Genomic DNA, 72089 nt, shown 5'->3' with positions numbered 1-72089 from the left:
TGAACATCCAGGTGTATGGAGATTTGTCATTTCATCTCTCAGGCAGGTGTGCATCCCACGTCCGCTCCCTTCTTAAGCAGTGAGGTGATGGATCCCAGTGTGCCCTTCTGTTCTGGTGCAATTATCAATAGCACCTTCTTTCGTTTTCAAACATGTCCCAGAGTGGATATTAAATGACATGTTTACTCTACTCCTAGGCCTCTCATATGCTCAGCAGCAAATCAGAGTGAAATTTGAAGGCTCTGACATTCTGATAAACTGGAATTTGAATCTGAATTCCACCATTTTGGGACTTAGTTTTGGCAAGATTTGCTCTTGGGCAATTTTTAACTCCTTAGGCTTCAGTTTCCACAAATGATAAAGATACTAAGTAAAGAACTTACTGAATCAGGTTTCTGTAGTGAGGCGATGTCCAGAAAGGGTTGGACACTTTACTGGAATATACAGAAACACTCGATAAGTGCTACCAATAATTATTATCACAGTAATTATTATCATTATTACTGTTGTCATTTCCCATCTAGAGACTGGGATTTTGTTTTGTTTTGTTTTTATGGTTAATGCACTCTTCAGGTTCCAAGGGGAATGCCCCTTTCCTGGTGCTGACACTCTGCTGCAGATGACATTTCCCCCGGTGTTAGGAGCAGAAAGAAGTGGCCTTAATAATTTTGCACCCATGTGAGCTTATCCCAACATCATCTCACTGTAGGCTCCCTGGTAGTCGGCACAGCCCCTGGACCCAATCTGAAGTGAGACGGAAATCGGAGTAACAATGACAGAGAGGGCCGTCAAAGTACATGACCAGTATTCTGAGGCCGTGCCGTACACACTTAGAGGGCATTTCCTTACCTTCACCTTTATTGTTACATGCATAATAAGATAAATCTTGAGAGAATAAAGTCTTTTTCTTACAGTTCTGAAATTATGTTTTACAATCTGAAATCCGAGTCTTCTAATAGCTCGAAAACGGAACCAAAGTACTCTGTGGATTTTTGCACTGCTTCAGAAGTCAGAAAACATGCAAAATATTCTTTTGCCTTACACAGAGTCCACCATCAGCTTAGGCCACAAATCTGTGTCTCAAAAAAATTGTCTTTCATGCATAATGCAATAATGCTGCCACTACTCTTGCCTTTTTAAGCCTCTTTCCTGAAGAAGGCCTTGTCACCGGATTCTCTTTGGTTGATGAAAGAATTAGATCATTCGAGTCACACTTAACGAAAGCATCACCAGTTGCCAGCATCTCATGTGATTTTAAGAACTGGAGGACTGCATGATATCCTTATACACGAGTGAGTTCAAGGTATTTTTATTCCTTCTACCTTCATGCTTTTAATTTTTCTCATATCTTGTCTACATGGATGACATTGGCGTTTATGGACATTCGTAATTAGCTATGAGAAAGGGAGGAGGTAGACCAAGGGATGTTTCCTTTCTTTGAGTATTAACCCTGTTCCTGTTTGGTTTCAGATGAGGGCAGGGGGCTGGGGGGAAAGGGGGCAATGCGTGAGTCCTCAGGGTCTTGCTCACGCCCGTGGAGGCCTGCAAGTCCCCCAGCCAATGCAGATTCCCGTTGCCTTTCCAAGTCTCAGCTACTGCAAAAAAAAAAAAAAAAAAAAATCTCTTAGCTTTCAGATTATAGATGTATTTGCCAAACAATATATTCTCCACCATTCAAGAGACTACAGCAACTCACTGCTCTAATGCTGCATCTCATATCCTGATTGCCCAAGTGAGATTTGCCCACTTCACATAAAAAGAGCATCATTTCCCCAAAATATTCATAAGCAGTGCAGGGAAGTGACTACAAACCCATTACAATGAAGATTCCACGAGACAGGGCAAGCGTTTAGTCCAGTGTCTGGCACTTGAGTGTTCAATAAACACTGGCCATTACAATATGCCAGTCTATCATTTAAGCGGTGTTTTAATTCTCGTAACAATAGGTCACAGCCTGGAGGGAGACTCCACGTCACGGGGCACTGTTCTTTCACGTGGTCTCAGGCCAGACCTGGTCAGGGGTATAATCCAGACCCTCTTCAGGCCTCTGTCTTCAGGAATATCAAGCTACTGAGCTGGAAATAAAGGAATAAAAAGAATGCATTTATGAACACACAAGCTTTCAAAAACCTCTCAGCACATCCATGGGACTTTATTTGGAACCAGTGCCATCTGTTTGCCGGATGTCTCCGACAGAAATGTGTCCATGAATTTGGACCCTTCCGCTTTCTCCCCCTCAGCTGCGCAGTGTAGCCAGATGTTCTTGTGTTTCAGAAGCCACCACATCCATCAAGCTCTTTGCGGGACGGGATCCTTCGTGCTTGTGTAACCTCATTTCCCCAGCAGTGACACCGGTGGGCTTGTTTATCCACTTTTTTTTCCTCCCTTGATTTCTCACTCATGTTGCTTCAAATTAAATTAAAAGGCAGCACTGTCACTAATTAACCAAGGATGGCATATTTGTAAACCTGGATTTGCTGGTTTGCCAGTTGGGTTGCCAGTTGAGAAAGATCCCTCTGCACTCTTTGCCAAAACCGTGTTTACCAGGCACCGTTGGTGTCTTGGCAAAGCTGCTGGGGTTTTGTCAGAACATAACGTAGCTGCGTAAAAAGCTGTCCTTCGGAGATGTTAGCTGCCTTGCGTAGCTCCCAGCTCAGATATGCTGTGAACTAATTAACCCCAGCAGGAGAGTAAACGCTCACATATCGTTACCTTGCGAGTAACAGCACACAAATTCCTGTGCATGGGTTTCTGCCTCCTAAAAAGAGAATGATGGTGGCTGTTATCACAGGAAGAGAAAATATTGGGAAAGTAAGGCATTGGCATCTGCTAACAGGCAGCCTCCCATCCCAGTTTCTAAAGAGCTTGCAAACTCCAAGGGCAGAAATGGATGTTAAAAATATTGCAGACGTCGCTCAGGGAAGAGGTAACTGTGTATTTGGGGGCAAGTGCTCCACAAAGACATTTCAGCTAAGGGGGTAACTTGAATTCATGCTGGAAAGAAACATTTAGTTGCTTTTTTCCCTCCTCCCATCTGCGTATGAGCTCTGCTGGCAGACGAGGCCTCCTGAGCCTGGGGACTCCTGACCTAAGGTGACTGCATTGCTTATGAACACCCTGAGGCTGACACCCTCTGGGCTGCGGAGTAAAAGGGGTGCCTGCTTCCTCCGGTCCTTGATCTGAAGCGAGCCTGACAACTGGAACCTGAGATTCTAAGGGGCCCAAGGAGGTGAAGTTAAGAACAGAGCCTGGCCTTATGTAAGGAACATTGGTTTCCATACATTCCGCTGGAAACAGCATTCATTCTTTTTTCCTTAAAAACTCGCTTTTAGTACAGGAACAGACCTTTACGTATTCACTCTGTAAGAGTGCTGTCGGGTGGAACTTCCTGTGATGATGGAAATGTTTTCTGTGCTGTCCCACATGGTTGTCTCTCACCACACTGTGGCCCTTGCGTACTTGAAAGTAAGCCCAGGGAGGCTGGGAACAGATATCTAAATTATTTTCATTTAAATTAATTCAAATGCAGACATTCCCCCTGTGACCATGGCCTCTGTGTTGGGTAACAGAGCAGCTCTACAGTATGAAGTGTGGCGTTCTTTTACATTTTTTCAAACCTCCCTAATGTCTGGTATAATAGAAGATGACTGATTCTCATATCTATTTCTGCATTTTATCTATTGGAATATTTTGGGTCGAGTTTATGAAGAAAATCTAACCATCCCCAGACCTGTATACTCAGAACTGGAGATGTATACTCAAGAATCAAGATTTAGCCCGGCCGGGCGTGGCTCAGCATCGACCTAGGATCCAGGCTATCAGGGTTCGATTCCCCGTCAGGGCACATGCCCGGGTTGCGGGCTGCAGCCGATCAATGACTCTCTCATCATTGATGTTTCTAGCTCTCTCTTTCCCTCTCCTTTCCTCTCTCTGAAATCAATAAAGATACATTAAAAAAAAAAAATCAAGATTTAATAAATTAACAATATATAATGCCTCATCCAAGACACTCTTAAATGACATCAGCTTTAAAAAAAAAAAAAAAAAGCTTGCTCCACTGCCTGGATTTGTGCTAAGCTCCGCAGTTTTACCTACCACTGCTTTTATACCAAGAGCATAACTGCCAATGCAATGTGTAAAAATAATTAACATCTAAATGTTACTTTGTAAATTGTTTAGACTTTGCAGACCCCCTGCGATGGTATCCTGACCCCCTAGAATTCTACAGACGCACTTTTAGAGCACCCAGAACCTCATAGTCTCTCACATCCCGCACAGGCCTCCCCTCCACCAAATCACACATGTGGCATGTCTTATCTCACAGAGCAACGTAGCCCTGTTCTCTGAGACACTGGAGCCAGCCAAAAATAAGGATCCCACCTTCTCTCCCCAAGCACTTATATTTTCCAACAAACATAACTGCCACCTTAAAAGGGATTCTGTGTCATTTGTAATAATTGCTGCATTCCTTGTCTTCCCCTTTCCATACAAACAGACCTGTGAGCTCCTACCTCACCTCCAAGGTCAGCGTTTTCATCCTGTCTGCTGACAACTCCACCAGGCTACTCACCTGTAAATAACCACCTGTGTGTCCCCTGGACTGTCTATTTCTATTACTCCTTGAAAGGAAATAGTATGTACTTAATAAATATTAGCTGGATGAATGGGTGTGTGAATGTGTGAGCGTGGTCCGGCCTCGCCGCTCCCATGCACACCTGCCTCCCTTCTTGCTTCGTTTCTCCCTTCCACACAGTCACCAACAGTAGTCATGTGACCAGGTATTGTGTTTGAGAATTTCCTCTTTTTTGTCTAGTTTACATGAAAATCATGAGATATAGACAGCCCTTAGGGGGAGTAAATGTATGGCTACATGCCATTGGGGTACACATTTTTCATTAAAAAGAAGACTTGTGGCCTCTTTTAACTTTCTGATTCTTAATGTAAGACGTAGCTGAAAGGAGCTCTACCCATATCATATGGCAATGTGAATAATATATTTTAAGAAAGCGTCCAAAACTTGAAAAGGATTCTTTATAACTCAGATACGTTTAAAATTCAAGAGGGCTTCAGATGTCCTCCCTGCCCTGGATTTTATCGTGCTAAAACTTCGAGTGCTAAACCTCACAGACCCCATGCTTGGCAAAGGACCTTTATTTTCACCTTTATGTGGGGACTCAATGTACCATCTTTTTTCTTTTTATTGAATTTATTGGGGTGACACTGGTTAACCAAATTATACAGGTTCCAGGTGCACAATTCTACAGCACATCATCTGTGCATTGTATTGTGTGCTCACCACACAAAGTCAAGCCTCTGTCCATCACCATTTATCCCCTGGGTACCCTCCTTCCCCTCCCACCCCGCCTCCCCTAGCGATCACCCCTCTGTTGGTCATGTCTATGAGTTTTTCTCTTTTTTTTCTTTTTTGCTCAACCCCTCCATGCCCCCACTGCTCCCTTCCCTGCCCCTGAGAGCTATCAGCCTGCTTTCTATGAGTCTGTTCTCTACTCACAATGGAATCCCACTCGGCCATAAAAAGAGGGAAATCTTACCCCTTTGAGACAGCATGGGTGGACCTGGAGAGCATTATTCTAACTGAAATAAGCCAGTCAGGGAAAGACAAGTGTCACATGATCTCACTCATATGTGAACCTAATGAACTATCAATAAACCATCTTTTAGTTACCAAGTTTTTTTCTGGACTCATCACTGACTGCCTCAATTCTTTAAGGCCTCACTGCAAAGTGGTCTCCAGGGGATTGTAACACATTCTGAATTTGTGTTGCAGAGGAGTCTGGACAATGTTACTTTAGTTGCCTAGAACAACTGCAGTGAAACAGTGTTCCAAATGTATTTTCCCAAAAATTACTAAGAAAAAACTCCACGATACATGATCAAGGTGTGTTAAACTATTGATATGAAAATCTAATGTAATATTTTAAAAGACGAATGGTGTAAAGGCACAAGAACTGGAGTGGAAATTAAGAGACTTCTCTTTGTATTGGTTTTGCCCCTAAATAGTTGTATGAACTTGGACAAATAATTGAACTTCTTTGGGTTTAAGTCTCTTACCCTATGACATAACAGTAACTTTCGTATCCACCTTTGACTGCTCTGCTTTTCTAAATTCATATAATCCATTGTTTTCCTACTCTGTTGAACAAGCTCACATACTTGTAACTTTGTCTTTTGCAATCGCAAATTATGAAAAATTTAACTGAATTTTATTTTGTTTGGAAACTAATTACTAATGTGCAGATTATGAGATGCAAATGTGAGTATTCAAGTGAATATGATTTGGCTTCTGTTCATACTAAGCCAAGTGCAGCATAAGAAACCTCAATGGAATAACTTCTTTTGTCTAATACAGTAAAATTTAGAGTCTGCAACAACTGATTTACAAAAAAACATAAAGATGAGAGTTACTTTTGCCCCGGCCAGTTTGGCTCAGTGATTAGAGTGTCCCCCTGCAGGCCGAAGGGTCCCAGGTTTGATTCTGGTCAAGGGCACATGCCTCGGTTGCAGGCACGATCCCTGATCCTGGCTGGCCCAAGTGCAGGAGGCAACCAATCGATATTTCTCACTTTCTCTCTCCCTTCCACTCTCTCTGAAAATCAATAGAAAAAATATCCTCGAGGGAGGATTAAAGAATAATAATATATTTTTTTAAAAGATGAAAGTTACTTTTAAATATTCTAGTTTGTCAATAATGTCAATTATTTGAAAATATAGATTCATAAGTATAAAGCCATATGTTTAACTAAAATTTTACATGGCAGCCCCGGCCTATGTGGCTCAGTTGGTTGGATGTCGTCCTGCGCACCGAAAGGTTGCCAGCTGGAACCCAGGAGGCAGGAGGCAGTCGATTAATGTTTCTCTCTCTCTAAAAAGCAATAAAAATATTTTTTAAATTAAAAATAAATAAATAAAAATAAAATTTAAATGACAGAGACAAGATGCAATAGAGTGCATTATTTTCTAAGTCTTTATTTCATTGAATGGACACCATTAAGTGGACACCATTAAATGCCCATTCGTGTTGGTCAATACTTAAGCAGAGGTACTCATGCATGTGTACACATCCCAAGGTATTAGCACTGGAAAAATCTGCCTTCTAATAACTTTACAGTATTGCTGGATGGGCTACAAGGAAGCAGTATTCAAAACTGCATCATATTAGCTTCTTTATGTTTCACTGAGGAAGATACAACACACATTTCTGCCTATGATGTTGGCCTTGGCATAAGTGTTCCGCTTGCAGTGAGGATATTTTTTGTATCAATAGCTTATCGCACCTGTTCCTTTCTTCATGCCATCGTTATTATTGTGCCATGTGATCAAACCCCGTCAAGGTGAGGGGAAGGGGAGAGGCCTTTATATTAATCTTTATTTTAAAGGATTAATTTATATTGAAGCAAATCAGCATGCTGAGCTTGTTTGATACGGCTGCGGATAGGAAAAAGTGCTATGACTCCAAATATGTGACCAATTCAGAGAAAGTGGCCTTCTGTCCAGGAAGCAAGCAGATAAAAAGAATCAGGTGCTGTCTCTAACGAGGTGGCGGCGACTGCTCTGTCAGGGAGCAAGGTTAAGCTGTTGGTGTGAGGTTCCTACTGAGGCTGCTCATTGCACTGAACAGCCACAGAAATTCTTAAAAATGAAATTCATATTTCTTTTTGAACAGACCTTCTGGGAAATGTCTCTTTAACTAAGTAGATATCATTATTGTCCTTTTCAGACAACTCCAATTTATTACTCACTAAATTAGAGAAGTACATTCCAACTCACCTAGAATCTGACTGTGACAGTGAGCAATCTGTCTAATCACAGCAAGTTTCACGTGACCTCACTCGTATCTACCCCCATCTCTAGGAAACTGAAGTTTTCTAAAGGGACCTGTTAAACTGTAGTGGAGCAAAGACCCTTAAGTTAAATGACCAGTGACACCCCATTTATTCACCCCTCTCCACCTTTTCAAAGCATCCTAGTCACAAGATGCCATCACTGGTTCCTCAGGATTAGCTGGTGCAGGCTCTTCTCCCTCTCACCTCCCACTCCCATTCCTTTTATATTTCCTCACCTAGAGATTTCAAGCTAACATTTAAAAAACACCCCCACTGATTTTATTTCCATTTTTCAAGGTATTGCTTTAAGGTGTCCCTGTCTTTATATTTTGATGACTGAACATCAAGTGTGAGGAACACAAGACACCAGAAAGGAGAGCAGCAGCAGTCCAGTCGCTCTGGTTGTGATGCGTCTGAATGAATCGCACTTGGCAACGTATTGAAGTCGACTGAGGAAAGTATCATTTGGAAATTAAGGACAAGAACTTTTCAGCCGCCAACAACTAAAAGTTAAAACTTTCACGTAAAAGCATACACTTTGCTTGCCTGCGGGATGATACCTGCGTCTTCTCTCCCTCATCAGTCCCCCCGGGAGGCTCTGTTTTGATAATTTGTGTGACTGGCTTGCAAGTCTGAGCTGAGAAAGGGCTGTCTCTCAGGGTAGTAAATCAAAATCACATCAGTCACTTCAATGGCTTGAAATTCAAGTTCAGAACAAGTAGTTCATACTACAAATACCTCCGTCTTCACACCTGCTTTCTTTCTCAACCGCGTCTTCAGTGACATTGTGCAAAGCAACTAAAAGGGCAACTCCATTTCCATAGGTTACACTGACCTTGCAGAAGAAAAGAGGAATGAAAAGAAAATAAAGAACAAACAAAGCCTTCTTGGTTTGTACCTGGAAACTAAATAAGCACAAGATAGAAATCACAATGGAAGTGAGTGTCATTAAAATAAAGTGACTTGTTTTTATCACAAGGCTATTTTCGGTTAAGTCCACTCTAAATCTTATCTTTATTCATCCTACAGGTTATAGATAATGCATGGCCATATTAAAATTCTCTGCTTGGTCTGAATCTCCCTATCTCTGGTAGACAAGCCAGGTCCCTGACAGCTTGATTTTATGTGTGTTGATTTTTAAAAGACAACATGAAACCTTCGAGGTGGAAATTTCTCGATTTCAGGCAGTGTTCTGTGTACTGCACAGACCCTGCATGGCAATTTTCGAGAACTACAGTAATTGAAGTAAACGATTTAGAGTCAATCGTATAAGCAAAGGGAATAAGAGATCTGGGCTGTTTTTAGGAAAACTTTTATTGAAGTATAATATACATACAGAAAATACAAAAGTCTTACCTGCTCAGTTTGATGAATTTGCACAAAGTGAACACTCTCCCCTAATTATCAACCAGATCAAGAAATAGAACATTAACCAGCACCCAAATCAGCCCTCCCATGCCTAGCTAATATATATAATCTCCCCAGAAGTAATCACTCTCATGACTTCTAGCACCATAGATTTTGTTTAGCCCAGTGTTTGAAATGGACAGAGATGGAATTATAAAGTGTATTCTTTGTTTCTGGCTTCTTCCACTTATAGTGTGTTGCTTATTAATTTGCATTGCTGTGTAGTATCCTTTTGTTTGTATCTACAATATATCAAATGCCCATTAATATTTGATGGAGTACTATGATCAGGATTGTTTTGGCACATATACCCAGGCATTGCTGTTGAGCGTACACTTTGGGGTCATAAAGTATGCATATTGTACACTAGCAAATACTGCCAAAATACTTCTCAAAGCAGCCATGCCAATTTACACATCCATTAGAAATGTATGAGGATTTCAGTTGTCCTGTATCTTCACAGCTCTTGGTATTGTCAGTCTTTGTTATTTTAGCCAATTTGATGGCATGTATAGGGGTTTCACATTTTCGTTTTAATTATAACTTCTTTGACAACTAATGAAGGTGATATGTAAATAGGTCATTTGGATATATTATTTGGGAAGTGCTTGTTAAAAGCCCGGACTCATTTTTCCACTGATGTGTCTTTTCATTATTGATATGTAGTTGTTCTTTATGTATTTCTGGTAAAGTCTTTTGTTGTGTGTGTAGATATATACGCATTGCTAGTGTCTTCTCCCTCTCTGTAGCTTGCCTTATCACTCTCTTAATGGTGTCTTTAATAAACATGTTTTTAAATTTTGTCCAATTTGTGAAAATTTCCTTGTGATTAGAGCTTTTTGGCTCCTGTTTAAGAAATCATTTCTTATGCAAATTTCATAAAAATATTCTCTGTAACCTTCTAGGGGCCGTAGGGATTTTACTTCTTTCATTTGTACTATAAGCCACCTTGAATTATGAATTAGATTGATTTTTTCTCTATAAATATACATTTCACCCAACATCATTTATTGAAAATACAATCCTTTCTCTCACCTCACTGCAGTGATACCTTTGTTATACCTCAGGGGACTATATATTTGTGGGTCTATCTCTGGATTCTCTTTTCTGTTCTATTGGTCTATTTATCTATGATTTAGCCAACACCACACTGTTTTAATTATAAAACATTAGAATAAATCTTGGTATCTGGTAATATAAGTCCTCTAATTTTGTTTTCCTTCAAGATAGCTTTTCATTTACATGTGTATTTAAATAAGCTTGACAATCTTCACATCTCCCTCACTGCAACCATACAACAACAATAAAACCTCATGGGATTTTCATAGAAATTGTGGTAACTATATAGATCAGTTTGGGGAAATTTGAAACTTTGAAAATATTGAGCCTCCAACATTTGAACATGGAATATGCTTTATTTATTTAGATGTTCTTTAATTTCTCTCCATAATGTTTCTAATTTTCAGTGCAGAGGTCTTACATATCTTTCCTAGGTATTCGATAATTTTTGAGCTGTTATAAATGGTATATGTTATTTGTAAATTTAAATTTTATAATTATTAGTTTCATTTGAGCCACTTTTCCACATTTATCACGGAAAGGTTTGGCCTACTATAAACTGCATCTTAACTGAAAGTGTGAATTGAGATTATAACTATTAGATTATACTTAGATTATAACTAACTATTGTATCAACAGGATTAACTCTCTACATATGAAAAAAAAAGAAAAAGAAGAAATGATGCTCTGTAGAAACATTAATTATATTTGCCCTATAGTGATCCTAAAGGTGATTATGGAAAGTGAGGGGTTTTTGCTCAACTCTCAGAATTTCCCTTACCATGAGACTATGAGTGGGCATTGTCAGCAAAACTCAATGTACAGGGTTAAATGGACTAATGCAGATTCATCCTGGATACAATGAAGGTGCACTAAATGGGCCCATAACTACCCTACCTTGCAAAACTCCATCAGTGTAAATGAGCCAAACTGCTACTTATTTGTCTGCTGCTCTATCATTACCTTGTGTGCATCTACCTCCAATAGGGACCATCAGGTTTCTGTAAGGCCTGTGTGTTGTGAGGTGCTGTATCCTTCCAGAGTGGTTCCTGTCATTTGTGGAACTATCTGGTTAGGGCTTAAGAACAAGGGAAAAAGCACTACCCTTTTTGATGGTGATCAGAATCTGGTGATGGGATGGCAGGAGTGGAGAGAAATGAAGGGCAGACAACACTGTGGCATAAAGAAAAGGTTGTGTATTATATGGTTGATTCTATCTATCTTTTAGCTAAATTGGTAAGCTCTATATTTAAATTATAGAAATCTTACTATTATTTTCTTCCTGGTTAATGCACATGGAAAATCTGTATAACACAACCAGTAGAATAAACTTCAGCTTGAAACAATCCTTTTTTAAGTCCACAAAAAGCAAATTCAGTATGTAAACAAATTGTTAACATACTTTTATATATACAGCTAACAATAAAGCAAATATATTAGTTGTGCAGAGCAAGTGTAATTCTCATCTGACGGGGAAATCGTGACTCAAGAAAATTAATGGCCTAGGCCTTGATAAAGAGCTGGATTCCAGGACTTTTGAATCTTGCTTTAGAATTCTTTCATTAAAATTAAATTTGTTTAATTATTCCTTCAAGAAATGCCTCTTGGCATTTCAAGGCATAAAAGTAGTAAACTTAGAATATTTCTAAAGTGCATCCCATGTCTACTCTTCTCTTTACATTGCAAGCAGTTGTCTACTTGGAATGTTTCATCAACATTTTCCTAAGAATTCCCTTTGGGTGGCATCACCATTAGACCCAGCACTGTGACTTTTGCTCTATCTCAAGTTGAGCGCAGAGCAAAGAAATAGCCACCCAACAAGATGGAGGACACAATGTGGCCCATTTTTCACAATGGGATATAATTAGTGATATAAGCAAAGTGGCTAATTAGATCCAAGTCAACTTCGAAAACATCAAAAATAAAAGATCAAAACAGGACCAGAGCGAAAACAAAGACAATCATAATTGATAAGCATTCACTAACTCCTAAAGCACTGAAAATGTACCTGAAGAGCTGAGGACTTGTTTAGGCGATCCCTACATTTTAATTTCTCTCCCTACTGCTTTAGTTTCTTTAGCTTTTGTCTGAAGTCAAATTAACAATAGTTGTTGGCTAAGAAGCTGTGGGAAAGCTAGGATGAGAGGCCATATAACCAGTAAGGAAGAAAGTATTAAGGTGTGCACCTGAAAACGTGATTTCTCAGTCCCCGCTCTAAACATTAGTACCCATCTTTAAAATGAGTACTTGGCTCGATGTCATCTGGTGTCCTGGCTAGCCCAAAGGTTTCCACGATCTCTTGACAGAGTTGGGAGAAGAGAGAGAGAGACATAAATGGGACTTGATGGTGGCTCTAACAGAGCTTCTGATGGTTTGCCTCATTAAGACTTATTTTCTCATTCCCAAAGGCTGGCAATGAGGTTTAAAGGCCTCATGCTGAAAGGATTTAGGGGAAAATATTTTGAATATTTATATAAACTGTGAGATATCATGTGGAATATAAAAATGTCTATGACACAGTCCATGTCACAGAGGAGCTTTCGTTCTCCATGGTGGGGACTGTACAAATATGCAATAATGGGAAAACTCAATAAACCTGAATGAAGTGCTAAAACTACAAAAGTATAAACATCGGCTCTTATAGGAACTCAGATACATGAGCTACAACTGGAGGAGCACTGAAGATGATCCTGAAAGAGAGCCTTAGAGAATGAACTCTGAATAGAGAGACAGGTAGTCAGTAGCACACACCTTCGGTGGGAACATGATAACCAAGGAATTGAAGACATAGAACCGAAGGCGGCATCTTCCAGGAATAATGAGAAGGAAGTCATCCTGGATCAGAGGGAATGTGTACAGCTATAGTGGGAGGTAGGACTGGGGGAGTCAGGGAGCATCCGTACTTTAGAGGTAGGTGTTCAGGCTAAAGAAGATGGAATTTTCCTAATAGTTAATGGGGAGTTAGCCATAGGAAGGGATTACAGGAGACAATTTTAATCTTTTGGAGAGATCAAAGACCATTTGGAAAAATTGATTCCATGGAGAAGAAACTATATATAGCAAGAGCCAACTTAGACATCTGCAAATTGTCAGGTATAGGTGAAGACTGAAAGCATTAAACATTTAAAAATTCCTGTTGTGAATGAGGTAATGTAGATAAAATTGTCCTTTCACTCACCGAGCCTAAGCACTTATTCCAGCCCCCTGGTGATGGCCTTTGGTTGGGTGAAATACAATTCATTTTGTGACTTGCTTCATGGAGGCCTCTGGGAAAATCATTCTTTGGGGTGACCTTTTGTTTTCACATGATTGCGGAGATATGACCCAATCTCCACCCTTAGTTCAAAAAGAAAACAAATCCCCTTCATTACTTTGTTGGCTCGCCTCTCTTCTTGATCCCAGCCAACTTTTTCCAGGGTCTCCTATCTGCTCTCCTCCCACGGTAATATTCTTGGATGTTTTGTTCCCTTGGAGCCAAAGACACACTCTTTATATAGTGAGAAAGGGTAGATCTCACCAAAGTGGCTCTGAACTAGCTGTCCATAGCCCAGTGATAATAGTTGCACTATCTAAAAGAAAAATGATTTTACCACAAACACTCCCATGATGATTCAGCCCTGACTCCTGCCAGAGGGAGGCTTACACCATTTTCCCCTCTCCCCAGCACACAGGCTTCTGTGAAGAAGCATCTGCTGCCTGGTTCTTTTCTATATTAGGATAAAAAGCTTTTTGGCTTGCTGATTTCAGGCCCTTAGGAAAAGAGGGGGAAAAAAGAGTTTCTCATAAAGTCTTCATTGCACAACCAATCAGTCTGTATCCTGGGAACCCCGGGCATGTGTTCAGGGACCGAGCCACAGAGCAATAGCTCAGAGATGATGGAGTTGGAAGCTGGACATGATGTGCTCACTCTGGGGGTACAGATGGTATCTATTTAGCTAGAATTCCTCCGCTGTGGTTGCTTTAATGCCGAGATCATTTTAACTGGCTTCTTATCACATCTGGGAGGGCCAGCATGCTTCTCCTAAAGATTAACCAGACATAGCTATTGATTTTCACGGTTCAAATACGGGATTGCAGGGCCAGCTGAAAACGAATAAAAATGCTCATTTGAAGATGGTTATGAGACTATGTCTGAAAATCACGTGCAGGAAAAAGTTTGGGGGCGATACGTTTCTATCGGTCCCTTCTGTGTCCCCCAGGGTTGCTTCTGATGAGAACCAGGGCACGATGTTCACATTAAGATTCCTGACCCAGATCAGGGGCTGGAGACCAAGGGTGGTGGGGATGCTGAAGAGAGTTGTTGGCCCATCTCATGAGAAGACTAGGTAGGAAGGCCTGGGGAAAACACACTCTCTCTCTCATCCTTCAGTTTTCTGTGCCAGGGACCCAGCTCGCTCTGCAGGTGCTGGCAAGGGGCACCGCAACCCTGGGCACCATTCAGGAGTGGGTGGGGGGCCACGCTGTCTCCTGGAAAACTATCACATCTGCAGGGCTGTGAGCTCTATTTTTATTTTTGTAATGATAATAATAATTGTTGTTATTATTTTGCCAAACTAGTCCATTTATTTCCTATCACACTTTGAATGCTCTCATGGACATGGGACATAGCTGTTGAATATGCCTTAAATTTAGCAAATCTTATGTCTCAGTGCTTACAATAAGATAGTTTTCAAAACCAATGTGAGGCATATCACAATCAAAAGGAGGAATTAAAAAAAGTCAAGGTGCTAGAGGAGGAAGAGTGTTTATTAAATGATAAATATATGCTGCTTCTCAAAGCCCAGGCATTATGCCTCCAGTCATAACATACCAGTTCTCAGAGTTTTAATGATGCAGCTCTCAAAAGACTTCCTATTTGGTTGTGGGCAATTGACAGATTTCAGCTTCTTGCTCCCTGGTTAGGGCTGATGGGCCAGGGAACAATTTTTATTAGATTTCAGTGCATCTGCGGTGCTTAAATAAGAGACTGAAGCAGGCACTTGTTCTGTGCTGTAGGGTGATAAGTTGCATTAATTTTTATTTTAGGCTGTCTCCAAACATGGCTTTTATAGACTAATAAAAAAGCAATTTTTATAAGTTCACAAAAAACAATGAACACAGTCGAGCATAAATATCTTACAACCAGGGCCAGAGGAAAATTATGAACTAAAAAATCTGCTGAAAGTGACACAAAAACACCTAGATGCTGCATTCTCAAGGTAAATTAAACTCTCACCTAAATGGAAGATTCTGTAAATGTAAATTTCTACTTGTGACTCCTCTCTGTTCTCATCCCATTGCAGTCAGTACTCTGTGTCCCTACCCTTCACTAATTTATGCTCATCATATGCTAGAAGATCAACCTCAAAAACTAACCCCTTTGGGGTAATATCACCCATCAATACCAATCCTCTCATTCCCGTTTGCTTGTTCAGGACATACTAGGAAACACTAAGACCTTAGCAGAAAACCTTGCAGCAAAATTACTCCATTATCATATCTCTGGAGAGATGTTTTACACATATATGGGCAGAATCTCTCAAATAATTAAAAATGTAAAGTATATTTTGAATAACCGTCCTATCAAAGCTATTTCTGAAGGGTTTTATATAGTGGTAGCTCCTACATTGTTATATAATCATAACGTGCATGTGAAATACATTATCTCAATTAATGTTTCTTATATATCAAAAGAAATTTCCCAAAAGTTAAAAAAAAATCAGTAACTCATCCAAAAATTTTGTTTACTTACTGCCAAACACCTGAATATTTGGAAACTTCCAGATGACTGACAGCAATTTTGACTTTTGAATCTGCCAGCCTGGGCTCATGAGTTTACCCTTTAAGCTTGGAGTATAATTTTGTTAACCAGTGGCACCCTCAATAAAGTCAATAAACAGGAAAAAAAGTTTGGAGCATAAATTGTTGCTTATGTTACTTCTGTGAATTTCAAGTTTCAACCACACAATTAGCCTGACATGAAGATTTTTCATTGCTTCAATATTCCATGCCAAAAGGAAAGCAAGCAAGCAAATAAAGCATCCAGGGATTTTAATTTTAGTATGTAACCCATTGCCTTAGACAAGGCATCTTGACTTTCTTAGCCTTAACTTAGTTAAACTGTCCTAAAGTAGTGCTCATGGGGGAGGTGTTTTGTTTGTTTTATAGAAAAATAAAAGCAGTACCTAGAATTGAGTGGCAGGTCTTACTCACAAGGTAACCCATCTATATGGTGTCATTGCCCAGACAGTGTGGCTCAGCGGTTGAGCATCGGCCTAGGATCCAGGAGATTGTGGTTCGATTCCCAGTCAGGGCACATGCCCGGGTTGCAGGCTCCACCCCCAGTCTGGGGCCTGCAGGAGGCAGCTGATCAATGACTCTCTCATCATTGATGTTCCTTCTCTCTCTCTCTGAAATCAATAAAGATATACATTTTTTTTAAAAGATACTCTAATTTGGAGTTATCTGCAACTCACATGCTAATCTTAATTTATCAAGCATCTGATTGATGAATATAATTATTATTTATGTGGTGCCCTGTAGTTGATATTTTCCTCACTGTGTGTCCCTTAGTGGAAGCATGTGGGAGGTGAGGGAATTGGAGGCTATTCCATAATTTCTGTACAGGAGAGATTCTGGAGTTAAGGATACTCATCCTAAAGTTGTCTTTATCTAGCAAGTACATCATTTTACTTGAGTTCCATGTTTATTTTGAGAAATTTTGGAGGAATTTCTGGAGATCATAAAGAGAGTTGTCTATGTTGTTTAAGATGATATTAGCCGCTAAAACTAACAAATTGCAAAATCTCAGTGGTTTAACACAATAAAAGTTTACTTCTTACTCATACAACACTACAATGTATATTTCTGGTCAAGTGGCTTTTCTCCAAGGATTAATTCCTGGCCCAGGCTCCTTCCATCCTGGGGCCTCAACTTCTTCAACAAATGGCTTCTAAGGACACAAAGTTTTCAGCATCAAGTTAAAAGGGAAAGAGGAAGGAGGGATTTCCTTTTCAATAGATCAGATCTAAAAATAGCATATCCCCTTAGCTAGAGCTCATTCTCATTGCCACAATTAAGTGCAAGAGAGGCTGGGAAATGTAGTCTAGCTGTGTGTCGAAGAAAAATAGAAAATGGGCTTGCCAATCATCTAGCAATCTCAGGCACAATGTTTAACTTCCCCAGATAATTGCACTAGAATGAATGTGAGGCACAAGCATGAGTGGCAAGCTTCCCTCTCCCAAGTACCCATTTAGAGGTATCAGTGATGGCTATGAGACTTCTTCAAAGCCCAGCAGCCAGAAAGAGGCCCTCCCCCTAGCGTTTCCTGTCCACCATGCTCTGCTATGCTTCCTGATTCATAAGCCTGTGTCCCTGTAGGGATCACCAGCTACCAGGGATGACATTTAAAAGATGGGACTCATTGTGCATAGGAGTTATATTTCAAAACCTCAAAATTGTGTCTACTCATTTCCTTTTTCTCCTGACTTGACATTGATTTTCTTCATGCTTGAATGAGTTTTTTAATCCTGCCAAGGTGGAAGTTCTTATTTGCAACTTTTGTGTGTGTGTGTGTTTTTTTCCCTCATTTCAAAAAACCCTGCAAGCTAAAGAAGTCTGATTAATTTTCAAGAGCTAGAAAAGGTTAGTTTTTTCCCACCCCCATATAACACAAAAATGGATGTGCTAATTTAGCTGAAATGTTATGAAATATGTACTATTGGGTTGAAACCAAGTATGGAAATTCCATGAACATTTCCCACTGTGATATCTCTTCAGAGACACCTGTTTACATCCTACCAAACAGATTTCTATTCTAATAATTAAAATGTACATACATCAGTAAAAGAAACTCACTTACCAATTTGGGGATGCCTTAACTCTCTGAACAAGTTTTATTCTTTACAACATTACAAATAACTCCAGTAATGGGGCACTATACTATATATTTATACATGAAAATTATCAATAACTGTCAGAATTCTATTATTATTGTTAAAATGTTTAATCTACAGTTACAATTTCACTATAGTTTAAGTGTTCACTCATAAACCCTTGTCAACAACAAACTTGCCTTATAAACTATTTGACTCTTAATGAAATGATTAGCGGAAGGATAGTTGCATGTCAGATGTTGTATAACCCCCTGGAAGCCAGTTTCCCACAGCATTTCAAGTTCTTGAAATTCCACTGATGATGTTCTCACACTGTGCATGCTCAAAAATTCACTGGCAACACACATCTGTGTTTACCCTTTTAATCATGACAATGTCCACAATACTTTTCATATTCCTAAAGGAATGAGCAAGACCTTCAGAATCTTAAAAGGCAAACATGACTTATGTTGGACCTGCAATCATTCTAGTATCCATAATAGGAAGAGTCTAAAATTGAAAACCACTTACATACTGGAAGCAGAAGATTGTCAGAACTGCATATTTCTGCCTCAAAGGCAAATTAATATAAGGGAAGGATCTGCAAGGTAATGAAACAAAAGTCATAGCCCTAGATATATGGGCCTTTGGGATTGCTTTTCTCACCCTTCATCTGCATTCCACAAATTAGTTCTGTTTGAATTAGGGAATTTTTTAATATATAAAATATACCATTGTGCATTTTGCTTTTTGACAATAATAAATGCACATAGACTCTTTCACAGGATGAGGGAAGACCATCAATCAGCCTTTCCTGTTGTATAGAGAGGAAAAAAATGCTTGACTCTTGATTTTCCTTCCTGAAAGGGTCTTAGGAGAGGAATATAGGGGCCAGAGTTCATTTCCTGCAACTCTAGGATGTCATCAGAATCAATGCACCCAAAAGCACTTGAAGTCAGACATGCTCAATACAATTGCCACCACTCTTCTTCCCACTCTCTTAGCCAACATGATTATTGATCACAATAACCTTTCCCATTGGGCCCACATATGAGTGAAGGGTTGTCCTAAACATAAAGATTTAAGTATCCACTACCAATCAATACTTGATCTAAATTGTAACTCAATGTAAAAATCTATTTGTCATTCCTGACATAGAAGATCTCTGAATGAAAATCGGAGGGAAAGAAAAGTTCCAGACACTCATGACCTTGGAAATATCTCTGTGGGTTCAAGTGGTAATATTTGCAATAGAAGTTGCCATTTACATTATTTCTGAGGTGGTTTTCTTTCCACTTGACTTTGTCTCAAGAAGCTTTGATGCTTTCCTGGCAGGCACATCTGCGGTGACCACATGAAGGGTAAAGAGCATAATAGAGAAAGACATTTAGCTTTCATTATCTACAGGATACCCTTTTTGCTCTGTTGAAGTCTCACCAGTTATCAAGCTCTGGGATACACAGGCTGTCAAATGCAGTAACCTCAACAAAACAGACTTGTCCACCAATCATTATGGTGGGGCCCAAGAAGGGGTTTCCAGGGGCTGGTTTCTCCCTTTTGGGTCTTTGAAAAGTAAAATTTCTGTTGGCCCATAGCTTTTTAGTCAACTGGTTACCCACTTGAAATTAATTTTGAATTCACAGACAGAAACATACAAATACAAAACCACCACACCAGCAGCTATTGTATTAACCTCAAATCTATTTTATCTTTCTTACTCTTATTTGCCCTGATATCCACACTATGTTTTAAATTTTAAAAATTATATTAAGTTTTTAGGCATCCTAAATCCTTTGTGGAACAAGGCAAGACATAGTACATAAATATGAATTAATATATAAAGCCATCAAAATTTCTACTAGTAGTCTTTTTACATTTCATAGTCTACAGATCTACAGTAGAAGGTTTATAGCTTCTGAAAATTGTTTAATTGCTTTGATACGGTGTCTATTAGCTAAGCGGGTCTGTTTTCCAAAGGCATACTATTATACCTAAGAATAACACCATGGATATTATCCTTTATCCACTGTACAACTGCACCTTTAAGATGTTGTTGGGCCTCTTTTTTCACACAGAGAAGCTAAAGCTATTAAAGGTTTTCCATGATTTAACCAAGTCTCAGAATAACACCAGAGGTGCAAGGAGCTATAAGAAGTTGGCTCATGTCTCTAGGGGTTAATATTCCCTTCAGAGAAGACGTTACTCCTCTCTTTATTTATATCTGTGAAATCTTGCTTTTGACTTGACCCAGCTGAAGGAAATGATGTCTCTCAGGTAACTGATAGACTGTGAAATTAAGTTCAGGAAATCAGATCATTTGGAGGAGCAACCCTTATGCTTGCAACCAGCCTGCCATCACAGACTCGAAGAAACCTGGCTTTGAATTCATCCATCAGTTTTGTTTCCTCTATTTGTTTTTGCAGTTGGTGGAAGAAACTGGTGGTTTTGAGATTGGCAGGGAAAAGTTCAAGTGAAAACAAAGCTTTCTCACAGGCATTTTTGCTGGCAATAGTGCCCTCTTCTCCTTTGAGTCCTCTTAGTTTTGCAAATATTTTTCTTTTGAAGGCTTCTTACCAAAGCTGTCAGCAGGATTTATGACAAATGGAACTTGTAGCAGACAAGAGCTGTTTCTTTATTCCACACCTGCCAAATACATTGCTCTTTACTTGGGCATTTGTAACTGTTCGTGGTTCTAACCATAACGTTAAACTAGGTTGCACATTAATATTGTCTTGTTGACAAGAGGTGGCTACTTATCAGCCTTCACAATAAAATTAAACCTATTCACTGTGCACACTATTTATGTGTCAGGTGCTTGGTGTATATTATTTCTGAGTCAAACATGGAGTTATTACTATTATTGTTATTATTATTAAATAGCTTCAAAACCAATGTCAGAATAATGAACTAGGTGAGTGAAAACCATACAGAAAATTAGAATTTAAGCTAAAAAAAATCTGAATTTAAAACTTGTAGTCTATAACATTTGCTTTTCACCATAAATATTGCCTGAGCACATTTCACCCAGGCTTCAACTTTTCAGAATAGAAAGTTTATACTAATCACAATTTGTAGATCTCTTGATGAGAGTCACCCTATGGTCTTTACACCCCTTCCCCTTTCATGGAGAATTGAAATGCCAAAATTCATGGAGCTGTGTGCTGTGTTATATTTGGTTGTCTCAGCTTTGCAATGAGCTGAATTTGGGATCTTAAGTCTTTGAAGTGTTCAGATTCAGGGCTATGATTCAGGAATGGGTGAAATAAACCAAGTCTTATAGTAGGACTACATGCATTACTTTTCAAACACTCCTTTCCTTCTCCAGAGTTCATTGCCAGAATTCAGGACATACTTAGGTGTGCATTTTGCCAATGGCTAAAATCAAACCTTTAGGGGAAGACCTTTGGTGCTGTATCCTTGCCTTCCAATACTTTGGTTTGTTTTCAACTCTAGCCTAAAATAAGAAAAAGATGGGGCCAATAAGCCACAACACGTTTCTGCAGTATTAGCAAGAACACATTTCAAGAGAATTTCAAGAGAATAAGAATTATTTATTATTTCTTACCACAGGCATTGGGATAAGTTCTTTTAGTTTGATACTTAACATAACTCTATGAGATTAATTTCCTGTTTTACAATGGAAGAAACTGAGTCTCAGGGAGAATAAGTAATTCGTGCTGTATGAAGTCAGGTCATAATTTGAAACCAGGCATCTCTAACTCAAAAGACATTTTTAATGTCTCTACAAAGTAGCAAAGGCACAGAGCTAGCTTACCAAGAGCCTGGATAGTGATAGTACAATTTAGCTAACGGTAAGGAAAGCACACAGATGAGACTGGAAGGTGGAACATGATAAGAGCAGTGTATAAACAGATGCAATGGAAATTGTTGTCTGTCTATTGAAAGCCCAGATCCTTTCCAAACATGTACCTTTCCAATATTACCACTCTATGCAGGAAAATCCGACCATCCCCAGCTCAAGGTACTGTATGTTTCTAAGGATATTATCAATGCCCTTGTCAGTAGCTGCTTCAGGAACTTAAATCAAAGCCAATTAGCACTCATAATTCCCTGCCCATTCGGATGTTTTTAGGAATGATACGTGACCCTCCTCAATGGGCATATGACTCAAGTGGGCCAATGAGATGGCAAGAGGAAGTTTAAAAGATCATCTGAGAAAAAGATTTATTGATTTAAAAAAATAACTGCTAGAATATATGTGAGGTTCAGAATTGTCATTGTCATTTTACCACCAGCCTGGAAGGGAACCGCACTGAGGTGAAGAATCATAACTTTTAGAGGGGAACATCAAGACAATGTCACAAGATAGATAAGATCTCCATTTCTAGAATCACTTGGTGCCTTTGAATTCTAGCTCTGTCATATATATGGCTGTGTGATCATGGCCAAGTTATTTAAGTTCCCTAAGCCACTGCTGTCTGATCTGTTAAATAAAAGTACTGATTACACTACCTGATAGGGTTTCTGGAAGAAATAAATTAACATATCTTAGCTTCTGGTAATCAATAACTGGTGGTTTTATTATTATAACTTAAGCCATAGTGAAACCTTTATGTTTTATGCTAAAGGGGGAAAATTGGTGGCTATATTTGAGTTTAAGGGTTTTAACAAACATTATCAAATAGTTAATATAGCAAGTCATGTTTCACTGTAGATTTTCTAAGTTTGCTTCTTACTTACCAAAACCCAGAGTCAGGAAATTTACCATTTCTCCAGATTTGGGGCAAGAAAGAAAATCAGCCGTGAAACTGATCATGGTACGTAAAATGGCTAAACTGTACCAACTGGAATTGACATCCAGCTCAAGTTTTATACCTCTCGGCACCTCAGAACTGAAAGGAAAAGAAGGCTTCCCATGAAATCAGATTAAATGAGAACTTAGGCATTAGTGCCTTTCCAATTCTGAAAGTCTGCCGTCAGCTCTGTAAGCCACATGGGTCTGAGGAAATCAAAAAGACTGATATTAGAAGACAATGGGCTAGCTACAAGTGAGCACTGCTTTTAAACCTGGTATGAATTTATAAAAGGCTCATCATTTTGGCACCAAAGAATGCTTTAATAGCAATGAATCTATACAGTTTTCAAAATTTTAATGGAGATAACATGAGATAATAACAAGAATAATAATCCTTTATGTTTAAAAAACTGTTTTTAATTTTCTTAGCATGTCTTTTTATTTCCTTTTTATATCCTTACTAGTGGCAGGAATATGAATAAAGGAAGCTGTCATGATATTTATTATTAATTGTTATTACTATTAATACAAATTATTATAAAACCTGGAGTTGAATTTGTTCTTCGTTTAGACAGGGATGCAAAGAAGAGGAGCTCATTGTACCCACAGGCCATCTCAAGTCATTGATAGATTAAGAGGAAGGGTGGCGGGTGTGGGGAGTGCAAAATGTAGAAGAGGGGAGTCGGACAGAAATAGAGAAAGCAAGAAAAGATAGGTTAAGGTTAAGTGGCAAGAGAAAAAGACAATTAACCATTCTCAGGTGTGCGTCAGGGATACAATAGCCTGCTAACCCTTCATCTCTGCCCAAAATGAGGGCTGCCACTCCATGGAAATATGGGCTCCCTTTGCCATTAAATTCAATATGTTTTGCAGAATGTGACTATTTTTTATCTTGCAAAATGCAATTCTAAATATGTAATTATACATAACCCCCACCCTCAGGACCTAGCATTTAAGAAATTTCTTGGACTCATTTCTTGTTTACCTAGAAATAAAATAGGGCAAAACCAAGAAGCTTAGCAAAATTTGCATCCAGTAGTATTATATAAAGGAGCTGCATTCTGTGTGGGATGACCACTGCCCCCCTATCAGTCCCTCCTGCCTGCTAATTCCTCATATTGTCTTCAAAGCAATGATCAGTAAAATGGGATTTTACACCATATAATCAGACCCAACTGGCTTGCTTATTAAATATGGAGATTACTGATTCTGACACACTGGGCATGGCACTTACTTGCCTATACTCTTGATAAGTACTTCAATTAATATATGAAATAAAACTTTCTCTAAATTCTCTTCTTCCACCCCACTACCCTTCACGAATTTGCTATTAGGTGGCTGTCAATAGATCTTTGCAGAAGCGTTAAAATAAATAACCACAATGTTCACAGATGCTATTTAAAGGATTAACTCCCCACAAAGGTTTGTATTTTTGAAGTGGTATCCAAGAAGGTAAATATCTTTCTTGATGAGAAGGAAATTGTGATATTTAAAGAGGTCAGCTTATCAAGGTGTGATATGCAAATGCTCAAGTAAGAAAAATAACTATAACTAAGAATTGTGGAAAACTGATTTACTATGTGTCAAGTCCGTTATTGTTCATTCTTATTACAGACCATAGGGGAAGTAATAGCAGCTTTTTAATGAAAAAAATGCTGAGGGCTGAAGTGGTCAAATGCTTTGTTCCAAGAGAAGAAACTGCCAAGATGTGTTTTGGAACCTTAGGTAGCAAATTGTTTAAGCTGAACCTTACTTCTACTCAAAGGCAGGCCCCAAAGGATTAGGGATACTTTTGAAATAGCAAGTTTTCTTTAGGAAGCTGCATGGAGTAGCTACATATATTTAGCAGATGCCTAAGTCAGAATTTTAATTTTATATTGTTTTGGCCATATAGCTCAGTCTCTTTCCATTAGATCACATTTTTTTCTGCGGGGGGAAAACAAAAACACAGCCTTTCACAGACAAAAATACACACTAGACACCATCCTTGGAGAATTTCTGTGAGGTCCATTTGGCTAAAGCTGCTGAGAACCCTAATTATTTTTATGCACTATTAAAGCATTTTACATATTTCTAGACATTTCTTTAATAAGGTTTAGCATTGCTGGGTTGAAAATGTGTCATTTTCGTTACTGCCCTGAGACTCTCCCTGGACCCAACTCTTTTATTTCTGCTACTTTGGTTTCATTTCCATCAGTTTTCAAAGAGCTCATTGTCTGAAATTTATTTTTTTATGTTATTCGCATTATTGTGAATGAATTCCAAAGAAAATTATATATTTTTAGAGTTGTGTAGAAAGTGTAGGATGATTTGTGTAATTCTTAATTATTGGTTAGGGAATAAATCCCCAGGGTTTACCAACTCATTCTGTCAGTTTGGCATTCAGGTCAAAAGTATTTGCCACTCTGATTCCCAAAGAACACAATCTCCCTCCTATATTCATCTCTCCGAGAGTTTTGAAGAAGACTTTTAAAGTATTGAATCTAAACGTATTTATCCAGACACTTTAGTTTTATCTGTTTCATTTTGTTTTTCCAGCAAGGACACATACCTAGAAAATCAAACTTCCACGATGTGTTTTGGAACCTTAGGTAGCAAATTGTTTAAACTGAATATTACTGTTACTCAAGGACATGGCCCAAAGGATTAAGAATACTTTTGAAATAGCAAGTTTTCTTTAAGAAGCTCCATGGAGAGAGGCTGTCACTTTGCGTTGATTAAGGTACATCAATGGAGAATATAAATCATCAACTGTGCTCTTCCTTGGTCCATTCATTACATGTGCGGACCCCAGGCCTGCCTGACCTCAGATGCAGCCCTGATCACTCCCCTGTCTCCTGTATGACTGGGGAAAAGGTGTGTGTCGAACATTTTCTAACCTGCCTGTCAGCCACCCTTCAGCAATGTTTGACCAAAGGTAAGCACAGGTGAGGAGATAATAGAAGCCAAGTATTTCTTACCTTTCTTTGCCTTGAACAGGCTTTGGGGCATTGGCTTCATGTACTCCACATCACCAGCTCCTGCTGGACCTTTCTGCTCTCATTCTAGTTTCTACCTGGTCCTTGGGCTCGAAGAACACCATCTTTTGTCTCTCCAGCCTAGCAGTAGGAGTTGCTTCCTGCTCCTGGAATCTCTTGGTTTATCTTATTGTCTCTTGTCTGGTTTTTTCAGCTTCTCCATGACCCATATAATCAATTTCATGAGTGTAGATATCTGAATTGGTTTTTGTGGGGTTTTTTTGGGTAAGCCCTAACCTATACACCCCCATGAACATAATATTCTTCAGAGTGTTAATAACATGTTTAGGTTTATTTTAGTGCTTTTTAATGACAACCTACAGGAGTATGAGAAAATTACAACAAACATAACTATAGCTATGATGTTGAACTACAATTAATGATTGGCTGTTTGCTCTTATGCATTTTTGACTGAGTAGAAGAATATATATTTTGAGGAAAGAAATTTTTAATTGCCATGCTAATTACACAGTAATTCTATTTCAACTTAAAGGAAACCTTTTGGAAGAAAATAACACACCAATTTTTTGTGGGTTTTTATTTTTTTGGTTTTTAGTTTGTGGGGTTTTTAAAATAATATTGAAGGTTACTAAATTATCTTGTAAAAAACAAAAAATCTATTCCATGTACTTTCCAAAGTATAATGTCCTAGAAAATATCTTAAATTTCTAAGCTAGCACAAATGTAGACACCTATTAAATGTTTTCATAGTACCATCAACTTTATAAGATTTCAACTAGTACATAAAAACCTATTGATCTACATTCAAAAATAAATTAATAGTACACTTTGTGCATTTGCACAAAGTACAAAAGAGGGTCAAAATTACTTCTCAATATGAAATCTAACCAGAGACTTCCATAGGCATCCCTTTCATTCAGCCAGGGATACTACTGGTGGGAAAGCATCCTTAGCTCTAGTTCCAAATTGTTGCACAAACAGTGCTGACTTTCTCCACACTCTTATTCCTGTTTTCACAATGAAACTACATTTATAGATTAAATCACAGATACATGAGGTCATGTGTCTGAGTCCTGGAGCAATAGAATGTGGGAGAAAGTGATGTATGCCCCTTTCAGTCCTGACTCCTAGAAACTTCCTGATATATTCTCCACTTGCACTTGAGTTTTTTTCACTTTGCCAAGAACAAACAATATAACTGAAGACCTAGAGATTTTTGAAGATGGCAAGCTACAAGTTGGAGCTGGGCTCCTGAATGACTGTGTGGAACAGAGCATGCCACGTTTCCCAAAGCCTGACATCTATTGGCCCATGATATGTGAGGAATTTTGCTTTTACTGTGCTAAGTCACTGAAATTTCAAAGGTAGAGTAACAAGTGTTTACCTTGATTAGCTCACAGATAAATTAAGCACTGACAGAACAAAACCTAAGATATCCTATTAATGGGAGACCTAAATTTTTCCTTTTGGTTTCCTTTTACTGCTTCTCCATCTTTTCCTCTCCTTTTCCTTCTTCTGATTTCCCTATATTAATATGGAAAAACTGGCTCTGTTAAAATATTAATTAAGCAGGGCATGTTGCCAAAGCCTTGTCTTATGGTGTGCCTTGAGAATTTATCTTTTATTTGATGTTTCATAACTATAGCAAGAAAACCTTTTTGTTAGCCTCTCCAAGCTGGACAAAAGACATGCTCTGTGTTTATGGTAATTGGGCCTTTCTAAATGGGTCATCAATCTCTTCTCAAAGGAATAACCTGCTCTTTTGCAGGAGTAAAGACATGAAAGAGCTCTTTTTATGAGGACCTTAGAAAAATTCAGGGATTTGCAGGACCTGAGGACAGAATAGGAAAAATATATAGGAAAAATATATAGGAAAAATACATATTTGATGATATTCTAAGGCCAGAAGGATGTTGAGTCAATGGAGCCAGTGAAGTACACAGGAGGGACTCCATGTTAGTGCTTAGGACCAATGGATAAACTAGAGGATCTATCTCCTACTTATTCCATACTTCCTTAATAGTTGACTAACCCCATGTGAAGACCTCCTCTGATGTATGGAGACCACTGCATATTTAATGGAGCAGTGGAGGAGTAAAAGACCCAGTATTTTGTGAGATGGCGTAATCTATGCTAGTAATTTCTGAAGCTAGATTAGAAGACAGTAGGTATTCCATTGCTTGACAATTTTGTGACTCTGTATCCTAGGCATAGATGTCTTACATCTTTATTGATTTCCGCTCTTCAATATTCTTATCTTGTTTGTTTTTGCATAGCTTATTCCAAATAAATCAGGGACCTAAGAGTTCTAATAATGCAGTTCCTACTTGCAGTAAATATTCTGTATGATAGGAATAAGCTCACCTTCTCTTGTAGGTGGCTTCTTCTGTTCGGTCAAGCTGACTTCAGAATGGCATCCTGGTGCAGCAGAAAGGACATCAGCATCTTTGAAGTAAAACATATCTGTTTGGCCATTGGAAAATCTACTTATACTCTTTTGACTTTTCCCCTCTACCTGCCTCATGGAATTGTGATAGCTATCTATCTAAATAGATGGAATTATAACCCTAGATGGCTACCTACATCATGAAATTGTGATCAGGATGAAATCAGATAACATATATGAATGCACTTAGCATGTTGCCAAGCACATAGCAGGCACTCAGTAAATCTACAGATACTATGCAATGATCTCTTCTAAAGTAAATGGACCTTGGTGTTTCTGTATCCAGGGAGACCCAGGGAGAACATCTGTTGTTTCTAATACGGGTAGGTCTAGCCATGCTATTTTTCTCATACCCGCTCAAGCATTTAACTTTTTCCCCTTCACAGCTCCTGTGGGCCTGAGAGCTCCATTAGTAAAGGTGGAATGTATAACACAGAAACAAAGTCTGTCATGCTCCCTTGGTGTGATGAGGGCCCCACACTTCACACCTTGTCTTGAAACTAGCCCCAGAGTGACAAGGATTTAATTTTCCAAAGTCTGATCCAGGAACAATCATTATTTTCTTGAATTTATATAGCAACCCTGAAGAATAGGTATTATGATCTTCATTTGATAGATAGAGACTCTGAGAATCAAAGGGTAACGTGAATTGACCAATATCCCACAACAAGTCAGGGCTTTATCTAGAATTTACAATCAGGGATTCTTTTATCATATGACACATGTTTGATGTTTGTTATTTTTACATTTTCCAAAATACTTTTTGTCTGCAGCAACAAAGGCAAGCAGAAATCGATGTTTTCTCCCTCTCTCTGTCTCTCTTTTCCTTCCTTCCTTCCTTCCTTCCTTCCTTCCTTCCTTCCTTCCTTCCTTCCTTCCTTCCTTTCCTTCCTTCTTTCCTTCTTTTTTCCTTTCTTCACCTTTGGTCTTTATATTATTGACAAAAAACCCAGAACATACTCTTTGTGTCTCTGGACTCTTTGTAATCCTCTGAAAGCTGTGCCCACTTTCTTGATCCTGTTCCAATAAGTCATCCTCAGAGCTGCTCACCACCACAGGGCATCAGAGCTGCCCTGTCCCAACAGGGAAGCTCTCATCACACAATTGCCTTCATCCAAAAGCACTATGAATTATGATGAAGAAATAAAAATTATATTTCAACCATCTTATTAACAGTTTAGCTAAAGAGAAGTCTTTCACCTATTACTCAAAGCTTTGGAATTAGTCAAAGGCCAGTATAGTGTTTGAACACAAGTCTGTGCCAGATAAGCCACTGGTGAAAAGATACAAAGTAGGAAACAACATTTTTGTTCATGAGGACAACCTGTACATAATAATGCAAGATCATGTAGACAGAGTAGAAGAAGAGAGGGATGGACAGTAAAGAAGAGGTCCAGGTGCTGGGGTTATGGAACGTCTTCCTGGAGGGAAGGAACTTTGAGAGGTGATTAGGATTTGAAAGCAGAAGAGGGAAGCGGAAAGAAGATGACCCTGACCTGGAGGATGAGCATATACAAAAATACAGGGGGGGAAACATGTGCAAGGAATGGCATGGAGATTTGGAAAACAAACTTCACCAGAGTAAGAATCAAGTTGGAAGGGGAAAGAAGTAAACTAAGTTAGGTCAGAAGCATATACACTGTGGAGTGTTAAAGAATAAGGCAGGACAACTAGACTTTGTCCAGGTGGCCATGGGGAAACTCTCCGGATTTGAAGTAAGTGACCATGAAGAAGGGAACACTTAAGAAACACGAAAAGATCAAGGGGGAGTTGATATTAAAGGCAGAAAATTTTGTTAGGGATTATTTCCGTTTTCCAGGAGGAAGTGTTGAATATCTAGAAAAGCCGAAGGAATGGAGGACCTAAAACAGCCACAACAGAGCCCAGCATAGTTGGGTCTAAGAGAGCAGGAAGAAACATCACTTGGATTTAATCGATCATGGTTCTCAAACTCAAGCAGGTGACAGAATTTTCTGTGGGTCTCATTAAAACACAAATTTCTGGGTCCCCATCCAAAGTCCTTTCTTCTTATGATTGAGAATCACAGGGGTAAGGTGTCTTCAAGATTCCATAGAAGGTAGAATTATGAATCTAACACTTAATGGCAGGCACCATGTTGTATAGATTTCATTTCCCAAGATTAGAGTAGGTGTGTAGTAAAATCAAGGAATATTGTACTCATGCTTATTAAATTCCACATGTCATATAGTACCATAGACACATTTCTTTTCCCAAATACCAATCACTGTATCCATACTCCCTTTCTAAGGTCAAAACAAAGATTTAACAATCACATCGTCCAGCAGTGATACACTATGTATTTTCCAAAATTAACCCAAATGAGAACTCCTGGGGTACATAACTCAGCTCTCCCCTTCCAACATGTGCATGGTTTCCTTCATCTCCGATTATGCTCTTTGGACTTGTAGTCATGCAAATGACACAAACGAACAGCTGCATTCGGCAAACCAGATGGTCACATGTGGGAACAGAGATGAGATGGAGACAATAGAAGTAATAGCCTATAAAGTAGGTTAGCGCTACTGATATTCTACTTTTTTTCTATTAATAACAAGTGAAAGGTTAATTATTTCCATCCGTCCTCACTTAACAGAGAATTAATCTCGAAGGCACAGTAAGAAATTTTCAGCAAAATTCCACGGCTGCTTATTCCAAAATAGGAGAAGGGAGTGATTGAACGTGTGCTGGAGAGCTTGGTGGAAACAGTGAAGAGGCTCATGTAAAACTCTGATTGTTTGAGATATATGGCTAAGTTTGTAGCTGTTTGGGAAGACAGTAAAGAAGGAATCTGTTCCACCTTCTTTCTCAGTATTAAACCCAGATGAAACAAAAGATAGTCTTTTGGTTACCAGATGCTGTTTTTCTCTGAAATCCAAGATATTTGAAATCAAAATAGCTCTTTTCCTTTGTAAATCATGTTTAACATGGATTTACATTTAAAGATGTCATGTACACTCTTATATTTTAGAGACATGGAGAGATTTACAACCTTTCTCAATTTTCCATTTTTGTGTTTTTCTTTTCTCTCCTAAGAAGTCCTTCCTCATAGCACATTATATGTGTATACTATATTTATTTAAAATAGTAAATTTATTCATATTTCAATATCTATGGAGAAAGAGAAATTGTGGTGGTCACTACTGCTTTGCGCCATATATATTGACTTGCTGAGGAATCTTCAAGTTCATAAATAAGCAGTTAAACTCAGGATCATGATATTTCATTCACATCTCCATTAATATAAAAATCAAGGCTGTTTTGTTGCCTGGCTCTATATTTTTACAGAAGCATCTAGGGCCTAGATCTTTCATAAACAGTTACATAAAATAAAAAACACCATACTCCATTGTATATTAGTGCTTTAGAAACCAATGAGACTTAGGAAATAAAACAAGCTATTAATACTGCTGCTATAGCAAAAGAAACATTTGACTCCAGTATTAGAATTCAAAAGAAAGTATTTTCAGTAAAATTCACTGAATAATAAAAGAAAATCATGGAGAACAAAATGTTTAGACTTGATTCTGTTACATAAAAACATTTTAGATTATATATTTTTCCTTGTTATAAGAGTAAAGCGTGTTTATTTTTAGACAAACTGGAAAAGAGTGAAGAATATAAAGAATAAAATAAAAATCACCCATTATTCTAGAGATAATCAGTATCAACATTTTATTATATTTACTCCTAATCAATACTTTACACATTAAACACATGTATAGCCATACATGTCTACTAAAACTATGCTACATTTGAAATAGTTTGTAGTTCTTCTTAAAAATGTAACATTATATATTATTCTTTTCCCCATCATATTCAAAGTTATTTTCAAGCACTATCATTAGTCATGGAATGATATTTCATAGTCATACCATGATTATGTGTTTAATTATTTCCCTATTGAAAGTAACATATATTTAAACCAAATTTTCTGCTACTAATAATGATGTGATAAACTTACTTTCTATTATTAGATTCCTACTAAGTTCTTGCACTCTAATGAGGAGACAGAAATGTATCAAGTAACCGATCAGAGCAAGAGCTAAATACAACTTTTAAATTGATTTCATAGAGGATGCAGGAGTCAAGAATTCATTCATTCCAATGATTTTTTTTAATAACTACTCTTTTTTTAGGCATGTTTCTACTGAGAACACATCATTAGACAAAACTTCAGACGCCCCTGGCTTCAGGGAACTTGGGTCTCAGCATTCCTACTCAGCAAAGAGGAGTTAGAGGCAACGTTTTATGGGGTTCGGTGAGGGGAGGAAAACAATGTTGTATAAAATTCTGCTTTGAACATGTTGGGATTGAGGTTCCAGTGAATATCCAAGTAGAGATTTAGTGAAGTTTCTCAGGAAATAAGCCTGGACTAGAGGGACATTGAATTGGGACTGATCAGTACACCGATGGGAGCAAACACCATGGGAGTGGCTGGAACCACCCAGGGGAATATGCTGACTGAGAAATACTGAGAGTGTAGAACTTATACCTAAAGAACACTGACAGATTAAAAAAAAAAAAATGTTTTTCCGAAGGATATGGAAAGAGAAAAGACGAGGGGAAAAACTCCTAAAATTGTGGAGCCATGGAGCTAAAGGAAATGTATTGCTAGAAAAAGAAAATAGACAGTGATAATCATTCTGAGATTTCAATTGAAATAAAGACAGAAGTGTGCACATTGCATTTAGAAACATGAAGTATATCCTAACACAGATTAAAAATATAACTCCACTCCAAATGACACACTTCTTTGATTCCTTATCTCCCCTGTCCCCACTTAATTTTAGCTACTGCCTTCTGTGGCCACACCTTGTAATTTGTCCTGAACTGTTACCATGCTGGTCTTGAAATCATAAAGTCAGACGTTACACTCTGTGACATGAACATCATTTTTCCCATCTCACACACTCAAATGCTTCTAATTCAAAAATCCATTTGATATTGAGCCCCTCAATACACTTACCCCCTTTTTTTTCTGGCCATTAGTTCTTTCTATTCCACAGTCTAACACTCTCCCAAGAACCTTGAACAAATTTGACCACTTTGGGGGCCTTGGTCATGTGACAATGCACCCCTAGTTGTAAACCAACAGAAATGCTAGACTCAGCATAAAAACATGTGCATTCTTTTCTTATAAGAAATTTTTTCAACCAATGAGAGATGAGTTCAAGCAATCCCTTTAATTGCAAAACATCAGGAGGCACATGTATGGTTCCACAGAAGAAGGTATAAGAGAATCTCCATTAAAAACTCTCCACCTTCTTGTGATGGTCATTAAAAAAAAGCCTACTTGCTTGCATGAAATTGCCATTCATCCAATGAGTCCATGACATTTAGAAATCTCCTGGAGAGAGATAAAATTTCAACCTAAGGAAGCCAACATCAATGGATGCTGTCTTAGTTTGAGTTTCCCCAAAAATCTTCAGATAAGGAATCAAGTTCAAGTGGTTTACTGGGTGTGCTACCAAGAAATAACAATAGGTGTACAGGGGTGAGATGGAGAAAGTAAGGCAGCCAATAGAGTCTGCTGTTATACCAGTTATCCATTGAATAGCTGGAGCTTGATCCTACTGAGGAATTCAGAGATTCAGTGTAGAACATGTGACTCAGAGTTATCCCCACTTCTCTTTTGCCCCAGGAAAGAGCTGAAATACTTATACCTGCTAATAATAATCCTCACCTAGCAGTGGTCTGGTGGTAGTAGAGGGGGAGAGGAGTGGAGAGACAGAGAAAGCCTCAGAAGAGTGTCATACATACAATGGGAAGGCAGACTCTGATGCCCAGATAGCCCCAACAATTTATCTCCAGGGTATAGGATTCTGTAAAAGTGTATGGGCTTCTATTTTGAGAAAAAGTTTTGTTTAGAAATTGTTATTTGGATTTGAAGAGCTCTAGATTAATGATATTCAAATAGCTCCTATTTATGTTATTCAGGAGGTCCCTTTCTGCCTAATTTCATTTAAATAAACCAGTATGGGGACTGTTGGTTTTGTCTAATGGTATAACCTAGTAAAAAGAAATGGCTGCACACAGCAGATGGTAGAATACAACCTAACATGAAAGTGTTTGTTCCTGTTCTCTTAATTTTGTTTTCCTTACCTGCTACTTAATCAATATAAACTAGCTTTATTCCAGCATAAAATTAACCCAACCTCCCAATTATTTCACACACTAAAGATATATCTATATATCTATATATCTATATATCTATATATCTATATCTATATCATCTATATCTATATATATTAATATGTCTTTATTGATTTCAGAGAGAGGAATGGAGAGGGAGAGGGAGAGAGATAGAAGCATCGATGATGAGAGAGGGATTGAGCCTCGACCGGGCATCAAACCATGACCTCCTGGCTCAACCACTGAGCTATGCTGGCCAGGCTGAAAGGTTATATTTTAATCACACCATGTCTCTTATATCAGCACTAGAATCTCTACTCCATTCAAGAACCCGGGATGACAACGGGTCCATACTGTTATAGCTACACCCTGTGCAACAGGCAGCTTGTCTTGTCACAGGAGCAAGGAAAGAATATGAAAATTCATACATAAGTTTTCTTTGTCTCAACTCATAAAGGACAAATCATTTCTGCCCACATTGACCAGAACCACTCACATTGCAACGCTAACTGCAAGAGGCTGAGGAGTGTAAGAGGGCAAAGAGACTATGAGGTGCTCATTACTTTTTTTGCCATACCTACCAAATAGGAGACATCCAGGCCAGGAATTTTCCAGCTGGGTACTGCAGGAACTCTAGTGCACCCAGCATCCATTAGGAACTCCTGAAGGTGGAACAGTTATTCTGTTTCCCTCCCATGTTAACCAGGAAAGCTTTTCTTCAATATTTTCTCAATATTAATGCCCTCATTAGGTTTTGTTTGAAGAAAGAATTCCGTAGCTTTAAAAAAAGTTAAGATGTGGTAAATGCGGTTCAGCTTTTTCATTTTTAAGATAAGATCAAGTGATCAAGTGATACAAAGTTTTAAGGTCATGCAGCTTGTTAGTAGAAGACCTGGTACCAGAATCTTGCTAGGACACCGTCCACCTAGACATTATATCCCTCATTGTTGAGGAAATCTTTCCTCTAAGATGTTCGTCAGAAGTATCTGGAAAAAACTTAAGCAAGAAGTGATTTGAGACAAAAAAGGAAAGAAAAGAAAAAAAAAATCAGGAGAGAGAGGCAGATAGAAAAAAAAAGCTTTGGCAAAGTGTAAAGGGGTAAAGTGAGAGAGCCAGAGAGAGAGGTGCAGGAGGTGTGAAGAGGCTGGAGCCCAAACAGAGAGCCACTTAGTCTAGACTCCAGATGTGAGTACATGGCTTCAGTGGGTGCGATGCTGGACTCTGCAAATACTTTTGCCAGATGTCATGGCTGAGCTACAAATCCTTGGATGGGTGACAGAATTGGCTGTTGCTCTGTTCAGTGTTTTGCTTCATAGCGTGTCACTCTGCTGGCTGCCCTGAGGTTATAACACCAGATAACGGGAGGGCCTTTTCCTGCTGCAGTCAGCATTTTGGCTGACCTCGAGGAAGCGAAGCACAGAGCTGAAGCCCTCTTGAATGTCCAGAGGCACGTTTGGAAAACTCGGACTAGTAGGTGTGGCTACCTTCCCAAATGGAGATCAACCTGACCCCAAGAAAGACAAAACTATGGACAGACAAAAGAGTAAATAAAAGAGAAATAAGCTACTCCTGGCTAGCAGCGGGAGGTTAGGAAAATTGCTTTATCTTTCTGGGACTTTGTTTCCTCTGAGATTTAATTAAATACTCTCTAAGTTCCATTTGAACAGTGGTGCTCTATAATCCTGTGAAATGGCACCATGAAGGAAGGATAAGAAATCCATGTCCCTTCTAAACTTACGTGATAAAACATCAAAAAGCAAAACATGCCCAACCAGCGTGACTCAGCAGGTGAGCATCGACCTAGGATCCAGGAGGTCTCTGTTCGATTCCCGGTCAGGGCACATGCCCAGGTTGCGGGCTCATCCCCAGTGAGGGGCGTGCAGGAGGCAGCCGATCAATGACTCTCATCACTGATGTTTCTCTCTCTCTCCCCCTCTCCCTTCCTCTCTATGAAGTCAATAAAGGTATATTTTTATTTATTTATTTATTTATTTATTTATTTATTTATTTATTTATTTATTTAATATCTTTATTGATTTCGGAGAGAGGAAATGAGAGGGAGAGAGAGGGACAGAAACATCAATGATGAGAGAGTCATTGATCAGCTGCCTCCTGCAACCTGGGCATGTGCCCTGACCGGGAATCGAACCCCGATCGCCCGGATCCTAGGTAGAAGATCAACTGCTGAGCCACGCCCAGCTCGGCAAGATATATTTTTAAAAAGGTAAAACATTTTGCTTTGTTAAATAAACGGCAAATACTTGTATTTGTTCTCTGGAAGTGAGCAACTTGTAGAATCTGAGAATGACTTTACCACATGAGGACTGAGGACAGCTCTAAGGACAAAGAAGAATTCTAGAAAAAGAAAAACTATTAAAGGGCCAACCCTAGGCAGTTTTTCAGAAATCAACAGGATTTGTGTTTCTCATTTTCCCATCATTCTTCCATTCCTACTGCTCTGGCCGGGTAGCTAAGTAGGTTGGAGCATTGTCCTGATATGTCCCAGTTGCCAGTTCGATCCCTGGTCAGGGCACACAAGAAGCAGCCAACGAATGCATAAATGGGTGGGACAACAAATCAGCGTCTCGATATCTCTCTCGTTCTCCTTTTCTCTCTCTCTCTGAAGTGAAACTAAATAAACAAATACTTCGTATCTGCTACATGCTATACCTAAAAATGTGATGGCAAGGAAATAGCTCTATCTTCACCCCCATAAGGCTTACAATATAATGGTGGGTTTAGGTGATTAAACAAAGCTATGATGCAGTCAATACGGACAATTATAGGAGAAAAGATATGACAGATAGAAATGAGAGCGACATGTGGTCAAGGTTTAGAAGACCAGAGATCACTGAAGAAATGCCTCCTAAGCTGAGTCCTGTCAGTAAGGTGAGAAGGGTTAGTCAGACAAAGAGGTGGAGAGGAAAGTTCTAGGCAACCACTTAGGGCATGCTCTGTAAACTGAAAGTAATGCATTATGACTCTGCCACTTATTGTCTGCGTGATCATGAGCGTGTTACTTAACCTCTCCCAGCCTCAGTTTCATCGTCTCAAAAATGGAAGAGTAGCAGGTTGCACAGAGGACATGTATACACCTTAATATTAAAGAGACGGCAGATATGCACCTACTACAGAGCCTGCCGTATAGGAGGTGCTCAGTAAATGATAGCAAGCTATATTATTACAGTGTGGGACTTGGAAAGGACAACACAGGAGTCAAAATTTTGCCCAAGTTTCTAGCTTGGGGGATTGGTTAAATGGTGATATCATTCCTCACTTAAGGAATATAGGAAGAAAAGTCAGATATGGCTGGGAGGGTTAGAGAGAAAATAAATTCAATTCTGGACATGCTGAGTTGGAGGCATATGTGCAACCAGCAGATGAAGTGTCCAGTACGTGGTTAAAGATGTGTTTGTATTTATGTATATGTATGTAGAGATAGATGATAGATGGATAGATTTATATATATAAGTACATATATATATATATATATATATGGAAAGAGAGAGAGAGGAAGGAGAGAGATCTGGGCTCAAGACATATCTTCAACTTAATTCACATTGATGCAAAAATAATGCCCCCCATTTCTCTTTCCATTGTCCCATGTTGTTCTTCTGAAAAGCTCCTTTTGTTTGATCTTGTTTCTTTCACCCATAGCTGTCAACTCCTAATTTATTAGCTGATAACGAACTGTATTTTAATAGTGGGGGAATTGTAAATGTTAAGAAAACTGAAATTCTTTTAAGACCCTAAGAACCAGAGCACCAATGGACAGGTGTGTGAAATCTCGTGATCCACTGAGGTTGAATTACTGAGCTAAGTTGGCCAGGCTACAAAGAAAGACATAGGCTCCTAAGCAGAACTGTTTCTATGCTTATGTTGTTTTCTGAAAAGAAAATGGTAGTAGGCTAATAGGAGGCATTGGACATATTTGCTAAAGTGAAAACTTAGGATTTTTCCTGACATTTCTTCCTACCCAATAAGTCAAATTAGCTACAAAACATCATCAGTGTAGCAGATCTGCCTGCCCCCTCCTTTTTTTGTTGTTTTTCATTTCTAGTTAATATCAGATGAAACAATTAATGCCTTTTAGGAAAGAAACATTTCAGATCAAAAACATAATCATGTGACAAAATTGGCATTTAAAGGAGAAAAAAACAACTTCATTTAACATAAAACTTATTGAAAAATTCAAAGGCTGCCAACAGGGCAGGAAATTAAGGTGAGGTCTCTGAAAAGTCTCTCTGCTCATCAATAGGAGGGAACAGCAGGAGGCTTGGCTGCATTTCCCTAGATGTGTTTCATATAAAGTCTTTGTTTAGTGAGGCTATAAGCTGTCCCAGATATTACCTTCCTCCCTCCCACTGATTATAAAACTCTATCAATTCTCTACTCTGGAATTAGATTCTCGTCCTCCTAAGTGTTCTTTTCTGTTTTTGTCTATGACCTCAGACTTTCTAGGACCCCAATTTCTAGTTCACAATCCACCTACCTTCATTTAGCCGGATTTCTCTGTCCTCAGTGCTCGACAAGCAGTGGCAGGACACTCAGGCTTAAAGCAAAAAGTATTCACCTCAAATGAAGGTGAGAGTGAGGTATGTGAGACACTCTGAAGAGCATTTAATTAATAAATGATTATTTATAAATCTGACATGTAACCAGTGCTCTAATTCAACTCTCCCACTGCTCACAATTTGATTCTTATATTGAATCTGTAGCCACTATTGCTGCTTTAAAAGCTCTGAATTTTGTGTTAGAAAAGTGGAACCCATATTCTAGTTCTACCTTTCATAGCTATTTGAAATAGAGTAAGTTATTATCAGTACTTTGGAATTCAATATTCCCCTCCTCTAAAAAAATGGAGAGCCAGATATTTCTGTGCTCCAGTATTGTTTTAGTCTTACCTCTATTTCAAAAATTCTTACCTTTAATTATAATGGTTATTAGCATGTCAGTGAGATTATAGACTTGCATCTTATTTACCTCTGTATACCTCTATATTCCCAGAATTTAGAACATTGCATATTATAGATGTTCCATGAGGTTTTAGAAAAGGCATTAAAAATATCACTGGTGAGGTGGCTCAGTTGGTTGGAGCATCATCCCTTATACCAAAAAGTGTCAGATTGGATTCTGGGTCAGGGCACATACCCAGGTTTCAGGTTTGATCCCCGGCCAGGGTACACACAGGAGGCAGCCGATAGATGTTTCTCTTTCATATCAATGTCTTTCTCTCTCTCCTTTCCTCTCTCTAAAATCAATTAAAAGATATATATATATATCATTGCCTCACAAAGTTGTCAAATAGATTAACAGCAAGCATTACAGTTGCCTGAGCTGGAATGTGCACCTCTTTTCCTTCAAACACACAGAAATACAGGATATAATATAACAAAATGATTCTTTTAGTTTAACAAAGCTCAAAATAAAAGGGAGGAAAATCCTCATGCTGTTAAAATAAATAAGAATGTCAAAGCCAAAATTTCAAGCTCAGATAATACTAAGGAGACCTTAGAAACATTAGATAAAAATATACACAACAGAGCTAGCTAAAAGACTTAAAATGTCCATGTTAGAGTAAAGAGATGTGGCCTTGAGCTCACAAAAGTTGAAGACCTATAATGGAGTCCTCTATGCAAAGTCATGTCCTTGGGAGAGTTGCTCTCTCTATGGAAACTAGGAACTAGAAAACTTTCACCCTGAAACTCTAGTGAGGGAAAAAATTCTGAATTTCTGCTACCAACAAATTCAAGAATCACAAATGATAAATTAATGCATAAAAATTTATCTTAAATTGAATATATCTCACACTCATAAAAGAAGAAAATAAAACTCTTCTATGAGGGCACAACCTGATGTGAATGAAGCTTTAACAGATTAAACAGTGACATGGAAGATGAATTCCAAATTTTTCAAAAATTACCAGCCACCCAAAGAAGTGGTCAGCTATAAGAAAGGGTGAGCCAAAACAGACAGGAAAATTAGCACTTTCAATAACAGAATATCTAAAAGAGCGTAATGATTAAAGAGACAGAAAAAGAACATAAAACACCATAGTAAAAGAATATGATTCCATGGGGGAGAGGGAAACATATTTATAAAATATCCAAGTAGAAGTATCAGTCACTGAAATAAAACTCAATGGTCAAGTTAAATAGCAGAAAAACACAACTGCAGAGAAAATCAGTGAAATGGATGATAGATGTGAGGAAATTGCACAGACTACTATATATAATACTAATTAATAAACAGCAGAGAGGTCAAAATATGTAGATGCCAAAAGGAAAATGACAAAAGTACATATGAAAGGTTTTCCAGAAAAATAAGTTGGAAAGAATGGGCCAAAGATATTATTTGAAACAGGAATGGCTGAGGTTTTTCTGGCATTGAGGAAAGTCATGAGCTCCCAGACTAAAGAAACATAATAAAAAATGTTTAAAAATGATCCTGCATCTAAACCTATGTGAAGAAATTGAACAAACAAGTCTTCTAAAATTGGAAAAGCAGAGAAATAAGGCAGATTAGATTACTTACCCTAAACAAAAATTAGCAACAAAGATGCCAAAAGACAAATAAATTAGATTTTTCAAAGGATTGGGGGAAAATAACTGTGAACTTAGAATTTTTAACACTAGCCAAAGTTTTCAAAAAGTAAAAGTGAGATAATAATTTCAGAAAAAAAAATTATTGGGAGAATTTACCATCCACAAACCCTATAAAAACTATAAAAAAATGAATATCAGTAGGAGAGAAATTCAGCCCAAAGAAAAAAGCAAACTTTCAAGAAGCAAAAGTGATCACAAAGCAAAAATGAGCAGAAAACATGTTTAAAACTAAAGAAGCATCAGTTCTAAAGAGCCATAGCAATTCAAATAAGTAATTCTGGTGCAGTTTGTGAACTAGGTGGAAATAAAACACAAACTAGTAATAACAAAGTAGAAAATGGAAAGTTTAAAGCATATTAATGTCCTTTTTTGTGTGGAAGTACAGTAAAGAAATTATTTACATTTAGACATTGTTGAATTTTAAATGTCATAAGAAAATAGAAGTAACATCAATCAATGTATAAACTCTAACCCAGTATAAAAAGGAAAAAAAGGGGAACGGAGGAAGGGAGGAAAGGGAGGGAGGGAGGGAGGGAGGGAGGGAGGGAGGGAGGAAGGAAGGAAGGAAGGAAGGAAGGAAGGAAGGAAGGAAGGAAGGAAGGAAGGAAGGAAGGAAGGAATTAAGTTGGTTAAATCAATGAAAAGCAGGAAAGGAGAAGAGTAAAGCAAAGAAAAACATAGCTGCAGAAAAGAAAAAATTCCAAAAATATTAGTAATATAAAAGTAAATAGATTAAATTGCTTGTTATTTTTTGTCAGTGACCAAAATACAGAATAAAATCTAGCTACATGCTCTTTATGAGATACCTGAAACATAAATATACAAGTGGTTTGAAAATTAAAGGGTGAAAATATATCTGAGAAAACATTGTCATAAAGCTTGTTTAACCATGTTAATAGCAGATAAAATAGAATTCCAGGAAAAACTTATTAAGGATAAAGAGAACCATAATGATAAAAGAAAATTTTTGAAAAATGTACAAAACAATGCTAAGTTCTTTGGGCACATAACCTAATTTTAATTACATAATTACATATTATAGAAATATATAGATTAACAGAATTACAATTAGAAATAAAAAATGCAAAGTTATAAATGTTGACCAATGTCATGAAAAACAAATCCCAAGTAAATAAAACTCTAAAATTCTTAGAAAAACAAAAAAGTAGTCATTAAGCTAGATCTAATAGACATATGTTGAATTCTATGATCAACAATTAGTGACTTTACAAACTTACCCAACACATACTGAACATTTTAAATTGACTATCTACTAAATCGCAAAAGATTTAAGAAATAACAACAAAAATCTATATAACAGAGATCATGATTTCTGATTCTAAAGCAAGAAAATTGGTATTCAATTATGAAAGATAGCCATCAAGTTACAAATTTAAAAATTTAGGAATTCATTTGTAAATAATCATTGAGTCATAACAGTGGTAATAGTACCTGCAAAGTATTTAGAGCTTAACAATGAAATATCACATAGCAAAACTTTGTAATGTTGCTAAAATATTACTGGCATGTAAATTTATGGCCAACCTGTATAGATTTATGTAAATGGGTTCCAGTGCCCTCTGGCTTCATGAGGGCGCCGCAGCAGGTGATGAGACTGCGTTAGGAAACTGATATTAGAGAATTTATTCTCCTGATATTCAGCCCACGCGGCAAGCTGGCTCTGTCCCGCGACAGTTCACTGCTCCCCTCAGAGGAGCAGGTGCTGCCTAACTCTCTCCCCTCCGGGATGCAGCAGGCATCCCCTCCGCCTTCTCCTTGGGCCCGGAGGTTAACTACGCAGCTGCTATTAGCCCTGGGTTACCTTTCTGTCTCTGGAGGTTTCCGTGTACCCACATCTTTGTAAACAGTCCTGTGGAAAAGAAACCCTGCTCAAATTAGACTGTTTTGAGAGTGCCATCTGTTCCTGTTGGGACCATGACTGAATCAGTATATAGATTTAATTTAAAAGACCTGTGCACTCTTGGAGAGAGAGGGGGGGTAAAGTGAGGCCGAAAATGGTGTGCTCTTCTGGTGTGACTATAATCTGGACGTCGGTGCCGTCTGGGTCCGGCAGGTGCACAGCCGCTGCTCTTTCTTTCCCAGGGCTCATTTATGGGCTCTGTAGGAACTCCCTCCCTCTCGCCTCTGCTTGCCTTGGCACGGTCACCCTCTCTCCTGCCGGCCACCTTTGACTTCGCCTCAGAACCCGCACCGCTGGCAGGTGGACCACTCCTTCGTTCTCAGGCGAATAGTGAGCAGGGAGAGAGGAAATGTAATTGAACAACTGAAGAAAGATTTTTTTCAATTGAGTCTATAAGATTTTATTTCTATATTTCAAAAAGATCTTTATCAATGTTACAAAATATTAGCATTAATATTAATGTGTTGAATTTGGATGATGGATACAGGGATGTCATATTATTTATGTTTAGAAACATTTAACACTTGCCCAGCCGGGTGTGGCTCAGCGGTTGAGCGTCGACCTAGGATCCAGGCGATCAGGGTTCGATTTCCGGTCAGGGCACATGCCCCAGTTATGGGCTTGACCAATGACTCTCTCATCATTGATGTTTCTATCTCTCTCTCCCTCTCCCTTCCTCTCTCTGAAATCAATAAAGATATATTTAAAAAATAAAAATATAAAAATATTTAACACTTAGGAAAACAATTTTTGAAAAGAAAAAAGTGACAAGGTCTGTAAGAGTCTCTCACACAGGATATGACACAGGGATTTAGTACATTTCTCTGACATCTAATTGCACCCCATCCCACACCTCCACTGCTACCAACATGCTGATTTCAAATTGCAGACTATTTACACTAAACAAAATTAGCAACGACACCACACAGAAAAAGAAATGAGATTTTTTTCAAAGGTCTGAGGGAAAATAACTGTGAACTTAAAATTTCAACACCAGTCAAATGATTCCAAAATGTAAAACATAGGTAATAATTTTAGAAAAAAAAAATTCTAGAAGACTTCATCATCCACAAGCCCTTGCTGGAAAAACTACAGAAGAATAAATGTCAGTAAGAATTTTACCCAAAAAAAGGAAGAAATTTTTGAGAAGCAAAAGTATAAGGTATAGGATTTACATCTGCCCACTGCACCCCAAAGATCCCAAACCAATTTGCCAAACACGATCTTCCCACGTTCTTTGGGATGGGATCAGGGTGAGAAGAGAGGAGAGGAACATGAGAAAGGGTTATAGGATTTCTTAAAGATTTTGAGCCACAGTTTTAGGCACTTTCCAATCCCATAATCAGGCCTCCAGCTGTGGCTGCATCACTTCTTTTCCTTCTTTTCCCTGAATCAGATCATCTTCACCACAGCAGCCACTGCTTCTCCCCTCAGAGCTTCAGCTCCCCTTTATTCCCTTATCTCTACAAACCAACCCCCCTTCTCTGTAACAGGAAATCTAGGAGCAACCGGGGGTATAAGGTTTGCCTCCAGGCCCCTGTAACAGGACATAGGAAATTTATTGGGAATGTTAGAAGGTTGAATACTGTGCCACTACCACAGTTTCAACAAGAGACCCTCACTACACCTTATGGATAAGTAGCTCCAGGATCATCTGCATTAAGGAGACTGTCATGAACTTGAATCACACCTGTAAACCTTGCACACACTCCTGGCCTGTACCATCAGCAGCCTCTAATATCTTTTCTTAATTATCAGCTAAGATTTGCTTGAATGTCTTTGTCTAAGATTATATGGTATGCAGAATAATACAGTGTTCGAGCCCAGTCTTTTAATTTAGAGATGAAGAAATTGAAATCTCTCCATTTACTAGTGTCAGGCCAGAATTTAAGTCTTAGGTTTCTCTCTGACTGCAGGTCCAGTGCTTTTTTCCTAATTGTTGGATAAAATATATAGACACCTGTAAGAGCATACAAGGATTTTCTCAGTTGATAATACTTATCAACTTATCCTTCTAAATTAAATCTAGGAAATGAGAAACCACTGATCCAAGTTATATAAAATTTTATTTATTACCTTATTAGTTTATCAAAAATTGTTGAGAACCTATTGTATACCAGGTATTGGTGTCCATACAAATCACACAACTCTTTAAAGGAGTGATTGCCCAAGATAGATGGGCTTAAATATGGAAGTGGTTATTTTAGGAACTGTTTATAAATTTAATTTAATTTAATTTAATACACTTATTTTTATGAGCACCTTATAATGTCCTGACATCCTCTTGGGAAACAATGTTAGTTCAGCATCTTGGTGCTTTGATTCTACCTAGGACACTCCCCAGTTGATAACCTGATAGTAAGTTTTTGAAGAGTTGGCATTGGCTTCCAAAGTTTTTCTTCTAACGTGGTCATGTACTTTTATGCATCCAGATTTGAAATTCTTTGAAAACCAGTCCTTTGTGTCACCTTTTCTAGTCACCAGTTAGTTACCAAGAGCATCAAAATAAAGTTGGTGCCTGACCCCAATGTGCTGGCCACCACACAGAAAAGTAAGGTTTTCAGTAAGTCATCATTCCTTCCTAGTGAAATACTAAAATAAAGAGTTAAAAATCAATGTGCATTTCTAGCAGAGAATTCTGGACAAATCGGAGGCTAATGGTGGACAAATCTGTGTGTAAAGACAAGAGCAGACAGGAGAATCAGAAGCTAAATAAGGAGAAAGATGCAGAATAGAAACATGAGCCTTTCTTTTGCCTCTGGGTAGAACACTTATCTACCACTTGGCCTCAGAACTCTTCAATATCAAGTGGCTTCTATTTGGGTAACAATTTTACTTTCTTCAAGGCACTTGCCAGCATATCATTGTGATCTGGTCCTCTAGAAATCATATACTGTTGGCCAAAAAATTGAGGCTTGCCAAAGCCTTGCAGGTCTTAATAATGGAGCCCAAAGCTTGCAGAACAAGGCAGGGAAAAGATTAGAAAGTTCGGAGGAAAGACCAGAGTTGCCCTAGTTTGCTATAATGCTCTTTGTGTGGAGATGTAGTACCCCAGTTTTGGTCTTATTGCAAGAGGCAGATCTGATGGAATAGATGCTGCTGATTCCGGAAAGTAATTCTTAAGATTTAATGAAAACCATTGGGTTACTAATAGTTACCTAAGGTGTTGAGGATAAATAATAAAATTTAGTCCTGATTATGACTCAGAAAATGTTCATATGCATGTCCTCCATTGGTCAACCAGTTGGGAGCTGCTTTCTAGAGAAGTAGTTCTAATGAGATATACCTTTCAGACTGGCCAAGACATAAAGTTTTATTTTTTTTTCTTTGATAAACATTCGGTCACTGCATCCTAAATAAATTCCCTACCCCCTTCTTGCACAGAGCACATCTTGCTCAGATTTCTGGCTATCAGATCCACAGACTTTGATTATTTGGCCAGAAAGTCTCTACGACCTTTCCTGACTGTGAACCCTCACTTCAAGCCATATTCTAAGTTTGATTACTTTCTATTACTCTTTTCCTAATCTACCATATCTCCCCTGGCCCTCACACCTCTGTCTCCTCTGTAGTGGTTAATACCCTGTAGTTATGGCAAATGGTGTCAACCATTTCCTGCCAGGGCTATGGGTTCTAAACTACCCCTCCTCCTTGGGAACTTTTGCTGAAGGCTCCTGGGGAAAAGAGGAAGGAAATTAAAATATATCACTGTTAAGTCAGGTACAGAATTAGGTACGTCTCAGAGTTAATCCCATCAACAGTTCTTTGAGTTGCTTGTTAATATACTATGTCGAATATGAAGAAACTGAGGCTCAGAATGGCTAGTAACTTGTCCTCTGTCATTCAGCTAATAGTCCCAAGCGAGCTGGCCTCAGAATAGTCGATCCATTGCAGTTTTTTAATATAAATATAATTTAATCAGAAAGCAACCATTTCTTATCCCCAAGTAACTAGTGCTTTAAGTTTTGGCAGAAGTATAATAGTGGGAAGGTTGGATTCTCCCACATCTTCAAGTTAAAATGAACACGTAATGACATTTATTGGAATAAAGTGGACCCAGAAGCCTCACCAACCACCTGTCCCTTTCATTTCAACGTCAACCTTCTTTTCCATAGTTCCACATTGAGTGACCTCTGACATCTCTACACTTAAGTTTCTTCGAAACAACACCTGTGCTCTTTACTTCCATGCTATAGGCCTCTCTATCCACACCTATGGACTTTCTGTTCCATTGATTAAATTGTTAAAGTTTTAAAATGCATACCAATACCTAATATCTCCTACTTAAGTCTTCTCTATTCATATTTTTAAAGATATATTCAAAACTTTATTCTTCAGGCAGTCTTCAAATCCTTTTGTCACTTTTGCAAGAAAACATGAATCATCACTGATTAACCCTTTCTAATATCTTTCACAAATTTTATATTTTTCTTTATATGGTTCTTTGATGCTGTCGTGTTGAATTTATTAATTGCATTACATATCCAAATGCTCTATTCCCTTTTAGATTTTCAAGTACTTGGTTGATGAATCTTGAGAGCAATGTGTTAAGTTTCCCCATTAAGGTTTTAAAATACTCCAATTTGGAATTTTAATCTGTTCCTGTATTTTAAACTTCCTTGTGGGTTTTTCAGAAAACCAACTAGCTCTCTTTTTTTAGTTAACCTATGATTCATTTTCATGTTTTTTTAAATGACTTTTTGTCCCTATTTCATAGAGACTTATTATCCCCTCTCATGTTGAGAACGTAAACTGATATGATACAGAATAATTTTCCACTCATTTTATGAGGTACACTTTTTCATGAATTTTTAAAATAAGACTCCCTTTCTCTTAGGATAAATTTCCTCCTTGGTCTTTTAATAAAATTTTGATTCATATATTTGTTCAGTTAACAAACATGTGCTGAGATTAAATTATGTTTAGTCTCTGAAATACGTGCTCAAGTTTCAAAGTCTGTAGAGACTTTGACCCAGCAGTCATGAAGCAGAGAGTATCATAGTAAAGACAAATAATTAAATAAAACATTACAATATGATAAATACTGTGATTGAGGTATACCAAAAATTGGCTGTTAAATCTTGATTATTTTATCTTTCTATACATCCACTCTTTTTGTGTTCTAATGGGATAAGGACAATACTTATCTCCTGAAATTATTGTTAAAAGCAAAAAAGGGTGCCTGGTCCAGAGCAATTACTTAAACATTGTTAGCTACTATTTTGGTCATGGACACTTCACCACGAGCCCCATATCTAAAATTTTACCATCAGTCATTTTTCGGTCCCAATCCCCTCTATTATTTCTTCAAAGCACTTTTTAATATGTGAAATTCTTTTTTTTTTATCTGATTACTAATTTATTGGGATTTCTTCCCATAAGAATGTAAATTCAAGCAGGCAAGGACTCTGTTTTTAATTCACTGCTTGCTTTTTGCCCAGGGTCTGGAAAAAAAAAAAGCCCAATAAATTATGAATAAACAATTAAAATATTTCTTTCTCTAATCACTTTATTTCCAATTCATGCTACCTATGCAAAATGTGCAAACTACATAACTGTATAAAAATTAACTCTCAACTGATGTGGCTCAGTTGGTGTGGTCGCTGGTTCGATGCCTAGTCAGGGCACATACCCAGGCTGCAAGTTCGTTCCCTGGTTGGGGAGGGTGTGGGAGGCAACCAGTCAGTGTTTCTCTCTCACATTGATGTTTCTCACTCTTTCTCCCTCTCCCTTCCTCCCTCTCTAAAATCAATAAAAGCATATTTAATAAAAGAAAAAGAATTTTTTTAAATTAACTCTCATCTTTGAGCATTTGAGAAAAAAATAGTTTGAGCATTTTCATGACTTTTCTTCCTGGGTTTTCCTATCCATACACCAATTAGGGCATATTGTGCTGTATCCTGCTTTTTCTTACTTAACTTTGTAATCTATGTATTTTCCTTATTTTTCAAAACTTTGTTTTCATGGATTTGTATTACATGTTCATTTACCAAAACCTTAATTATTGCATATTAAGTGTTACACAATTTTCTAGCCAACTACAAATATAAGAACAGTATAAATATAGTCATTAGTTTAATAAATACTAATTAAACCCTAGTATATTCTGGAACCTCATGAGAGAGCAAGAAAACCCTGTCCTTGCCCTCAACGAGCTTACATTCTAGTGGAGAAGACACACAGTTTATAACCAATGTGTTATTTTTTTTTTTCTGTCTTAACTATGATGTTTCACGAAGGAGATATATAAAGTTTTAAGAGTCCCTATCAAATCAGAGTGGGGAAAATATCAGAGACAATGTGAGGAGATCACATTTACATTGAGATGGGAATATTGGTTAGAAATCGGCCAGGTGAAGAGAGGGAGGGAGAGAGGGAGTGGAAGTAGGAGAATTCAAAACTGAAGAAAAAACATGAGTGAAGAGCGTGATGTGGAAATGAGCCTGGGTAAGAAAAAACAAAGAAACAAACAAAGAAGGCGAACATGGAGAGTAAAGGAGCGTGAGGATGTTACCTGTGTCCCTGTATCAGTTGGATGTAATCTGCGTACCTACGTAACGCCCAGAACAGTATCAGGCGGCGGTCCTGAGAAGTGCGTAATAAAGTATGGACTATGGATTCACCGACCTGGGCTGACATTCTGAACTAGTTTCTAGAAGTGACGACAAGCACTGACTCATCAAGCGGCCCTTTGACCAGCACGAATGTACCACCTGCTCCTCATGATAAGTAGAGCCACTTGTGGTCATGGAACCAACCCATTTTGTATTAATCTGTGGGCTTAGTCTTCGAGATCCCAAACTCTAAGCAACTGAATATACCTATCTCAATATCTAGGTCTATCTATTTATCTATATTTCTTTTTAGTGGATCTCAAGGAAAGGTCATAAGTAGCCTCCAAATTTTTCCTAAAGCTCTGAGAAAGATGAAGGGTGAATTGTGTTTTCCAAAAAACTGCAGGGCAACTGGTAAATAAAACTTGAATTTTATAATTCAATATCCTAATGGACATGTATCACTTAGAAATTAAGATCAGTAGGAAGACACTGGGAGGAAAGATTCATTTAACATTTGTTTTTGATGCTTAACCACTGACAAAGTCCTCCAGAAAAACTGACCTAGAAAGAAACATTGATTAAATTCATGTTTCCATCTATTCCTTGTGGGAATTATAAACATCAAAGCCATATGAAAAAATAGCAAACTCCAATTATTCCATGAATCTCATACTTTATTAAATCATATAAATCTGGAAGTAAGTTACAACAGCAAGCAGAATACAGGATGGGGCAAAAATAGGTTGACAGTTGTGAGTACATAAAACAGAGTTTATTCTTGTATTATTATTTATTAATTATTGTATTATTTCCCATATGAACCACTGTAAACCTACTTTTGCCTAACCTTGTATTCCCTTAAGTATATAAGCCAACAAGAAGGATTTTCTAAAGGAACCATTAATACATCCTTTGAGCACTTGTATACGGAAAGCGTTGCATAGGCATTGATAGAAATACAAAGATGAATAAGTTACAGTCTGTGCTTTCAAGGAACATATGACATCTGGCATAAAATGGGTAATTGTAGAATCATGGTGGCAGCTTTTGGTTTAATAGAATTCAAGTTGAGCATAAGGCAAAAGAAAAATAATCCACTTTGAGTGTTTATGTGTGCTGCCAGAACCAGGTTTACTCAATGTTATGTCATAGGATTTAAATACTAGGCAAATTGTTATACTCCAGAATAGGTAGGTTTTCATGTCACCATGATGACCCTTTCTACCTGACAGAAATCCCCCTAACAGAGTCGCTGAGAAGTGAAATAATAAGAACTGGGGGTGGAGTCAAGAAACCCAAGTTAAACTTATTTACATAAAGATGATGCATTTGGTTGAAAAGATAACATTGAAGCTGCCTTTCACTCCAAGGTTCCTGATGCCACTACTGTTAACATGGTTTAATTTTTTCTAATTAGTTGTGCAGGCCTATCTGGACCATTATTTTTGCCTTTAAGGCAGGAAATAGAAATTTAAAAAGAGCTAGGATGAATGCCTGCAAAAGGGTGCACCTAGGCCCTGAAAACACTTGTGTGTTTTTTTACATTTTGACTGAGTCGCATAAAATGAAGCTTTCAACTGACTTTCTTAGTCCAGCTTTATATCTGTACTTATAAAAACATTATGTAATATTTATTCTATGAGATGCCATTGTCCCTCTTATAGAACTGGTGAAATTGAAATATAAAAATCTACATGCATTTCTAGTGCTAAATGTGCATATGTATATTTCTAATGAGACATATCTATACACTACGCGTCTCTATCATTGGGATACACATTTTTTACCATGTTATGAAATTTGTTATAAATTTCCAGACTATATATTTTTTATCAAAACAGCTTATATCATGACAGATGGTCTATCCACTATGATACATTTAATAATCTGAGGCTTGCTTGTACAGTAGATTATTTAATTTTACATTCATTAGAGGTAACACTTCATCACTGTGGTCTCCCCACAGACTTAGAACAGATTGCGACTGAAGCGAAGTAGCACCTTATCCCCCAGAAGTCCATGAGGAAATAGCCAAGGCCCCAGAGATGTGCTTAGGGCAGGAGAATGCCACTTACTGGCGCTCAAAGAAGTTATCGTCACAGACTCGGCATTTATTCCTAGGTACTGAACTCAAACAGCAGGGAGGCAGCTTGCCTTTCGGCAAATTGTATGAAGGCCTTTTACCAGAAGGTCTGTAGATAGCAATGGCGGCAGCAAGCAAGGACTTAATTTGAATTATTATTGTAGTAAAATAAAATTTACTAAATGAACATTTAATGATATTGGGATAAGAGAAAAAAGCAAAGCTTTTCTCAGTAAAATCTGGGACAGCTGCAGCCCCTCTCAAGATCTCTGGTGAATTGTCAGGCTTTTGTAACATGTGACCTTGTGCTATTTATAAAAAGAAAGAAAGAGAAAAAAAAAAAGAGTATTTCTCTAAGAACCAAGGTCTAAGGCATAAAACACAATTGATATTTCATCGAGTTTGGAGATTATAATGAACCTCTGAAGTTGGCAAATGATACCAATTCTGACCTTTAAGCCCTGGGATGGGATCTGACAGTGGATGAGATAAAAGTTTTCCCCAAAAATTAACCTCAGCCTTCCCTTTAATATAAACATTATGCATTAATTCTAGGAATTTGTCTTTGGTTTGCCATCTTCTTTACTGTGTGCCATTTTCCTGCCTGGCGAGGAAACCGAGCCATGGGGGGGCAGGGGCTTCGTGGGGCAGGGACATGATCTCCAGGTGCCTGATTCTAAGGCTCAGGTTTAATCACTACACTGCACTGAATCAAAACTTGGAAACAATCTGTCACCATAAGACTTTTCAGTCTTCCTTTTAAAAAGAATTAAATGTCTGAAACTTTAATTTGATGGCTGGCCTCCAAATTAACATAAAAAGCTTCAGGTCAAACGCAGTACTTCTCTAGGCACAGCGGAAAACGTAGAAACATACAAAGGCTTCAAGGTGTTTGTGGACTAATGGGATAAGACATTATTGATTGCAAGAGTTGCATAAAAGACGGTAAGTGGGGGAAAACACTTGTTATAGCCAACACTTGCGCAGGCGCTGTCTAGGAGGCAGGCAACCTCCTGAATGCTCCCTGGGTACTAACTCTTGTGAACACTTGGAGGCAGGTGATGCTATGATCTCTCTTTACCTGATGAGGTGATCTTAACTTTATAGCAATGTGAGAAAGTATCTAAAGGTGAAATCTGGACTCATGCCAGCAGGGCCCCAGAGTCTGGGATCTCCACACTCTACTGCTTTAAAATAATGATCTGACTTGACCCTCTATCTAAAGGGATTGGTTCTAGCTCTTTAAAAGTACAGTATCATATGGGGTTGCTCTGAACCTGATTGAGGGGAAGGCAAATAGTTCAGCTAGGGGCCCACTCTCTTATTTCCTTAAAACATCAAAGCAGGATGTGACCAAAAGTCAGAGCAGCTATGAGAAAATTATTTAGAAGGATGTTTCCCACTCCCTGACCAGGACATGCCCTGAGGGATTCGATATATACACTTTTGCATCAGAAACCTGACATGACAGATTTTTTCACCAAGTCTATCACTTGTCTTAGCTCTTTGTTTTGGAAATAGATACTGCTGGATTACTTTCATTTCAATACTGTTGATATGATAATACATTTACAATGTTCAAAGTCAAAAGTAATTTAAAAATATCTACAGTGAAACATCTTGCTTCTACTTCTGATTCCCATTTATCAGTTTCAACCTGTATCCCCGGGGAAAGCAGGGTCTACTATGAATCCTATTTTTAGACAAAAGTTATTATACTATACACATCTTTCTGGACCTTCCTTTTTTTATTAATAATTTACTTACGGACCTTTCTATATCAGCATATGGTCTCTCTCATTTTTTTAAACTGAGGTAACATTGGTTTACAACATTATGTAAGTTTCAGGTGTGCAGCAACATAATTTGACATCTGTATATACTACATTGTGTTCACAATTCTTCACTGTACAGTTGACACCCTTTACTCATTTCTCCCTCCTCCCCAATCCCCCTGCATTTTTTTTAGTGTCATTGCCCTGTGCCCTGTTGTTTGGATGATTGTAATTTATCTAATCCCTACCAAATCACTGGACATTTGGATTGTTTACACTGGACGACCTTGAATTTTTCATTGAGCACATCTGCATATATATCTGCAGGATTAATTTCCATATTGAAAATACGTCAAAAGTTAAAACATATTTATAATTTTGATAGGTATCATCAAATTGCCCTTCAGGGCAATTGTACCATTTCAGGGCTTCCCAAGCTTTTCCACATCATAACACTCAAAGGAAATAAAGCTATTTACACTTGGGACAAAGTGGAAAGGACTTGGAGCTCTATAAAAAAAGATGACTGTGGCCAAAGGGAACAAACCTACAGGTTCGAACTGAGCAGGACCCACCCAGCTGCCGGAGAGCTGAGGGGATCGGTGTCTGTGTCCCACCAGGACGGCTGGAGAGCCCTGTGGCAACAGGGGTCTGGACCAGCAATGTGCGAGAATAACTATTTCCCCTCAGCTTCACCAATGAATAACCATGAACTTTGGAATTTTAGGTAACCCCATAGATTTAAAAAATTCTATATCTATGCAGTTTTACTTTATTATAAGTGAGGCTGATCATTTTTCATGTGTAGGAGCTTTTTAAAGCTTTTTGCCTGTAAGCTGTCCTATCAATTATTTTTTCTGTTCAACTATTTGTCTTTTATTATTGACTTGAAGAAACTATTTATATATTAAGAAAAAACAACCTCTGTGCCTATGATATAAATGGCAAGCCCCCTGCCACACACAATTTGTGTCCGTTTCTTGACTTTATAGCTTTTTGGTTTGGTTTTTGCGTTTGCTTACAGAAGTTTCTTTTCTGTTTTCTTGTGTTGTTTTTTACAATTTGGGCTTTGAGTTGTTGGTTACAAAGGACTTCCCCACGAGTGAGTTCTCACATTATTTTTAAGACCTTATTTCTTAATGTTAATTTTTTTCATTTGGAATTGTTGCCGATATTAAGTGTGAAATATGGGTCCAACTTCTTCCCTTCAGATGGGTTATACTAACACCTTACATAATGACATATACTGTTATAAACCAATGTTACCTCAATAAAAAGTCCATCTTGCCTTTACATTTGAGAAGTATTTTAATTTTTCTTCATATGGGTTTGTACGCCTTTATTAAGTTTATTTCTAGAGATATCGTTTTGCTTGTTTTTGTTATTTTCAGTGTTTTTCCCATTATGTGTTCTAACTGCTTGCTTTTTGAACATAACAAATTTATCACTTTTTATTTGTAATATTTATATCCTATGGCTTCCCTGGATTCTTTCACTCTCTGTGGTGTTTTAGGTGATTCTATCGTATTTTCAAATGCACCATCATATCATCTCCACACTGTTACAGTATGAAATGTTTATGCTTAAATTTTTTCTTTATCTTGTCAGATTGTATTAATTAGTAATGCCAGTGCTTTGTGGAATAAAGAGGTGATAGTGTTTTTGTCTTGATCTTGATTTTAGTAGGAAGGCCTTTTGTATATCTCTATTGAACTTGATGCTGACTTCTGGGTTGAGATTGATAAGTATTTACTCTGTTTAAAGACCTATCCATTCTTATTTAACTGAATGTGTTTTTGAAGAATGGCTACTGCATTTTCTCAAATGACTTTTCAGCATATATAAAAATGACCATTTTTTCCTGATATTATAAGGTTTATATTAATGCATTTTCTAATAATAAACCACCCTGCACTTCTAGAATAAACTCCTCTGTCAGAATAAAGAAGAATTCTTCTTTTTATATGCCCTTGGATTGCATTTGCTACCATTTTTCTTTGAGTGGTTCCATCATTATTTATTACTGAGATTAATCTATAGTTTTATTTCTACATGCAACATCTTTATCAGGTTTCATTATCCTTTTTATAGTTCCTTGGAAAAAAGATTTGAAGGTTTTCTTTGGTCTACTAGCCTTTAGAACGGTTTACATAGCCTCGATGTTTTGGCTTTTAAATTCCCCTAAAGTTTCGAAACCTGCTGCTTGGCTGGGTATACTTTTTTTATAATTATATTTATTGCTTCTGTTGAAATAGTTCTGTCTACATTTTCTATATTTCTTGATGTCATTTTATGTAAATTATATTATCCTTAAAAAAACTATTTTATTCAATTTCTTCAAACTAATCTCGTCTTATGAATGTCTAATTTTCTTTGTTTCTATATAAGCCCCTTTTCCTGTTTACTTGTGTTTCATTGTTTTTAATTACGGTTTCTTTAAACAATCAGATTTTTTCTTTATTCCTTAAATTTATCATTTGTTTAATTCATTAGAATTATAAAATACAGGCCATAGGGTCTCTGCTGCAATTAATCAACTCTGTCATTATAACACAAAAGTAGCCATAGACAAAATGTAGATGAATGAATATGTCTATTCCAATAAAACTCTTTTCTGGATACTGAATTTTGAATTTCGTAAATGTTCATGTTTCTTTTCATTTTTTTCAAACATTAAATAAAATGTAAATACCGTTTTTATTTTGTACAAACACACACATTAACTCAGATTTGGCCCCGTAGGCCATGGTTCGCTGGCCCCTGCTTCCCCTGATGTACCTTCAGGTACACGCTTCTTTACACGGTCTCTGTTAGCTGCCTGTGTGAGTAACAGTAACAGTTTTCATTTACCTCTTCCTGTTCCCTTCCTTTCTCCACCTTATTTACGTTGTCAATATTTTCTTTCTCATTGTTTTACTTTATACTATTAAATAAGCCTATATTTCCAGAGTGAGTTATGAACATGTATTGATAAGTTTTGACCCTGAACTATCATAGATGAATCAACTCAGAAATGTACCCACCCTCTTCCTCCTCTTCACTTTTTTCAATATATAGTATCTACATTGTCAGAGGATAGTTATAGTTGTTTTTGCCACATCCTATGTTTTACCCTCGATTTTATGGGTAAATAAATGCAATGGTCACCACCAGATCTGTTGTCATATACGTCCCATTTGCCTCTTTGTTGGCTGAAGATTCTCTTCTGGCAGTTCTCGTAAAAGGAGTTTAGATTTTATATGCTTAAAACTTGTAGATATGTTAATCTGGATATGCAATACTGGTTTCTTTTTTTCTTTAATTTAATACCTATTATATGTTGCTCTACTGACTCCTGACTTTGTATGTTACTGTAAAGAAATATGTAGAAGCCTGATTGTTTTATCTTATTTCAGGTACCTTAATCTTTTTGCTTGACCGCTCCCATAACTCTTTTGTTTAAATCTTGGAATGTCAATAACATTATTAGTACAGTGATGGTTTCCTCCTTCTGTTTCAGGGGTCCTCAGCAATGTAAAAAGTCAAGACATATTAATTTTGGAGATGTTTTCTTGAATTTTTTCTTTAAAGATTTTTTCCCATTTTGTTAGTTTATTTTTTTACTTCAGGGATTTCAATTACATCTATGTTGGATTTTTGTTTTTGCTTGTTTTCTGTATCTATAACTTTATCTCTAACCTTTTGAAATTGTTTTATTTTATTATTTCTAATTCATTTTATTGGTCTCACTTATATCATCTATTTCCTTTACTATATTTTCCACAGTATATCCTGGCTATAGTTCCTTACATTTTAATTTTAATTTACATGCTAATTTTGGTTTTCCTTCTATTTTTTCCTAAGTTTTACCAGTTCAACCTTCTCTTCTTCTAATTCCCACCCTTTTCTGAGTTCCACTATTGTGGAACTCAGAGAGTGCTCGAAATTTGTAAAAGATACTGCTTAATTTTTATACTTACTGAAAAATTTTTAGGTTAAATATTGTCTCTATTGCACCATTTTTCTTGTGAGTGTTCTTTTTGGGATGCGTTTTGATGCTGTTTGTCACATTTGTTTTCATGTAGGAATATTGTACAGTTGCTGGGCTGGTTCTTTTTATATTACTCATCATTGAATAGCTGGATTTTCTTGGATCAGTATTTTTAGAGAGTTGATGGTCAAGAGGGGAAGCTATAGCCAGAATAACCTTTAAGATTTCATTATGCAAAGAATCTTTATTTGTTGCCACAGAGATAGATAGCTCTATACAAATATGGCTCACCTGTGTGAATGTTTTGTAGCTCTAAGCCCCTTGATTTCCGGGTCAAACATAGTGAAGAGTTGGGTTCAACAGCTTGTTGACTTCAGTTCTAGCAGATTTTTATTTATTTTTTTGCAAATAAGGTTATAGATTTAAATTTACTTGCATCTCACCTCCAAGAACTGTAACTTTACTATTACCCTCTGAATTCTGCTGCTGATGGGCTCCTTCTCACTTGATGTTTCATATTTTTGCTGCCTATTGAGAATATTCTGCCAATTTTTTGCAATTCCAAAGCCTCTTGTTTTAAAAATATTTTATCTGTCTTCCAGGTTTGATAAAATTAGAGTTCCTAAACATTTTTGTTTTTCTTCTTCTGATGCTATTATATGATATTCAAGAGGGAAAAAGGAACTGTGATGACTTTCTCAGCCACATTTATGTTATGCTGTGCTTTGAAAGACTTGAGCAAGCCCCGCCAGACATGGCTCAGCCGTTGAGCGTCGACCTAGAATCCAGGTGATTGGGGTTCGATTCCCGGCCAGGGCACATGCCCAGGTTGTGGGCTCAATCAATGACTCTCTCACCATTGATGTTTCTATCTCTCTCTCCCTCTCCTTTCCTCTCTCTGAAATCAATAAAGATATTTAAAAAAAAAAAAAAATACCTAAGTTGGAAGAGTTGAGCAAGAAATGAGCACCTATGACCAGCTTTCAACAGATGGAGTATAAACTCCTAAGAAGCAAATCCAAGACTATGATAAACCATGGAAATTTGAAATCTCCAAGAATAATCCTGATGTAAAAATATGTCTAAAGAATCAACATAATGGAGAATCTAAGAACTATAGAAATACAGATAAAGAGAAATTAAGTGTTGACAGGAACAATGACTAAAGGGATTATATGGGGACAGAGATGAGAAGGATTCATTGGAGGCTGGAGCAAAGTCATCTTGTGTTCTTTCCTAAAATTTTTGGCCTAAGAACTTTGGAAAATTCTCACTTACTCTTCTGTGTTACTGATTGCTTCCTATCTACCTCAAGATATCTCAAACTGTGAAGAAATGGAAAGAGAGAGAACGAGTTGAGGGGAAGGAAGAAGGTTTTGGAATAAAAAAAAATATTTTTTCTCTGTAGTCTCCAGAGTTTATTCCAGTTCCCCAGAACCAAGCCAGGCTCCCAGTGGCTTTCTGGACCAAGGGTTCTTGGCAGAGACAAGATTCCAAAAGACAGAGGTGCCTTTGAGACATGTCCTGGAACCTGAAACCAAGCCAAAAGAGCTTGGAGAGCGAGTGGAGCAGCTTCAGAACATTTTGTGTGACGTACTCCCTGCTGTCCTCTTTGTTGTATAATTTTTAAAATTTATTTTTTCCTTCCGAATATTTTAGTCTGCTTTTATTAGTCATTTTAAGGAGGACCATATAAAGACTTGGCGAAGGCGGGCCCTCACTGCTCTCTATGGTCTCAGTGCAGCACTCTGCCTCTGCTCTCTCCACTGTTTACTTATAAGCTTGGTTTTGGCAGCCAGTAAGTTTATTTTACATTTTACTGAAGTGTGAGGGGAAATACTGATAGGAAAACTAAACAAAATCCCTCACAAAATGATATCACCAAATGAGCAAGTACCTGAAAGAGTCAAACATCCGGATGCCCAGAACTCAAAGGCTGATTTTCTCCCTTATAAGGCACCCTCAGAATCTCTTCCTGCTCTGGCCTGTGATAAGATCATCTGAAAGTTAATCTCTACCCCAGAGAGGGCTGTATTCACTCTCAACCTACACTGCAAGTCTGAGTCCCTGCTCCCTAGGTTTCTTGTCTGTATTGCCATAAGCTTTTCAGAACAGAGTTCTCAAATTTTCTGTTGCTTTAAAGAATGAGAATGCTAGATCTTCTATCTAGTTAATTTTTCTTACTCAGCGATTGGTAATTATTGAAAAATAATATAAAATAGTTTCTTTCTTATATATAATCATGTATGTTACCATAAAATACATATTTCAAAAGAAAAATTACATTGGCCATGTAAAAAACTAAAGATATGTAAAAGGATGTTGGAAAACAAAAGTTTACATGATTCTTCACAGCAATCCAATTAGAATAGATATTAAGCAGATGTGTGTGTGGGTGTGCCACATATGTATATATATTTGTGTGTGTGTGTATATACATGCATTTGTTGTATATGTATATATATAAATATACACAAACATATGTATATATCAATATGTGTGTGTATATATATATGTGTAGACATATACATATCTCCAAACAAACTTATGTCTTCCATTAAATATGTCAATAGTTGAATGATAAATATTCCTATAATCATTTTGGAGTATTATGGCAATTTAACATAGTGGAAGAATATAACTTATAAGAGCAAATGTGACAGCCTAAAAAGTTTATTCCGAAAGCATGTTAGAAATGGATAGATATTATTTCCTAAATGGGAAAAGAAGAGCAAAAACTTGGAGATATTTGAGGAAACAAAAATATATATACGTAGGGAAATCTAATAACCCTTGACAAGGCATTTGTTCAAAGTAGATGCCTGCTCTATTTCCAACTTTCTATATCCCTCAATAAAGCTTGAAGTCTTCATGCAAATTTTAGTGTCTCTTTCCCACAATAAAAATATCGTGGGTCATTGATAACATATGTTATGCAGCCTGGGTCTTCCACATTCCAGGGTGGCCCAGATGTTGACTGAGATGTAGATAACATTGCTGAAATTTGTTTCCCTGAGTAATTCAGTAGTTTTAGAATAGTGAGATATTGGTGAGATAACAAACATACCTAAAATATTGGTGGCTTATTACAACAAAAGTCGTTTTCTTTCTTACACTACATGTTAATAATTAAATTGACCTTGGCCTTCATTTCACATCTCTTCACTCTAGGTACCAGGCTGGAAGCCTGGCCACTACCTGGAATATAACTGGTGGCGAGGAGAGGAGAGCCTGCAGAATTTCAAACTGCCCCTTAGCACTTTTACTCAACTTCCATTGTCCAAAGAAAATTAAATAGCATGCCCAACCTTGTGTGAGGCGGGAGGGTAGGGAAATACAATCCCACTGTGTGACTGGAACAAAGAAAGCTATGTTATCACTGAACAGCCCTAATGACTACCGGAAATAAAAACATTTGATAACATTGTATTGTATTTCTGTTCTATGTTACTGATAGAAATAGGGAAATGGAAAGGAGTTCTCATTTCATTTTTACTATTTAATTTGACCTCTCAGTGAAAAAAGGAAAGACCTCATAGGATATGTTTTATATAAAAGGTGGTCACATCAGTGCTTTCCTGGAAGAAGATAGGAAAAACATTCTGAAAGAGTTTGGAGTAATGAAAGGACTTTGTCGAGACCCTTCCCCTCCATCTTCCCTACGGAGAGGGACAACAAGCACTGTTGTCTATTATAAACAGGGAGGGAATGGAAAAATAACCTCCACCCCTGGAGGAGGACTATGTAATGGGAGGGTAAGAAACACCTATAAAGTCACAAACACAAGACCTAGGCACTTGACGATGGCCTAAGACTGAAGCTTAAGCAGAACAATAGAGAACACCCCAAGCCATCATGTCAGGCTAACCATCTCCTAGTAAGAATTAACATTCAAGAGATAAACCCTCTCTGAGGCACTGCACAAGGGAAAGACCAAAAGCCGAGGGTTGAGAAGACCCTGGGGAAAAGAAAAGAAAACCTTCTGACAAAACAGTCCTCACTCAATAGAAAAATATGTAGTGTGCTGAGAGTAACCATAGCAACAATAAATCTCAAACCCAGCTCAATTCCTAATTAGATTAACTCTGATCCTCACAGAAAAGTTTCAGCAGAAAAAAAGGTATACCTACTTCTTGACATAGACACTGTATACCTCAGTCTTTATTATAGTACACAAGATGTCATGTCTGTACAAAAATTACAAAGCATTAGGAAAAAAAAAAAAAGAGAATTCCCAAGAAGTAAAGCAATCTTTAAAAGCAAACTCAGATATGACACAGATGTTAAAACTATCTGGCAAGGAATTTCAAATAATTATGATTAATATGTAAAGGCTTTAATTGAAAAGACAGATAACATGCAATATCAACTGGGCGATTTCAGCAGAGAGAAGCAAACTATAAGAAAGTAGCATATGGAAGTATTAGAAATGAAAAACACAGTCATGGAGATAAAGCACGTTTGACAGGTTTATTAGTAGACTTGACACGGCCAAGGTGTATTAGTTTGCTAGGACTGCCAAAAGTATCACATACTGAGTGGCTCAAACAACAGAACTTTTTTTCTCAAAATTTGGCAGTCTAGAGGACCGAGACCAAGGGATCAGCAGGATTGGTTTCTTCTGAGGCTCTCTCCTTAGCTTGTAGATGGTCATTTTCTCCCTGTATCTTCACATGGCCATCCCTCTGTGTGTGTCTATGTCCTAATCTCCTTTTCTTATAAGGACACCAGTCACGTTGAATTAGGATACAGCCTAATGACTTCATTTTAACTTTATTACTTCTTTAAAGAGATCACCAAAAGAGACCCTATCTCCAAATGCAGTCATTTTCTGTGGTACTGGGGCCTAAGACTTCAACATATAAATTTGGGGGTGGGGCATAACTCTGCCTATATCACAAGAAAAGATTTAGTAAACTTAAAGATAGGTTTATGGATGATACTAATTGAAACTGAAAGAGAAAAATTAGGGGAGGGGACCCAACCGAAGAGATTATCCAAGAGCTGTGAGGCAATACAATATCAAATGGTATAACATATATGTAATTAGAACTGCAGAAGGAAGAAAGTCAGTGGAACAAATTTAAAGATATAAAGCAAAGAATCTCTTAAAATTAGTGACAGACATGAACTTTAGGTAAAAGAAGCTCAGGGAAGAGCAAGCAGGAAAAACTCCAAACATGCACAAATACACATTCAGAGGCACACCACTTCACCCCTAAGTATATCACATTCAAACTGATAAAAACAGAAGGTAAAGAAAGTCTTGAAGAAACTCAGAGAAAACGACACGTTACTTACACAGCAATGAAAATAATAATTAAAGCAGACTTTTCATCAGAAGCCATGCAAACTAGAAAACAATGGTGTGACATCTTTAAACTTCTGAAATGAAAAAAAATATCCTGTTAACCAAGAATTTTGTGCTCTTCACAAGTGTATTTAAAAACTTTTTTTTTAGCCCAGCCAACATGGCTCAGTGGTTGAGCATCGACCTAGGATCCAGGAGATCCTGGTTCGATTCCCGGTCAGGGCACATGCCCGGGTTGTGGGCTCGATCCCCAGTGGGGGGCGTGCAGGAGGCAACCCATCAATGACTCTCATCATTAATGTTTCTCTCTCTCTCTCCCTCTCCTTTCCTCTCTCTGAAATTAATAAAGACATATTTTAAAATAATTTTTTTAAATGTGCAATTTTTTTTAATTAAAATAAACTGTGGAAATTGGACAGAAGACCTCGTCAATAAGAAGATTGGATGAAGTTGTTTGGGCGGAAGGAACACGACAACAGAAAGAAACTTGGATGTACACAAAACAGAAGCGTGCTGAAAATAAAAGTAACATGAAATTGTTTTTTAATTACTCTAAAAAACCCCACAACTGAATATCTAAAGCAAAAATAGAAATATATACTGTTTTTAGAGCATATAAAGAAGCACAACATACCACAAAAAAAGCACAATGGGAGAAAAGGGTAATTGAGAATATACTGTTACAAATGTATTACACTACACATAAAGAGAGCTATTTTCATTTAAATGTTTACACTGATTAAAGATGTGTGTTGTAAAACATGTATATTGTAAAGCCTAGGGCCACCACTAAACATTTTTTATCAGTAGCCAAGATAGAGTAAAAGTATAGAAAATTTACAAGGTCAAAAAAAAAGGAAAATAAAAAAATTAATTAAAAATAGCTAAAAAGTTAGTACGTCTTAAGCCAGCAATATTAATAATCACCAACACCTAAAATAAGAATGGTGCCAAGATACTTTTGAAGAAACAGAAATTGTCAGATCTAAATGCAAGAACAAAAAGTATGAAACTTTTAGAATAAAACAGAGAAGTATTATTTGTAGCCTTGGGTTAGACACAGTTTTCTTAGGTACAGCATTTCACACTCTCACACCAAAACATGCTAAAACCAGAATAGAGGGACTTTCATGCATCAACTTTGCCCATTCCTTCTAAGCTCCACAACAGAAACCTGCTCACTTTCATTGAATCACATGCTCTTTTGAAAAGCCTCCTTGCCAAACTGAACAGAGGATTACCAGGGCTGGCTCAGACCTGCCAGCACCTTCTGGGACTGGAGAGGAACCCGGCATCCAGGGGACACGTCCACTTGATGCCTGAATCACACTGAGGCTCCATTAGCAGAAGGAGGTAATTCTTGGGTGGGAATTCAGCAGCCGCCAGAGGAGGCCTGGTTCTGTTATGCTTTACTGTACTGTGTTCTTTGCAAGGAATCTAGTGTTCCTCTGAGGAATGATGCAGCTGTTGGTTTAAATACTCATTATAATATTTAAGAAATACCATTTTATTTCTCACATACTGAAAATTTTCATTGGGAATAGCATCAAATGACTTGTTTTCTTTTGTGTTTTTCAGGTGGGGAGATGTTTGCCATTGATCTAGGATACATCTTTTAGCTTATTGACATGTTTTATTTTATTTTATTAAATATTAAAGCCTCCTTATAATCTCAGAGTACACCTTACTTAGGCATAGAAAGAAGTCCTTGTATTTGAAACCTTTTTTTTCAAATTTTGAAAGACACATTTGCAAAACAGACTTTTGTGTAATGGTTATTACAATAATCATAAAATAATTTTAAAGCTTTCCATTTGTTTTATGTTCCATTTATTTTTTTGAACTATCTGTTCCTTAAATTTTTAAAATATCTTTTCTATAATATCATCGAGTCCTGGAACTTTTAACAGGTCTTAGCTTATGGTTTATTTTGTTTTTCCATAGTTTAGGAAAAGGGATGACTTTTTAAAATTTATTTATTTTTCTAGAAAGCCATGGATTTCATAAAGATATATAATAAAGTAGCTTAAAGGTATAACAAGTATTATCTTGTGTTTTTCTCTGTGCAGTTATATCATCTTTTCATTCCTAATTTTGACTATTTACACTTTCTCTAGACTTCTCAAAGCTTTTCATTTTATTAGAATTTTCAAAAACAAGTGCTTGGATGTATTTGCTAAATCAATTGTCAACCTTCAATTTAAATATTTTTCTTATTAGTTTCCTTATGGTTGCTTTGTTGTGCACATTCAGTTTCTATCAATGACAATTTCGTTTACATATTTCATTCTTTATACTGCAGTGTTGATATTCAAGTTTCTGAATTGGTATGTGACTAGATCTTTGGCCCATATAACATTTTTAAAGCACATTATGATTATTTTTCCTAATTATTCTAAAATTAAAAATATTACTTTTTATTTTATTGATTACAAAACTTCAAACAGTACAGAAATATGTAACTAAAAATAAGTAAATTATTCCATTTACCTTACCTCAAACCAACTTTTCAAAATACCAAGTAACAGTCTCTTCTTTCAAATATCCTTTTATTCATAAAACAATGCATTATGTAAATAAGGATGTAAATACTCATTCTTGGGCTTCTATCATTGCCTGCATGGACAAATATTCCTCTGATAGATTCCAGGGAGTGGGGTTCTTAGGTCAAGGGGTAGGTACATGTTTAATTTTGATAAATACTCTCACATCGCACTCCACAAAAGGCTGTATCAGGTATGCAGCAATAGTATATATTCATGCCCCTTCCCTTACACTCTACTCAACCTTGATATATAACCAAGATTTTCATTTATAATTTGATCTCAGGAGTATTTAGTAGATAGACTTCAATTTTTAAGAAGCTGGATTTTATATTGTTTTTGTTGGTTGTTTAACTTTTTATTGTAGTTCTTTCAAAATTTTCTTGCAACAATTCAATATGATAACATTATTGGTTAAAATTTTGCCTTTCAAAACTTATAGATGTTTCCTCCAAAGTTTTAGGGGTAAAATATGACATATATGCCTAAAAAAATGAAGCATTATCTCTCTCTCTCTAGAATACAACTTTAATATATGTTCTACATTCATATATTATTATATAGATATATTACATATCTGTATTTTGTATCTAGTCTTTAAAAACTAAGAAGTCATTTTAAAATTTTACCACTGTGCTAATTTCTAATAGTGTTCATCATATTTTTATTTAGTTAGAATATCTGTATATTTCTGAAATTAAATTATAGATTTCTAGTCTGGGTAAGAAATAACTCATCATAGTTATAATTTCCATATAAATAATATAGTATATATTTATAATCAAATAACAGGTTGGGGCTTCTGGCTTCCTCCCTTCAACTCAAATTTGGAGATGCCTCAGCAACTAACAAAATGTTGAAATAAATACCTGGGGAGAGAAAAGGTGAATGAGTTCCAACATGTGGGAACAGCTTCCAATGGGCAAGTTCCCGGGTGCACGTTTGTTGTCTGGCCTTGGGACACTTTTCTGGGGGTGCCCTTTTCTCTCTTTGCTTGCACCTTTGCTCCACCTGGAAGCCAAGAGTAATAAATGCCAGCATGGTCCAGGCCATTTTCTCTCACTGGCAGAACCGGGCAATATCCTCAGAGGGGAGCTCCTCTTGGATTAAAAAGCATCTTGGGTGAGAGGCGGTGAGGAGGCTGGGCTGCGAGGGGCAGGCTGTCTGTCTGTCGCAGGGCGCTCCTTGCCACAGCCTCACTGGGGTGTTCACTAGTCTCCCCAGGCTGAAGCCTGAGTTTTCCTCAATCTCCTTAAAGCAGACGTTATTAGTCAATGCAGCTGATAATGAAAAGAGATTAGAATTGGGGTTTCTGGGTGAAATCAAGACTTTTGAGAACTTAAGGAAATGTAAAAGATGACAAGTTTAGCAAGGTACCCAAAAGAAGCTGCACCTAATGGGAGAGAAAGAACAAGTGTTTAAATTGCTCAGAGACAGAAGAGGGTACTGAGAACATGGACTAGGAAAGAGCAGCTACGAAGAAAAATTAACCGCAGATGTTGGTGTAAGAGATACAGTTATTGAAATAATCGCAATGGGTGGGCTAAGAAACTATTCAGTGAGCAGGAACTTAGGCCAAAGAACGTTCCAAAGGGCATCAGGAAAGAATAAATGATAAGGGAAAAGATCATATACATGGAAGAAAACAGAAGACATTCCACGTGTACCCATCAGGAGTGCCAGGGGGGGAAAAATAAAAATAAGAATTTACAAATAGTAAATAATGCAATGTTTCCAATTAATAGAGCGGAGCTCAGAGAGCATCCAGTAGGGTAGATAACAACTCTAGATGCATTTTAGTGAAATTCAAGAACATCACAGACAAAGGACAATTAAAGTTTCTAAAGAGAAAAGTCATATATCTGTCAAAGGAGTAAAATTGGATTGACATTAATAAAAATATTGATAATCTTATTAATTAATAAGACTGACATTTTAACAGCAACACTGGCTTGCAAAGATAATAGACTATTACGTTGAGAGTGCTGAAAAATTAAATTTTAACAAGTTTCATATACAACTGAATTTGCATTTAACTCAAAAAGGGATTAAAGATATTCTCAGGCATACAGGGCCTCAAGTAGTGCTACAATTAAACTCTCTTTGAAAGAATTCTTAGAGGTTGTGCTTCGGGAAGAAGAAAAATAAATGCAGGAGGAAGCAATAAGATATGGAGGAAAAGCAGGGGCTGAATTTAATAAAGTCTATGTTTATCCAAATAAGCACAAATGTGTAAATATTAGATCCATATAGTCTTGTATTAAAACTAGAATATACTAACTTGATTGGGGACCAGAGGCCGTGCTCTGGACACCAACAGAAAGTGACCGCACGCTTACTGTCTTGCTTTGTCCAGGGTGATAGATAGTTACAACTAAGCATTAGTATTGCTAATAAATAAATACATACGTATTTGATTCTCAGCAAATGAGAGTAACCACCAGGAAAATCAAAATTAAAAAGATAACTTTAAGACACGTAGAGAAAGATTCCATCTATCCAGTGGCAAACAGAGTGGTGAAAGTAGAAAGCATAAGAAATAGAAACCAGACGGAAATGGCAGGACAGGCCCCAGTGTGACAATAATATCAGTAACAAAATAGTTTATACTTCACTGATCCTTCACTATAGTCTCGAAATGAATTATGGCAACTTTTAAAGAAATATTGTATACATTAAGAGAAACTAATTCTAAATAGAAGGGAAATTAAGGCTATGATTGTGAGATCCAGTCACGGGTGAGGTATACGTACTCGGTGCTGTCCTTGAATAAAACAATGTGAAAAGAGTGATAATACACACCTATTAGAGCAAGTTTATGCTCTCACATACATGATATTATTATTTTATTCTGTGGTGTCACCTCTCATAATCCTGCCTAATTGGTATGTGACTCCAACTTCAATTGTTACGCTCCTGTCAGTCACTGAGGGTTGTACAGTATGAATGACACACGCTAACACCGAAATGCTACTCAGTCAGAGTGGTTACCTAATTAAAAACCTTTCCCTCCGTTCCCCTTAAACAAGTTAAAATCTCTCTCTCTCTGAAATATAGTGCTGTTCTCTAGCCCACGTCATAAAGATGTTTCCTTCAATGACATAGTTATGTATTATCATATAGTGCCAAAGAAGAGAATTTCTAGTTTCTGAAGGATCCTTTCATATTTTTCTTAATCACATATGCATTAGACAGTATCACAGCAAAAATTATTCAACACATATATTTTCACGAGTTAGATTGCAATAGACATTTGAAATCTGTAGTCACACTCTGTTTAATTCAACATGTCACCTCACTTTTCTGAGCTTCAGTTATGCCCTTATTACACAAAAGAGATTGGAGTGGGTGATTTCAAGCTCCTTCTAGTTTTCATATTTTATATTGACTTCCCATGTCAACTTTGTCCTAATTTATTCATTTTAATAACTTGCTTTAAAGCTAGTAGTATGACTTCTTATATAGCTATAGTTATATTTATTATAGAAGAAAGGAACAGAGGCCTAAACAAAACAAAAATCACCTATAAATCTGATCTATGTCTCTTAGCATTGTTTTATATTTCATTCCTTCTTTGCTTATTGATTTATGTAACGGAAATCACATTTAAATGAATTTTATATCATGTTTCTATTGTTTAACATAAAATGGGATTTTTTACTTTAACATATTACTTAAATCTTTACACATTTTATTTAGTATTGCATTGCATTCAGATACCTTCATCTGCTTAGTCTTTCTTTTCTTCTCTTATAGTTGGTCAGTCTATTGTTTCCATATTTATACTGTTATAAAGGTTGCACAGGAGAAGTTAAATAGTTTCCTCGTGGCTAGATAGTAAGTGGCAGAATTCAAGTCCAAATCCAGGTTCCAAAGGTGGAGAATTGCAGGGCACCTGTGAACAGTTAACAGTAGCAGCAGCATTGAGCAGCAGTGCCAGTCTTTTCCCGGTGATGCACAGGGCATGCTATCGCTTCAATTTCCCATGAATATGGTACCATGGCACCTTCCTGGCATAGAAAGAACTGGACTATTGAAGTGTCTACTTCAGGCAAAAGAGCAGACCTTCAGCATTTCTGGTCAGAAGCAGGTTAGCCAGTCTGTGAGGTATCTAAACTCTTTGAGAAGTCTAAAATTCATACGCCCGCATCCCCTTGTGTGATGAAGGACAGAATAGAATTAATAAGGATCATAAAAAGCACCCTAGGTCTCAATGAAGACATTATTTCTAGGAGAATATAAAATGGTTTTTAAATTTTATTAGTTTAACTTTTTAGCTTTCTCCGTTAATTTGTTATTTTTAATAGCCTGATATTACAAGTTGTTTAAACACAAACTACTCTCTGAAGAAACTGAACAATAACCATCATAGAAAGTGGTCCTCGCTTCCCCTTTAATTTCTCTCGGTGTGAATGACATGGTCAGTGGCTAGGCATGGGCAGTGCTGGAATTCACCGTGGGCCTAGGAAGACCAAGTGGGGCTTCGGAGTGGCCTAAGCAAAACTCCATAGTATTATTTTTATACTTAGGTTTAGTATTTAATTAGTCAGGTTTTCATCCACATTGCCTATCTTTCTTCTGAACCCTGCCAAAAACACTCTTTGGCAGATGGTAAAATAATGAAATTGCTGGCTCTAAAATCCAAAAGCTTCAAGATAATTAGAAGACTTGATACAGGTAACATTTATTAGTCATGAAGAACTTGACAGCATGGAGAATTTTTCAACCCACACAATTTTGAAAAGTGGAAAAGGCTTTTTTTGCACACTGATCAAATTGTGACAAAAAGGGGGGGGGGGGCTACACTTCCTGAAGCTTACCTGGACAGCTCCTTCATTTAAGCATAGCCTAAGCCTTTCTAAAGGTGACTGCATCACTGAGCAACAAGGGCAGGTATGAACCACCTTTCGAAAATGTCCTCTGTTCCAGTTAAAAAAATTCCAAGTTCACTAAGTAGAAATGAGCACCAAGAATAATCTCGATAATCATTAGGTAGTTATAAATAAAATAAAGTGTCTTCTAATTATCAATGTACCTTCTTGCTCAGCAGCATAAGCATCGTTCTTGGGCTGGGAGGAACCATTTGCAGGATAATCTGTTAGATGTATGAGCATAAGGTTTTAAGGTTTTACCAGTTAGCTACTTCACACCCAGCATTTCATGTATAAGCTAAGGTAGTAACCACTCCCAAGTTCCAACAAAGGCAAGTACCACTCGCAGGCACAGCAGATTCCAGCAATCTTGTTATTAACACTAGAATAGGGGTAAATTCCTGCCCTGGGGTTCAGAACTCAGTGCAGGTCCAGCTGATGTGACTTAATCACGGACATATGTAGTCTTCCTAGAGTCAAAGTATTTCCAAACTGAAAGGAACTTTAAAGATGCCCTCATCTCTTAGAGGAAAAGAAAATTGATGCTTTGTGTAGTTAGATGACTTGCACAAGTTATACCCTGGGCAGCCTCAGACTTGATCAGAGAACATTTTCCTGACTTCCTGGAAATGTTCTTTCCACTGCATCATAGCTACAAGTTTGTATGATGAAGCATTTGCCAAGATTCGCCAGACCTAATGACCACAGTCATGTTCTGAGAATACACATAGGAATAAGGGTAGCCACAGAAAATTGCAATTTATGAATTTTTAAAAGTTAAAGTCAAGGGCAGATATTAAGTTGAAAGCCGTAACAAGACTAACAGTTTCTGGCAAGTCATAAGATGTCTTACTCAGTTCCTGTTTTCACGACGAAGGGTGATAGAGCCCCTTGGTAGATGGTTAAATTCCAGTTTGTGTTTATCTCCTGAGGGATTCCCTACCACATATGTGCTAGGGATTTCCTAGCACATATAAGGTGTAGGATTGGTTCATCCTTTACCTGGTTATTGACCATTGCTGCTTCTTCCTTTGTTTTATTTTATTTTATGGAGATGAATATTATATAGAGATTTAATTTTCATTGTTGACCAAACACTAATGAGATAGTGGTTTAGGTTTTTCATAATCATGCTGTGCACCTTGTCACCATCTGCTTGTGAAAATGCAATCCATTAACTTTTTATCAGATTTTAGTTACCAAGTAGCAAACAAACCACTGCTCTGGGTTGTATGACTTCTAGGGGTCCTTGTGTAGAATATAATTTATCATCCCTATAAAATGTAGCATTGTTCCAGAGTTACTAGTCCCATCACTCGGGTCCTCCTGACAACCAAAGTGAAATTGAAATCATAGGAATTACCTGGTTGGTTGCTGCAAAGTTATTGACAACATCACAGGTGGGCCTCTCATGAGTTGACATGCCTAGGAGCAAAGTCACTTAGCAGGGCTAGTTTGACTAGAAGTAGGCTAGCTTGAATTTTGTTTGGTTTTAATATAAGGCACAAAGGAGGTTGAATTAGTTCATGCATTAAGTTTGATAAGCTCTGAGCAATAAAAGCAATACCTACTTAGACAACATTGTGATACACTAAAATTACTTAAATAGCTTAAATTACTTAAATAGTAGTGAATTCTGAAGATTAAACGATTTCTGATTCCATTTTCAGGAGGAAAGAGTGATCAATTAGGTATATCTGCTATAGGGAATGGTCATCAGTGTGCCACTGGACTCTTCCCCTAGAGGTGTCTACCACACTGCTGGTTGGTTCAGGGGTAGGGAACCAACTTAGGTTCATCCATATAATTTGTTTCCTGGAAATTTTGGGGAAAAAGGAAAGAGCTAGTGAAAAAGATAACTCATCAAAAGTTTGTACATGTAATATTGAACTCAGGAAGTTTAGATGGCCACATTTTCTGAAATGGGAAGAAAGAATATTAGCAGAAATAGAGAAGA

Source organism: Miniopterus natalensis, chromosome 9 (genome assembly GCF_054644295.1).
Source record: "Miniopterus natalensis isolate mMinNat1 chromosome 9, mMinNat1.hap1, whole genome shotgun sequence".
NCBI lineage: Eukaryota > Metazoa > Chordata > Mammalia > Chiroptera > Miniopteridae > Miniopterus > Miniopterus natalensis.
This window is presented reverse-complemented; position numbering follows the sequence as displayed.